General features: G+C 42.7%; 2 protein-coding genes across 2 annotated transcripts; both read right to left on the reverse strand.

Annotated features, from left to right (window-relative positions):
* Positions 1–15,315: 15,315 nt before the first annotated feature.
* On the reverse strand, positions 15,316–45,133 carry LOC143883160 (protein argonaute 2-like). Its single transcript, XM_077386514.1, has 4 exons — positions 44,852–45,133; positions 21,316–21,703; positions 20,226–21,081; positions 15,316–15,618 (listed from the first exon to the last, which is right to left on the reverse strand). Exons 1-4 carry the CDS (start codon positions 45,069–45,071, stop codon positions 15,316–15,318), a joined length of 1,767 nt encoding a protein of 588 aa, XP_077242629.1. The 5' UTR covers positions 45,072–45,133.
* A 23,832-nt stretch (positions 45,134–68,965) lies between these two features.
* Positions 68,966–70,012, reverse strand: LOC143883161 (uncharacterized). Its single transcript, XM_077386515.1, has one exon. The coding sequence runs from the start codon at positions 70,010–70,012 to the stop codon at positions 68,966–68,968; it is 1,047 nt and encodes a 348-aa protein (XP_077242630.1).
* Positions 70,013–72,089: the final 2,077 nt, after the last annotated feature.

Here is a 72,089-nt window from a genome sequence, read left to right on the forward strand (position 1 = left end):
GGTTGTAGGAACCACCTGCATTAGCTTAAGGCTAACTTGCATTTAGTTAGGGCATATAGGGTGTCCTAAAATCTACAATTCACTGGAATTTAAATAATCGTTCAAGAAGCTTTAATAATTAGTCCGGTCTTTTAGATCGAGTCTAAGATAGAGGTCTAGGTGTCTAAGGCATCCTAGCTTAGAATAGACGCGAAGAACTACGTTGCCTTGATTCTCGTGGAGGCGGGGATACGTAGGCTTCTTTGGATGAATACCAGACCATCCGAGGACTCGGGCTTAATCATTTAGAGTCTTAGGATTTATTGTGTTGTTATATTGTGTATTTTGTTGTGTTTTCTTATTTTCTTGTGCAGACCCTATACCTTTAGCTGTAGCATGCATGCGTTCGTCCACCAGAACTTAGACACCTGTTAGGCCTGTCACTCATAACCTAGTTGTCATTAGGTGACATTTATTTCGGTTCTTTTGTGTGTGCTTATTTTCATCTCCGAGACATGCATGATTAGATAGACGTTTTCTCGGAGAGGTGTGTTCCCATTTCATATGATTTTCGCCCAAAACTCTTCGAGGTTAATAATAAATGGCATAAGAGACCAAGTGTTCGCACTCGGGCGAATTGGGGGCGCTCTTCGGACCTTCTCCATTCGTCATCAGGCACGGACCTTCTGTATCTCTGGTTATCCATTGCAAACAGAGCATTTGTTTTGGTTCCATGGCGTGTCCATGGATGGCGACTCTGAGTTATTTTTAGGTACATCTCGGTTTCGAGCCTTGGCTCCTGATCAGGATGTATCTCATTCGTTTTTGTATCGCCACTCATGCTATGCTGTGAGGGTGGCATCCGTTTCGAGAGTTCCTTGGTAGAGCTCTCTTCCGTTGTGGAGATCTTTGAGGATTGCTGTGGGGATCTCGCGTCCTTCGGCACCGTCCTCGGATCGGGGTCCTCAGGCTGGCGACTCTGCTGGGGATTTCTTGAAATATTGCCTAACTCTATAAAATGCCATTTTTACTAACTTTGGAGAAATTTGAGCTAAAATCATTTTAAATGGGAATTCTATCGTTAGAATCCAGGGGCACCAGATAGGTGCGTAATTAAAACAAGGGATTCACACACTGCACATCATACATTGGCATATTCTTTATTTCTTTCATTATTTTCATTATTGGCCTCAGGGAATAGATATGACGCGTACCAGACGGGTAATTATGACCTTGAGGGAACCGTTGTATCTATTTCCAAGCTATGCGCCGGAGCTGCAGCCGTAGACACTGGGTGTGCTGGTGTTCTACAGCAGCCGATGAGCGGTGAACATACTCTGTATAATGCTGGGTGTGCTGGCATTATACATCAAGGGTATGGTCATAAGCATAGTACCCAGCAGAAATGCCCGGGCCCTACTTTTATTTCATTATATTATGTATATATATATTAGCTGCTCCCTTTAGAACCAAAATTAGGGAACCCTTGCTAGGACACTATATATATGTACTCATATAGGACGAACATGTGCGACCAGCATATGTGAGCCTAGGATAGAAGTTAGCCTACCCATTGTAGTGTAGAAGGGTAAGTCACACCGTGATTACCCGCCGCGCTATCTAGTACACTCACACACTTTCGAGTCAAGGTTTTCTTGGCTTTGCTAGATCAGGTTAGGGCTGGTGCCCCTGGTTAGGGTGTATGTATATATGTACGTGCATGTATTATATCTATTCTTAGATTATGACCTGTCTCTTAGATTAGGTTTCTGTATCTATCGAGGTCGTGCATTCCTTCAGGCCTGATCGATGACCCTTACTCTTGCTCGGTTGTCAGCTAGATCATGATTTACCCTGTGATCTCTTATCGCATGGTCATTCCGGTCTTAGGTCCATGTTTGTGAGTTTTTCTGATCTATTATCATCAGGTGCAGTTTGTTCCTTCTTTCAGTTTTGGGTCTAGCCGACGGTTCTGTTCACCACCTTTCATGGCCATGGTCCAGTCCTTGATTCCTTATTGTCCTGATCGGTCTTTGTGCTAACCTGTTAGACCAGGGTCTGTCTGTCAATAGAATTTTCTGGTCTAACTATTAGCTACATAGTTTCATTCTCCAGTCTTCAAAATGGTTAATCATTTTCCCTGGTCTTTATCCTGATCATAGGCTATGGTCTGTCTTCTGAGTGTACACTTGTATTATTCCATCGTACGTCTTACTCACTCAGTCGATGTGCAGTTTTGCCATCTTCTTGTACATACCCTATTTGTCAAAGTCGGTCGTTCAGATCAGGCCCCCTTTTGCAGTAGGTGTTCCATGTCTGATTCATCCTATTTGCATTCCTTCGATGCAGTCGATAGTATCTCTTTTACGGTTGTTGGGGCTATATCTGTCATTTTGTCTTCAGATTGTACGAATCTCGTGTGCATACTCAGTTTTGTCGGTTGGTTAGATTAGAACCCTCTTTTCCAGTGAGGGATTCCTGGTCTAATCGATCATATATACAGTCTTTCAGAGTCACCTAATTAATGGTCCATACTCGTCACTCTCATGGCCATGGTCTATTTATTGCCCTTTGATCATGAGTTCATTCATGTTGTGTACACAGACCCATGTCATATATGTATGTTGCCCTTCGACTATGTACCCATTCTTTTGATATGCCATAGATCCATGCTATGTGTAGATATTACTCATTGGGTTAAGTTTTGCTATTTGCATGCTCTGTCTTAGATGTGGTTGATGGCTTGTCCGCTGTCTCTGTGACCATAATCTATCATTATTGATCCTCTTGATCATACAGTTGTCAATATCCATCATCAGATTTGAGATCCAGTCTATGACCTACTTCTGTCATTTTGTGGCCATGGTCTACCTTTCTGATCTATTGATCATCCATGATTATTGATGAACAAAATCAGTGTCACCAGTCGTATCCTTCCCATGTGGTTGATCAAAATTATCCCTATTATTTCGTTATTCAAGGTTATCTTTACTCTCTTCTAATTTTATCCTATCTGTGATTAGGTTGAATCATGTCGAACAAGGTGATGAGGCTTTGGATAGCTGAGTCAATCAGAGCTCTCCCGCGGGAGCGTGCAGAGTGGAGTATGGCCGACAGGTTCATCAGCACGTTTAATCATTTGAGCACCTCCGGTGTGAATTGGCAATTTCTTCAAGCAGCTGCAAGACTTTGGGATCCTATTCTTCATGTTTTTCAATTTGGTCCCTTTGAAATCTGTCCTATATTCGAGGATTGGTGCGCCCTATTAGAACTCCCACCTGAGGGACTCTGGATCCAACCTCCGAGTGTAGCGTCTCCTCGTTTCCTCTTCTGTAAGCTTTTCGAGAACAAGACTGTTGATGCTATGCCCTATTTCAAAGACACGTACGTGCAATTCGATGACCTCATTGAGCGTTTTTCTAAAAACGTTGACCCTGTCGACTCCCGTTTTCAAAGTTGCCGGCGCAATGCCTTAATCTTTGGTGTCCTTGCACGTCACGTTATCCGTGAAGACTCCAGTATTGCTCCTGTGACCTTACTGAGTGTAACCGATCAAATTAGCGAAGGAAGGAATCCTGTCCCAATCATTCTAGCGGAAACCTTCTCTGGGTTGGACCTTATTGCTCAACGAGAGGTTAAGGATAATTTCCATGGGTGTGTCAAGCTGCTTTATTTGTGGCTTTGTGAAAAACTCACCATCCTTCAGCCACGGAGCTCCCTTCAGTACACCCTCAAGGATCACCTTTCGTGGCAACCAATGGCCAATAAACCCCAATCCATTGATGAGTGGCATTATTGGTTACAGAGCGTGGAGAAGGATCAATTTCACTGGGTGAGTCATTCATGCTTACACGTTATCACTAGCACTCTCCCGCATCCATTTGTGTATCTTATGGGTTTGGAAAAGTCAACCTTTTATGCACCAACCCGTTTGCTTCATCAGATCACGGGATATCCATGTCTTCCCGGGGCTGTAACGCCTCCTTCTTGTGAAAAACTGTCTCCTGATCTCATTCAGTCCATTGTAGCTGCTTGGAGGAATAAGGTTGTGGAAAGAAGGTTTTCCTTAACATCTAAAGTCCGGCGTGGAGAGTTACCGGAAAAGCCCGCAAGCAAAAGGGCTCGGATCGCAGAGCTCTGAGGATCTTCGGCATGAGATTATCATTTCCTTTATTGTCTTTATTTGTTTTACTTGAATATAATCAGAGTCAAATATTGTAATCCTGGTCTCATTATAGATGAAAATATGAAGGAAAGAGTTTTACTTAATACATGTTATAAACAATTGGCGATTCAAAGATTCATCAATTTTGCTGTCATTATAACCTGTCTTGATATAATCAATGCAAAATGTGTTTCTTTTCTTTTCTCTCTACTTGTGGAAGCTACCTGATTTCATTTGTCAACCATTTAATCCAGTTTGTTAACTTCCAATCAGGATTCTAAAAGATAGCAACCATCGCTCCGAAAAAGGACACCCAAGCTAAACCTACCTGGTCTAGACCTACCTCAGTGTCTAGACTTGTTCGTCACTTCGATCCCACTGTGTCACCAACAACACCTTTACCATCTTCACCAGAGTCGTCAGGTTCTTTTGAAGTCAACCAAATGGCTAATGATCCAGTGGACCCCATGATAACTATACAGGAAATGTTGAGAAATATGTGTCGAGATATAGCAGGGTTGAAAGATGAGGTGACTCATCTAAAGAACCAGAGTAGCGAAAAGGTCTCTACTTCTAAAGATCCCGCCATTCAGCCTCCTCCGGCCATATCTCCTAACCTCACCAGACCAGTCGTCTCTCCCGTAGAGATCGATCTAGAAGATGAGCAATATGCTGGAGACTATTATGTCCCTCCGGTTAACAAGGAAAATGAGTTGTTCGATAAGTATGAGAAGATGGCCCGTGACATTGAGAGCATGAAGGTTCAAGCGTCCAAGGGATTCGATATTTCTGAATTTCTGATGTCCCCTAATGCCGTATTCCCGCCTAAGTTCAAGGCACCAGACTATGACAAATATGATGGAACTGGGTGTCCGAGAAACCACGTCAGATGGTTCATCACTCTTTCCCAGCAGCATGGCCTAAGTCGAGAGCAGATGGCCCATTTGTTTCCCATGTCTCTTATAGGGGTGGCCAAAAGATGGTTTTTGAGGTTGAAACCAGAAGAGATCAGGACATTGGAAGAAATCTCTAACCGATTCGTAGAGCAATTCTCTATGGAGGAAGGGATCGAGGTCACCAAAAGAGATCTGAAGCTGTTGAAGCAGAATCCTCAGGAGACATTCACATCTTTCATTAGGCGCTGGAGACGCAAGTCTGCCCAACTGAGCCATAGAATGTTAGAGGAAGACCAGATAAAGTTGGTCCTCAAGAGCTTGTCTCCGCAGTACTTTCACTTCATGGCACCGCAGCACTATCAGAATTTCGATCATTTGATTAAGACCGGCACCCAGATCGAGGATGCTATTGCTAAGGGCCTCAGAGCCAAGACTCTATCTGATGTCCGAGAAGGGAAAAGGCCTATGATCCAACCAAAGGAAGTACAAGCAGTCAGTTATACCAGACCAGTGGCCAAGCCTGTTGCGGAAGTTGCTGGACCGGCGATAAGGAGGCAGTTCAGACAGTTTGACCCATTACCGTATCCACTGCCCCTGATACTTAAGAAGTTGATCAGAGACAAGAAGATCAGACTTCCAGATGTCAAACCTGTACCTAATCCACTGCCTGTAAACTGGAGAAGGGATCAATTCTGTGAATATCACAGGGGCCCAGGGCACATGACTGAGAACTGTTTGGCCTTGAAGCACGCGATTCAGAACATGATCGATAAAGATGAGCTTGCAGTTGAAAGGCCGAATATCACTCAGAACCCTCTCCCCAACCACCGTGCTGTTGCTCCTCCCACTGCAAACGCTATCTTTGTAGATGAGCCCATCCTTGATCCCTCTGCTCTCATTTGCGCTATTACATCTGACAAAACATATGTTTTGAGGTTTGACGATGAAGAGCTCAGAGAATTCAAAGAAAAAGAACCTTATGTGCTGTCGTTTGACGATGCTGAACTCGCTGAGTCATCCTCATCCCATTCATATGCGCTCCAGAATGTTGATATGGAAGAAGCAAAGGAAGCCACCTATGTTCTAAGGATGGGGGACTTTGAAGAGGATGTCAGTAATGCACCTTATGTTTTCAGAGCGGACGAAGACGAACTGCTGTTGCTAGAGGATCAATGTGACGAGATGCGTCACATGACCCGAGGTGGGCGAGTGTTCAAACCACCAGAATTGAGTGTAGAAAACCCGACAGGGGTTGCAAGAAACTCAGAAAATCAGAGGCAGAATAAAGTGAGCGCAGACGAAGAAGATGAGAGCCTGTTAAAGCAGCTGAAGAAGACTCAGGCTAATATCTCGGTATGGGGTTTACTCATGGCCTCATCAAAGCACAGAAAGCTAGTCCTTCAAGAGCTTAATGCAGCGCAAGTTTCTGTTAATACCTCGCCCGATGAGCTTGTCAGTCTCGTAGCCATGGCCAGAGCAGCGAAAACATTGTCATTCGCTGATGACGATTTACCTCCTGAGGGCCGAGACCATACTAAGCCTCTTAAAATCACAGTCACCTGTAACAAGAAAAAGGTGCCAGAGGTGTTGGTTGACAACGGCTCTGCGCTGAATGTTTGCCCGTTAAGCACCGCAGCAACCCTGGGATTCAGTCCTGAGAATTTTATTCCATCCGAGCAGGGTATTCTAGCATATGATGGCACTCGCCGGGATGTAATCGGGACTTTGGTCACTGAGATACAGATTGGCGGAGAGGCCTTTGAGGTAGAATTTCAAGTCTTAGATATTAAGGCTTCATTCTTACTGTTGCTTGGCCGTCCGTGGATGCACAAGGTCGGGGTTGTTCCGTCTACTCTCCACCAAAAACTGAAGTTCATTCGCAGGAACAGAGTGATAACGGTAAAGGGGGATCCCGATCCTGAGATAGGGCAGATCACTCCGGACTTAACTGAGGAAAGATCCGAAGATGTCAGTTTGACAGGGTTTTCACTAGAGGTGACTACGATCACCTTCAAAGAGGCTTTGAATGAGGAAATTTGTTTCCTGACCAGCACAAATTCAAATGTCATCAGGATGATTCGCCGGCAAGGGTATATCCCAGGCGCTGGATTAGGCAAGTACCATCAGGGTTTGACTGATTTTCCGGTGTTCAAAGCGTTCAATGGTTTGTTCGGGCTGGGGTACAAGCCTACAGAGAAAGAAATCAGACAGATGAAGCAGTTAATGCTGAAATGGGCAGAAACTCGTCGCCGTGGGTTGGGACTACCAATGGCGCCTATTGATTTGAAAATGAACGGTCGATTCCGAAAAGAAGGCGCAGCCTTTCCTTTCTGTGGCTTTGCTGAGTTTTGGTTGGACGAGAACACAGGGCAGATGCTTCCGGGGTTTGAGATTTTCTTCGATCTTGAGCTAGAAGATGAGCCAGTGGGTATGCAGATTATAGAGGCAGAGCCTGAGACTGATTGGGCAGAGCACATAGAGCCGAGCCTTCTGAATTCGCTTTTCCAAGAAGGGTCACAGACTGTGGCCGTGATTGGCAAGAGCCCGCTGATACTAGACCCAACTCGTCTTATCACCCCGGCTGAGGAACCTCTGACCAACTGGACTTCTCAAGTCCTACCCCAGGTTATTTTCCAGTACAATCAAATCCCTTCAGAAGAGTCAGTCGTCCGTAAGTACGTGTCAATCTCCGAGTTTGATTCAGAGTCTATTTCTTCTAACAAGTCTTTTGATGCAGGTACCATAGAGGACTATTCTCCCAAGGTCAGTGGTGGTTTTTCTTCTTCTGGCAACATTGAGTTGAAGATTGTTCCCAATAAAGCAGCTGATGCTGTTTCCTCATATAGTTCCGAGTCAGTTGACGCAGGTGTCAACATATCCATCGAGTCTGTAAAAACGAGTCCAAAGTTCATTGTAAACCCCGATGAGGGTAATTCATCTGTTGATGTATTCGATTCAAATTTCAATGAAATAAAGGATTCTTCTTTTGAGTACATTCCTGTCTCTATTTCATCTACTGAATCTGCTCTAAAATCTGATAATCTTAATAATAACAATCAAGACTCCCCCTCTGATGAGGATGCCGACGAAACTCCCCCTGAAATCAGACATATGATCCAACAGGAGGAGAGTCGCCGAGCAAAACCACTTGACGAGGAAATTGAAACTGTGAACATTGGTGATGAAACCTCAATTCAGGAAATAAAGATTGGCAAAACTTTATCTCCTGAAGAACGCGAGGAATTGATCACTCTGCTTAAAGAATTCAAAGAAGTTTTTGCTTGGTCTTACGATGATATGCCAGGATTAAGTGAGGAAATCGTCCAGCACAGATTACCCTTAATCCTTGGTGCTAAACCAAAGAAGCAAAAACTCCGAAAACTCAAAACAGAATGGGAGTTGAAAGTCTATGAAGAAGTGAAGAAATTGTTAGAAGTAAAATTCATCCAGGTGGTGGAATATCCCGAATGGCTCGCGAACATAGTACCGGTGCCCAAAAAGGACGGGAAAGTCAGAATGTGTGTTGATTTTAGAGATTTAAACAAAGCAAGTCCTAAAGATGACTTTCCTCTTCCAAGCATTGATCTCCTGGTAGATAACACTGCCGGGCATGCTCTTTTATCCTTTATGGATGGGTTCTCAGGATACAATCAGATTAAAATGGCACCTGAAGACATGTTGAAGACAGCATTCATTACTCAGTGGGGTACGTATTGCTACAGGGTGATGCCGTTCGGTTTGAAAAATGCTGGTGCTACGTACCAGAGAGCCGCTACAACTCTTCTTCATGATATGATTCACAAAGAGGTTGAGGTTTACGTTGATGACATGATCGTAAAGGGGAAGACTCGGCCTGAGCACACTGTTGCACTGAGAAAGTTCTTTGAGCGAATCAGGAAGTATCAGCTCCGTCTGAACCCGAGTAAATGTGTATTTGGCGTTACGTCAGGAAAACTCTTGGGGTTTATGGTTAGCGAAAGAGGGATCGAAGTAGACCCGCAAAAGATTAAGGCGATTCAAGAAATGCAACCGCCGAAGACAGAAAGGCAGATCAGAGGTTTCCTTGGCAAAGTTCAGTATCTGAGACGGTTCATAGCACATCTAACGATGACGTGTGAACCCATCTTCAAGCTTCTGAAGAAGAATTCCTCGAAGAAATGGAATGAAGAATGTCAGGAGGCCTTTGAAAAAGTTAAGCGGTGCTTATCTCTACCTTCTGTTCTATCACCTGTCATTCCAGGTCAGCCGTTGTTGTTATACTTGTCTATCACAGATACAGCGATGGGTTGCATGCTTGCTCAGCAGGATTTTGAGTCTAAGAAAGAAAGGCCCATTTACTACATCAGCAAGAAGATGCTAGAGTATGAATTAAAATACACTGTTTTGGAGAAGACTTGTCTCGCTTTAGTTTGGGCAACCCAGAGGCTTAGACATTATTTGCTTTCAAACAAGGTTCTTTTGCTTTCGCGAATGGACCCTCTAAAGTACTTGTTTGAGAAGCCTGCCCTTACAGGAAGGACTGCAAGGTGGTTATTGTTGTTGTCTGAGTTCGACATCACTTATGTCACTCAGAAATCAGTTAAGGGGCGGGTTATAGCTGAACAATTGGCTGATGCTCCAGTTGAGGAGAATACTGTTCTAAAAGCCGAATTCCCTGATGAAGAAATTATGGATATCGAAGAAGAAGAGGTTCTCAGCACCAAGTGGTTAATGTACTTTGATGGGGCCGTAAACAGCCGTGGTCAAGGAGTGGGTGCAGTCTTGGTCTCTCCGAAGAAAGAATACATTCCTATCTCGATTAAGTTGCAGTTTGAGTGCACCAATAATATGGCAGAGTATGAAGCCTGTATTGCCGGACTTGAAGCAGCTTTAGCTTTGCAGATTCAAGATATTGATGTGTTCGGGGATTCCATCCTGATCATTTACCAGATTAATGGGCAATGGAAAACTCGAGAAGATAGATTGATCCCTTATAATATGTATTTGGAATCTCTAGTCCAGAAATTCAAGAGCGTCACATTTACTCACTTGTCAAGGACCAGAAATCATTTTGCTGATGCTTTGGCTACTTTGGCCTCGATGTTAGATATCTCTGCTACAATAGAAGTTCAACCGCTGGCCATCAGACTGCAATGGGCTCCTGCGCACGTAAATGCTATAGAGATTTCAGCTAGATGTCCAGATGGGAAACCTTGGTACACAGATATCAGAAACCTCATTTCAGGCAAGGGTCATCCTCCAGAAGCTTCAAGCAAAGAAAGGAAAACTCTTCAGAAGTTAGCTGCTAATTTCATCATTTGCGGTGAAGAGCTGTATAGAAGGTCATTTGATGGCATACAACTCCTTTGTGTTGATGAAGATAAAGCTGCAGAGCTTATTGAGCAGACTCATGAGGGTGTTTGTGGACCTCATATGAACGGGAAGATGCTATCTAGAAAGATCCTTAGACTTGGATTCTATTGGCCTACGATGGAAGCAGACTGCTTCGCATTTGTAAAGAAATGCCATAAGTGTCAAGTCTATGCGAATCTTATTCATGTTCCTCCTTCAGAGTTGCACTCCCTGACTTCGCCATGGCCGTTTTCAGTATGGGGAATAGACATCATTGGGAAGATCTATCCGAGATCCTCGAGCGGACATGAGTACATTCTGGTGGCTATTGATTATTTCACAAAGTGGATAGAGGCTACATCTTATGCTTCCATCACTTCGAACACAGTTGCGAAGTTCATCCGTACCAATATAATTTGCAGATACGGAGTACCTCACGAGTTGATTTCAGATAATGGATCACATTTCAAGAAAGAGGTGTTACACCTGTGTGAAGAGTTCAAGATAAGGCATCACAAGTCGTCCCCTTACAGGCCGCAGACGAATGGAGCCGTTGAAGCAGCAAATAAGAACATCAAAGTCATTATCAGTAAGATGACTGAGACATATAAGGACTGGTCGAACAAACTCCCTCATGCCTTATGGGCGTATAGGACATCGATCAGGTCTTCAACAGGTGTAACTCCGTATTCTCTGGTGTACGGAATGGAAGCTGTTCTCCCTGTTGAGTTAAGAATTCCCTCTTTGAGAGTGATGATGGAGGCCACCCTGCCAGAGTCAGAATGGGCAAAGGCCAGGCACGAAGAGCTGCAGATGATAGATGAGAAGAGGCTGAGAGCCTTGTATCATGTCCAGGGATATCAGAGACGGATTGAGAGAGCTTTCAATAAGAAGGTTCGTGTCCGGCATTTGAAGCCTGGAGATCTTGTATTGAAGTCCTACAGGGCACCGGTATTTGACCCAAGAGGAAAGTTCAGGCCGAACTGGTCTGGTCCTTACATTGTTGATGAAGTCCTGCCTGGAAAAGCCGTAAGACTCCTCAATGAGAATGGAGAAAAATTAAATGAGCCTACAAACCTGGATCAATTAAAAAAATATTATGCTTAAGTACACCAGGAGGCCATCCTTGGACGATTTGAGCTTCAAGCCAATACCCAAATGTTCTAAACTATTTGCAAACCCTTTGGGGCCTAGACAAGAAACCCCTTTCCGCTAAAAGAACCTGTGAGCCGAAAGCAAAATCAAAATTTCTTTGTTAAACTTAAACCAGGGGCATCTTTTATGACTTTCGTCATAAAAGATTTTAAACCCGAACTACGCGTGACCTGATTCCCAATTTCTTTGGGGATACGTAGGCAGTCTGGAGGATCCAGATTCGGTCCAGATACATGCAAACATACCAAAGTCTAACCGGTTTGAACCTAAGCCCACCCGAAAGTCCTTCTGGTGTACTCAGGCCCAGGTTTGTAGAGAAACAGAAAGAAAGAAAAATGATGGAGTCTTAGACCCGCTAGACTGAAAACCCACAAGGGCGGTCTAGGCAAAAGTTAGGGTCATTCACCCGCTAAGCTGAAAATCCGAAAGGGCGGCTTAGGCAAAAATCAGGGTGCTGAGCCTGCTGGATGGAAAATCTGCAAGGGCAGACAGTCCAGGCAAAAATTAAGGCATGCGGTCCGCCGAATCGAAAACCTGAAAAGGCGATTTGGTCATGGCAGTGACTTCATGAGGAGATGGCAGAGCTTTAAAAGCCGGCTTAACTTTTCGCTTCTTTGGCCTTCTCAAAGTCTAAGTAAGCGCCATCAAGACTTCTTCTGATACTCTTTGAGTTAGAGAGGTTGAAACCGAGCAATCTAAAGGGACAATAGCCATGACGAAAATACCAAAAGGGGGGTTGAAGCACCTTTAAGCGCGGTATTCAAAAGATTCCAAGAGTGGTTGACTTTTACCATTTAAAAAAAAAAAAAAAAAAAAATCTTATCAGACTAAGAAGCAGATTTCAGTCTATCTTGGTATTTGGGTATTTGAGTCAGGTGTCCGTCAATGTCCTCGTTCGTTGTTCGTCAAAGTCTTTCCTTTGTCGAGTCGAGGTCAATTCTTCGGAGTCCTGTTTAGTTAAAATTCCTCCCCAAGCCTGGGTGGCAAAAAAAAAGAGACAGGAGGGAAAGCAGAGCTCTCAGAGAAGCAGAGAATTTATGGCTCCTGTGAGCAAGTGTATAGTAGAGCAGAATTCAGGGGTTGATAGGCTTTTAGCCCAGTTCCAGCGTTAGCAGATGGCAGTAATGAAGCAAGATTTTGAGCAGAACCATGTTCTTGTGCTTTTGAGGAGCTTTATAAGCCCAGGTGTTCATCAGAAAAGTTTGTAACCCCAAGTGTACATTAATGAAAGCCTTTGGCCTGTTTTCTTGTGTTGCTCTCCAAATGAATTTTGTTATGGAAGTAATCATACTAGGGGCATCTTTTATGACTCACATCATAAAAGATGTCAAATGCATTGATATTTGAAATGGGCATTCTCCTCAAATAGAGACTAGAGAAGTTTGAGCATGCTCTTTTCGTTCAAGCCCTCCCGTCGAGTTGTTTTCTTTTAGAATAAGATTTTCAAAAAAAATAAAAGATAAAAAAAAATCTTATCCTCAGCAAAAAAAGAGCCTTTTGAGTGATTAGCGTACTTGTTTAATTCTTACTGTCGAGTATTTGGTTAGTGTTGTTTTGGTAAAGCTTCAATCTCTAAAAATAAAAATAAAAATAAGAGTGACTCTTTGAGCGTGGCATCTGGGACTCTTTAAGAGTCCGCAGAGTGTCCCTGCCTAGCAGGTTAGGGGTCGGGCGTATCTGCGTGGAGGTTTGTATGGATCCATGTTGCATGATGGGCATACAAGCCTGGATTTATATGGAACCGTGTTACATCACGGGCGTGTAAATCTGGGGTCTTGCGAGATAATTTAGCAATTCCTTTTGTGATTTGAGACTCTTTGAGTAGTTGAGGCCCTTTGAGTGTTACAGACTCTTCGGGTAGTTGAGACTCTTTGAGTATAAATGCTTTTGTGTTGATTTGAGACTCTTTGAGTAGTTGAGACCCTTCGAGTGTTACAGACTCTTCGGGTAGTTGAGGCTCTTTGAGTATAAATGTTTTTTTTTGTGTGTTTGAGACTCTTTGAGTAGTTGAGACCCTTTGAGTGTTACAGACTCTTCGGGTAATTGAGGCTCTTTGAGTATAAATATTTCTGTGTGTGTTTGAAGCTCTCTGAGTGTTACAGACTCTCTGAGTGTTTGATTTGAGACTCCATGAGTATTACATACTCTTTGAGTAATTTGGTTTGATATTCTTTGAAGGATTGATTTACGTCTACATCGATAATGGTTCGCTTTCTTTGAGGTAAGTTCATTGGGTTCGTTTTCTTAAAAGCTTCGTTTTAAAAGAGTGTTTGTGTCTGCTTTAATAGAGTCTTTGCATTTTGATTTAGATAGTTGAGTCGTGAGTATCAGAGAGAGGCTATCTCATTGAGATATCGTGATTGCCGAGTTAAGGGTCGGTGAGAGGTTATCTCCCTTTTGCTTGCAGTCTTTGAGTCTCGTAGTGTTATTTTCGTAGTCTTACCTTTCTTTAGAACCCGAAAACCCAAAAATTTGCTTTGCTTTCGGGTCAGCCAAAATGTGTTGTCTGTTCAGCTTTGGCATTCGCGCGTTACACACGCTCTGCCAAAGAGGGGCATCTGTAGACACCCCATTTTGACCGAACCCTAACAGAGTCGTTAGGGTAGAAACCCTGTTAAATTAGTGTTTTAATGTCCCAAATTTGTTCCTAGAATAGGTTAAGGTCTCATTTAGGTCCCCGTAAATTTTCGTCCGAATCCGTCGCGGTTTGCCTAGCAAACGGACGATGTTTGTAGAGTAGTGTAGTGTAGGAATAAGGGTGGCGATTCAGCCAGGAGCGGGGGTGTGCAGGAATTTAGGAAACCAGTTCAAATTTTCTATAAGGGGTTGTCCAGGCAGAAGCAGGGGTATGCGGATTAGTGTGTAGCATAATTAGGGGGTGTTTTATCCTGAAGCAGAGCAATTTCGTAATTTGCAAAGATGCTTTTCTTCCCCTCCAAGTCACCATTAAGGCCTAAGCTAGGTTAGTGAGAACTTTAGGACTAGGATTAGCCAGAGGGGAATCCTATGTAGATTAGGCTTCCTTTGATCCCAGCCCTTAAACAAAAGCTGATTTGAAGGGCTAGGATCAAGGGGAGGGAGATATTTTCCATAAAATTTTCCCCCTCCGCCATTGCCCGAGGCCCCCCCCCTGTAAGTTAAGAAATATACAGAATGCATTGATAGGGGCTGTCCAAAGGAGAGGAAGGGGGCAGAATATATCTTTTTTTTTTCTAGACCATTCTTTTCCTGGGCCCCCTGTCGAGTAAAAGGTAGTCATAAATATCCATAGAGGGGGGTTGTCCAGGGGGAAAAGGGGTTGAATTTATCTTTACCCTATATAGTACCTCACGAATTAGGGTTAGGGAGGAATTTTCTCTTTTCTTTTTCTCTCGTTCGAAATACAGAGAGAGAGAGGAAGGAGAAGGAGGAGAAAACCATTTTTCTACCCTCAAAACCCCTACCCATTTCTGCAACTCCGGCCATCTCCACCTTCTTCTCCACTTTTCCATCGGCCGGCCACCTCTTCTTCTTCCCCAATCACCATTTTCTCCGGCGGAAACCCACCTCCACCACCACACCATCCTCCTCCTCTGCAAACCCCTAATCCAAACCCATCCTCTTCTCCGACCGTTCGAGACTCCACCCCCAATCGGAAATCCGATTACCACCATCCCCGTCTCCGGCGACTCTCACCATTCTCCTCACCCTCAAACACATTTCCATTATCTTCTTCTCCCGGAAACCCACCGGAATCCGGTTGGACACCATTAAATCCGACCAAACCCACTCCATTCCCACCACCATCAGTCACCTCCTATTTTCTCTGCAAATTCGGCAACCCCTCTTCCAACCTCGGCCACCGGAATCCAACCACCGGAATCCTGCACCACCATCATCTTCTCCATCAAATCCCCTCCACTCCAGCCTTCTTCCACCCTCCAAACCCTCTCCCATCTCCATCTTCCATTTCCCATCTCCACAGATTCCGGCAATTCGCCGGAATCCAACCGAACCCCCTCTCTGCAATTTGCAACCACCATCGGCCACCACCTCCATCAAACCCCCAAACCCACTACCATCAACCCATTTCCGGCAAACCCTCTTCTCCACCTATCTCATCGTCACCTCTGCATCAGCCGCCGTCCCCAGCACCATTCCCAACTCCGGTCGGAATCCGGCCACCCACCACGGAATCCGGCTGCATCATTCACAACCGCTGTCACCTTCACCTCCCCCCTCTTTAGCAGGTAACAATCTGTGATCTCTCAGCTCATTTCTATTCCCTTGATTTTCAGTTAGAATTTGATGCTTTTTGCAAGGACCCAGTTGGGTTTTCTTTGTTGTTCTAATTTTGTTTCTTTTTCTGATTTTAACAAGGATTTGATGCCTTTAGGGTTTCCGTTAACCCCCGTTTCGGAAAAATTCTGCTTTTGTCTCTGTTAGAACCCGAATCCAGTACCACCCCTTTCCATTCTTGTGAATTTGAGCAGAATTTGATGCTTTTAGAGTTTTTGTAGATACCCATTGTGGGAAGTTTCCAAAAGGATGTCTGTTCCTTGTCCTCTTTTTTGTTGTTGGTGGTTCTAATTTGAAGCTTCAAAAATTCTTATACTTTTGGGGTTACTGTAGAAATCATTGCTTTCATTATCTGGTATCATACCTTATAATCTGGTTTTGGAACATAGGAATTCAAACCTGGTTTAACCAAATTCATGAGTTTAGGGGTTCCATGTCAGTAGTTGGCTATGAACTGTTTGCATTTTATATGATGAGGTATATGCGGATAACTGTGAGGTCTTGAGGCATAGGGAGCATATCTTTGATTTAGACTCTTTACATTTGTTTATGTGGTTCCAAATATTATTCGGTTTTACATTTTATCCTTGGAGCTATCTTTTGTTTGAGTAAAAATATGAGGCTTGCTTTTAGAAACTCGTTCTTTTTCCTGTTCATAATTCTTATGAGTTGCATTATCTTGTGACAATGTTTCGAAGAGAGTTTGATTATGTGATTACTTGGTTGAGTACAGGCGGAGTTAAATCATTTGTTTGTCTTATCTCAGCCGGCCGCCCCCTGTATATAGAAAATGACAAATGAGTTAGGGTGTAGAACCAGGTTTCTAGGATTAGTAAGCTAAGCTTGGTAATGTTCGCTTTCATCTGAGATTTCTCATTCGGTTTGGATTAGTTATCGACGTTTGATATCTCCTTCGGCTTGTTGGAATCTTCTTCTCATGTGGGGCGATGAAGGCGCTAGCCCAAGCCCATCTTTAGGGGACTCGCTCAATCCAAGTAGCGCTCCCCTCTTTTGTTTAGTAGGCCTACCCACTTTTTTGGATTTCTTTTAACCCTTTTTTTTTTTTTAAAAAAAAGAAACCTTCTCTGGGCAATGATAAGGTTACTTGGAGCCTGTCTTTGTGTTTTGTAGCTCACCGTTTTTGCACTTGAATTTGCACAAGTTGATTTCCCCTGTTATGCACCAAAAATTTATAAATATCAGAAATATCATTGCATGCATTTGTATAATTTGTTGAAAATTTAAGCTTCTTCTTTTATGTTAAGTTTTTGAGTTAGGTTCTGAAGATGAATGGACTGTTCAGGTGAGACTATCTTGAAAGCTTATCATTTTTTATTATTATTATTTCATTAGGCTACCCAGCGGCTGGTCTGGGCTAATTATTTTTTATATAAATAAATTGTTTAATTGAAGAAGGAAATCAGATGACTACTCTATTCGATGTTATCGACATGAGTACTGTTTGATTTCAAGGCGGTTTGTAGAAATATTATCATGTGTATTATGATATCAGATGATTACTTTAGCATCATCTGATTTCATCCCCATATTGGGGTGGTGTTTGTGGTTGGGCATAGAAGTGTTTGATATTGTTTTTCTTTTATTTTATTAGGCTATCCAGCGGCTGGTCTGGACTAATTAATGTTGTTTATTATTTTATGATTGCTATAGATTGTGTATTTTTTTTTTTATTGAAATTTCTTCTTTGCTCAGCACTTGATTTATTTTTATAAGAATGGATTTGAAATTTGCGATTATCTGGTAGCCTTTTCTTCTCTCTTTGATAGACTAACACAGTCTTATGGATTTTCTGTTAAATTTCTTTAGATAACTAGAATCCCCTCTCATTGCGAGGGCGATGAAGGCGCTAGCCGCCCAAGCCCATCCTTAGGGGACTTGCTCAGTCCAAGTAGCATACCCCTCCTTTGTATATAGGAGACTTGTCCAGTCTCATTCTCTTGCTAAACCTCCTCTTTGTGCGTCGTTTGGTTTTGGGAGAACACCTTACTCGGCTTGGCAGCATACCCCTACCCTTATGGGTATTGGGTTGCACATTTGTTGCACCCTTCGGCTAGGTAGCTGTCCGGCCCGGCTGGGTGTTTTTACCTTTGCCAAATATGCACAAGGTCTCTTATTCCTTTTAGACCCGCCCGGTCTCATTCTCTTCCTAAACCTCCTCTTTGTGCGTTGTTTGGTTTTGGGAGAACACCTTACTCGGCTTGGCAGCATACCCCTACCCTTATGGGTATTGGGTTGCACATTTGTTGCACCCTAGGGCTAGGTAGCTGTCCGGCCCGGCCGGGTGTTTCACCTTTGCCAAATATGCACAAGGTCTCTTATTCCTTTTAGACCCGCCCGGTCTCATTCTCTTCCTAAACCTCCTCTTTGTGCGTTGTTTGGTTTTGGGAGAACACCTTACTCGGCTTGGCAGCATACCCCTACCCTTATGGGTATTGGGTTGCACATTTGTTGCACCCTAGGGCTAGGTAGCTGTCCGGCCCGGCTGGGTGTTTCACCTTTGCCAACTATGCACAGGGTCTTTTATTCCTTTTTACTTGTGAGCTTCTCCTTATTCGATAGTCCATTCGCATAGGAGTCAGCCCTGGTTAGAGAGTCTTTAACTCATTCATAGTGTTATTAGAGTCTCTGACTCATTTGTACTTCCTCCCTAGTGTTATTAGTTAGGAGTTTTTTTCCATTAGAGACTAACTCAGTCATATAAGAGCCTTCCCTGCTTAGGATCTTAGATTGTTTTCTCTGTTCTTGGGGCACTATCTTTCTTGTTGTGGTTTGTCTCTTTGAGACGCCAGTTTCTTGTTGTGGATCGTCTCTTTGAGACCTTTGTTGCTTGTTTGGGGTTTCCCCTTTTTGCTTTAAGGCTTTGCCTTAGTTTATGGTATTACTTGCGTGTTTCCTTTAAGATTGAAAGCATTTAAAGGTCTTGAGCATTGGAAAAGCTTTAAAATCCAAAAAACATTAGAAATTTAAATCTCAAAAACATTTGAAAACTTTAAAAATATCAAAAACATTTGAAAAACATAAAAAACCTTTAAAAATCTTAAGTGTTGAGTGTTTCTTTTAGAAGCGTAGTAGGCGAGTTCGATTTTCGAACTACGTTGGCTTGATCCTCTTCCACGAGGTACGTAGTGCAGCTTGGGATCTTCATCCCAAGTCCAGCCAAACTTTGTAAATAAAAAATGCTTTAACCCTTCAACTTTAAAACCTTGTTTTTAACACAAATCTTCCTCTAGAGTTAGGAGTTTGTCCTAGATAGAGAGTTTTAGAGTTAGGAGTTCGTCTTTGATTTGTTGTGTGCTTGTTTGTGTTTGTTTTAGAGTTAGGGGTTTGTCCTAGCTAGGAGTGCCTCCGTCCGGTTAGTTGGCGATTCACATCGCCGACTGATGACTAGGTCTTGGATACGTTAGCAATCCTATTGTTTTCCTTAGGGCATACAGCCTAGTTACACGTAGGTTGTAGGAACCACCTGCATTAGCTTAAGGCTAACTTGCATTTAGTTAGGGCATATAGGGTGTCCTAAAATCTACAATTCACTGGAATTTAAATAATCGTTCAAGAAGCTTTAATAATTAGTCCGGTCTTTTAGATCGAGTCTAAGATAGAGGTCTAGGTGTCTAAGGCATCCTAGCTTAGAATAGACGCGAAGAACTACGTTGCCTTGATTCTCGTGGAGGCGGGGATACGTAGGCTTCTTTGGATGAATACCAGACCATCCGAGGACTCGGGCTTAATCATTTAGAGTCTTAGGATTTATTGTGTTGTTATATTGTGTATTTTGTTGTGTTTTCTTATTTTCTTGTGCAGACCCTATACCTTTAGCTGTAGCATGCATGTGTTCGTCCACCAGAACTTAGACACCTGTTAGGCCTGTCACTCATAACCTAGTTGTCATTAGGTGACATTTATTTCGGTTCTTTTGTGTGTGCTTATTTTCATCTCCGAGACATGCATGATTAGATAGACGTTTTCTCGGAGAGGTGTGTTCCCATTTCATATGATTTTCGCCCAAAACTCTTCGAGGTTAATAATAAATGGCATAAGAGACCAAGTGTTCGCACTCGGGCGAATTGGGGGCGCTCTTCGGACCTTCTCCATTCGTCATCAGGCACGGACCTTCTGTATCTCTGGTTATCCATTGCAAACAGAGCATTTGTTTTGGTTCCATGGCGTGTCCATGGATGGCGACTCTGAGTTATTTTTAGGTACATCTCGGTTTCGAGCCTTGGCTCCTGATCAGGATGTATCTCATTCGTTTTTGTATCGCCACTCATGCTATGCTGTGAGGGTGGCATCCGTTTCGAGAGTTCCTTGGTAGAGCTCTCTTCCGTTGTGGAGATCTTTGAGGATTGCTGTGGGGATCTCGCGTCCTTCGGCACCGTCCTCGGATCGGGGTCCACACTAACCCCGTTGCGAAAGAAAATAATCTTCCCCGGCTTGATCTTGTTGATGCGAGCATAGGCTTGAATAAGCTCCAAACACATCTCACCAAGCTTCTGTATTTTCACAGTGCAATGGGGCTGTGAGCAGATCCTAGCAGCATACTGGTTTACAGCTGGCCAGTTCATGCTGGCCACAACAGAAGCAATTGATGGGCTTGAAGTGTTAAAACCACTAGGGTGGATGACATCGACACCAATGAAGATAACATGGCGATCATCATCGAGATGAGGGAGGCGATTAAAGAGCCCAATGGGGCTGCCCCCAACTTTGGAACTGATCGTGAGGGCGAGGTCAGTGAGGTATGGGTATTTGTGCTGGTTTGTGAGGTAGCTCACACAGCACTGGGTTTTGATTCCAATCTCTGTCTCACAAATTCGCTTGATAATCTTGTACCCATTGTGGTGCTCTGCCATCACACAGATAAGAATCTGCAATCGTCTCTCCGCACGCTTATGAACATAGGTAAGGAGTCCATAGAGTTGATTGTCGTTGGAAAGCACGTTCATATTTGATGGATGGTAAAACAGAGGAGTCTCTACCATCTGGATACCGAGTTTGTTGCATCTTCGGGCAAGATATTTAGGAAATGATTGAAAAATTGGTTTGTGCCTCCTACATGTGGGATTTTGGCTGAAGTCAAGGACTGCCCATCGCTCGATTTTCCTTCCATTCAGAACTTTGTTATTAAGGAGGTTCCATTGGCCATCTCCTTGAGGAGGTTTCAAATTGGGTTGTTTGAGAACCCGGGTGGTCACTTCTGTCATTTCTTGTGTCATTTTCCTGCTCACAGCAATACCAAAATGTTGGGCAATCTCTCCCCTATTTAAAAAAATTAGGAGAACAAGAAAATTGTTAGGTAAATGAAAATTAAGAATTATTTCTATAACAAGTGAGATTCGTGAATTGCAGATTACAGAAATGGTTAGAAGATAGAGAAGGTCTACTAGAATATAAGATCATATATAAGCCAATATCATTCCTTACGAAAAAGAATCAAATAATGACAAAAGGAAAAAAATTCAAATAGGTTATATTAAAGTGTTATGTCCATACCCACGCGGTCCATCACTTGCAGTAACCACATCCATTCCTTGTAGTATCTCCCGCAGGATTGATGGTTGAATCCCTTCATAGAGCTTTCTGTGCTCTAGAGAATTTAATGGCTTTATAGTAAAAGCATAAGTATGAGGACTGATATCCTCTCCTTTGGACACTGTCACTTTGAATCTACCAGTTGGTAGTTCTACCGCACTGTGGATGTTCTTCTTGCCATCATAGGCTATGGCTGAACTTGGAAACTGTGTAGGGTATACAGAAAATAACTTGTTCGCTACCATAAGCGCATCCGATTTGGAAACATTAGTATTGGGTCTGAACGGTTCCTCAAGTTTGATGTCAATATCATAGTGATAGATGATCATTTCAGGGTTGAACTTGATCTCTGTTAATTAGATAGATAAATCAGCTAATCTTGTAAAGTCATGAATCAAAATTCGAAAACTAATGTGGCAATGACAGTTTCAACTAATGTATAAGGCATAACAAGGGCCATTGAAATAAAAATTAGAGTTCAATAAAGAAAAAAAGATACTTCTTATTTGCGAATTTTTTTTGTCTTCAAATATTTTTATCCAAAGAAAATTTGAAAAATACAAAAAATTCAACCAAGAAAAAAAAGAAAAAGAAAAAAATGATTTTATTCACATATGTTGTGTTGTGTGTATTACATTAAAATTTAGTCTGAAATAAAATAGAGAAAAATCAGAACTCAAAAAATAAAATCTAATTAAACAAGGAGATAAGAAAAGTAGAAAAATGAAAGAAAAGTAGAAATTAAATACTTTTTTAATGTAAATTTCTTTGTTGCTAATAAATATCTTACGCAAGTAAATTTCATTAATAGCTTATGGATAAAAATTTCTCTATAGTTAATAAATACTTGCATTTTAAAGTCCCTATTCCTACTCATAAAAACTTAATCCTAAAGTCAAGTGTGGTTTTCCTGCAACTATTAATCCCAAAACGCCCCGACTATTTTTCATAAAATCCATCACATTGCAAATTTCCAATCCTAATCATAACATCATATATATATATATATAATGTGGGACTCTGGGGTTGTGCCACGTGGCAACCCCTCTTTCCACGGGAATTTCAAAAGCTTTGTTTACCCGTGTGTATCTATTCTCTTCCCTAATTACTCTCCATCAATATAGCACAAAATCTCAATTTCTATGCAACCCCTCTTTCCACGGGAATTTCAAAAAAAAATTTACTTCCATGTGTATCTATTCTCTTCCATAATTATTCTCCATAAATATAGCACAAAATCTCAATTTCTATATCTATACAAAATCTCAATTTCTATAGCACAAAATCTCAATTTCTATATAAAATTGAGATTTTGTATAGATATGATGAATACTATCAATTGAAAAATCCCAACTGTTGAGAGAGAATAGAGAGAATAGAAAAGTGAGTTAGGGCTTTCTCCCCCTCACTAGTTTATTTATATACTAAAGAGAAGAGTACAATTACTGTAATGCCCATGGGCATATTCTCACACTCCCCCTCAAGCTGGAATGTATAAGTTAATACATTCCTAGCTTGTTACAAATGTCACTCAACTTTGCTTTACTCAAAGGTTTTGCGAACATGTCGGCTAACTGTTCTGCGGAATGAGTGAATACATTATATATCTCCCCTTTCTGAATTCTCTGACGAATGAAATGACAGTCGACCTCGATGTGTTTCGTCCGCTCATGAAAGACTGGATTTGTTGTAATATAGATGGCAGCCCTATTGTCACAATACAACTGTGAAGGCAAAGGAAGCCTAATACCGATCTCAGACAAGAGAGACCTCAACCAAATGATCTCTATACTGGTATGAGACATTGCTCTATATTCTGCCTCAGCACTTGACTTTGTAATGACGTCCTGCTTTTTACTTTTCCATGAGACCAGATTGCCTCCCACAAAGGTACAGTACCCTGTATTTGATCTCCTATCAGCAGGAGATCCAGCCCAATCAGCATCAGAGAACCCCTCAATGCGCATATGACCATGACGTTTGAATAGTAAACCCTTTCCTGGTGCACCCTTCAGATACTTGAGAATTTGAATTACAGCACTCCAATGTGAAGTGCGAGGAGAGGTCATGTACTGACTAACCACTCCAACAGCGTAGGATATATCAGGACGAGTAACTGTAAGGTATATGAGCTTACCTTCCAGCCTCCTATACTTACCAAGATCCTACAACAATTCACCCTCGTCTGGAACTTTACATTTGGATCCATAGGTGCAGACACAGGTTTTACGCCAAGATTCCCTGTTTCCTCCAACAAATCCAAAACATACTTCCTCTGTGATAGAGATAACCCACTAGAGGAGTATGCTACTTCTATCCCAAGGAAGTATCTGAGGCGCCCCAAGTCTTTCATCAACGTATACAATCAACATAATGCATCCTGCTGAGGACTGATGGCTGCATACGGAATGATCCACGGCACACTGTTTGAGGCCAAACCTCATAACTAGGGGTGTAAACAAGCCGAGCCGAGCCGAGCTTGGCCAGGCTCGCGAGCCTGCCTTATCGAGCTCGGATTATATTAAATTCACACCCCTCATCTTCCCTGGACAGCCCTATCTAGTGTAATTTCACTACTCTTTTTACACTACGGGGGGTGGTCCAAGTAACAAATGGGGTTCCAAAAAGAAGTGACATATTTTGCCTCCCCCTTTCACTCCCTGGACAACCCTTTGTGTATATATTAATATATAATATAAATATTTAAATATATTAAATTCTTAACGAGCCTTAACGAGCCGATCCGAGCCTGGCCTAACTCGGGCTCGGCTCGTTAAGCTTAATGAGCCTGGCCAGCCGGCTCAGCTCGGCTCGTTAAGGATTCGAGCCGAGCTCGAGCGAGCTTCAGACCCCGAGCCAAAATTGACACCCTTACTCATAATTGCCTCATTAAATCTGCCAAACCATGCATGTGGAGATTGTTTCAACCTTAGTTGTAAATTCCGTTCAGGTGGCCATTCCGTTTTGGCCACCGGAACGGAATTCCGGTGGGATTCCGGTCATTCTGGTGCATTCCGTTCGAAACTTTTCGGTCACACAAAAAATATTAAAAAATATGAGAAAAATCCCAAAAAATAAAAAAATCAATAGAAAAGGATAAAAAACTAATAAATACTCTAAAATATGTGTCCTAAAAGGCATATTCATTACTTAAACACTTAAAGTCTTACACAAGTCCAACTGATAGTTTGATACATGTAAAAACATAAAAAAATAAGAGATCATGAAAGTGAAACATAGACAATAGCTAGTAGCAACAACTCTCAGTCATCATAACCCGGATGATCATACTCAATGTCGTTTTTGTCGTCGTCCCCGGCCCCAACCACAACAGTAGGTACTTCAAGATTTTCCCCCCAATGTCTTCCGGCATGAAAAATGACATCGTCTTCTTCCGCAACCCAATCCATCATTAGATCCAGATGGTCTATGCTCAAAGGGTCACTAGTGGTAGATGATTTCCTTCACAAGTCCCTGAAAAGGAGAACATTAAGTTTAATGTCAAAGGTTAAACCTAAAAGCTTAAAGAGATGAGGTAAGAGTTGAAAACATTACATTACGTTGTAAACTTTTATCGAAACTTAAGGTTGTAATGGACAAACACCAACCATCCAATCTCTAGTGCTCCAACCTATTTTTCTTTGCGGAGTGAATGTGTTTGAAGGTGCTCCAGTTCTTTTCACACCCAGTCGCACTGCAGGTCTGACTGAGAATTTTGATTGCAAAGCTCTGTAATTCTTCCACGTCACCTCCGAATTGATTCCATCATGCAACTGTAAAGTAACAAATAGTAAAGCATTATTTGCTGAGAAACTGAAAGTTAAAATGAATTAAACTTAATTAAACAAACAACTCAAATATACCTGGTCCCAACTTTATTCGGTTGCGGATTGCAAGCTTCATTCCAAACATACCCTTAGCCTCTCGATAATCCTCAATTTGACTGGTGATGAGTTCGTGTGTACCTTCATCAGGGTTAAGAAAATATCCTGCTGCATGGAGGGGATTGTGGAGTTGCCTATCCCATCTTTGGTCGATGATCCTCCAGATGGGCATGTGAATCTACTGATCTCATAAAACATACAACATTTTACCTTTAAGAGGTTTATATTCATTATTAATTTAATGCATGCGACGACTCCCCAAGGCAATCCAGCTCCTCATAGCTTGTTACCTTGCCTCCAATACGTTCCGCTACCCTCGTCTAGAGGTAGTGGGCATGAAGGACTTTTTACGATGTGCTTAATAGCCACTCCGCTTCTTGATATCATGGTCTAAGAGGATGCATTTACCGCAAAAGGGGTACGTGTTAACTTTTTATGTGAAAAAGTTTTTTTGTAATTTAAACTTACAATGGAGTGTTTTTATGGTCATTGTGTTTGTCCATTTTATTTTTTGGGATTGAGACTTGCTTTATGCTTTTGGGCTTCCCTCCAAAAGGACTAAAGTTTTGAGAAAACTTTAGTCCTAGATGAGAAGTGTGAGAGGGTGAGAGTGGCAATATATATACTTTCCCTCTCTTAGCCTTGTGAATGAGCAAGAGGTCATGGGGGACTTACGCGCACGGATAGCCCACTTGGGTCCGGCGGGCTTTTGATCTTACCACACACGCGCGCCGCCCGGCCTGGCTCGGCTCGGCCGCGCGCGTGGGCCCGACCTTCTTATTTTCCTTTTGTTAAGATTTTCTTTTTCCTTTAAATTTTAATCTCATCCTTTTAGTTACCGTTTGAGGAGCGATTTCCGTGTGGGGAAGTGGACCGTTTGAAAACGTCTTTTACGCAATAATGGGTGCGACGTTTCAACTTAACGGATCCTTCCTTATCTCTAAAAATTCATTTTTTGAGAAAAGAATCCTTCGGGAAAAAGACTTCATTTTTCTCTCGTTTCTTCTTTCTGCCCTTTGCGATCTATCTGTTTTTCCTCCAAATTTTTCGACCGAGGCATCAGGCTCACATAGGCAAGTTCGATAGGCTTTGGGCTGCGTGAGTGCACACCCCGGAAGCGAAAGTCGTTGTATCCTGGAGGCATACGCCGTGAAGCCCATCTGCACTGTTGACCCGTCATAGTGGAGGCGAGATTTGTCTCAAGGACAGCAAATTTTAATCCGTGCCTCGACTCAATAAGTTCTTATTTTCTTATATTCTATTTACAGATCTATTTACGCTACTGGTCTATTGCATCTGCCAATTCGATTTCTTCGTTAAGGTATTGCTGCTTTTGCCATTAATCCCTAAATTCAGAAATACATAGTTCTAACAGTGCGCTAAAACCCAAGGCCGGCTTGGAATTTGATTATTCCTGGATGACTCATTGCTCCGCCCAATCCACCAAATTATTTTCCCAATGCCTTTGTTTCTTATCAATTTTACTGGCATATCATCCATATCTCTTTTTTTTCAATATCCTAAAGATATTTTTAGCAATTTTCTTACTTCTCACATTTTTTTTTTCCTTTAATAAGGAATCATAACATTCATCTTTTGTAAGCTACTGGCATAGCATCCATTTTCAATATTTGCATGCTATTAATATAACCAAACACGAGAGCGAGATGCATATTAATAAGAAACAATCATCTTAACTACCTCATTAGCATAAACAATTCTATGTCTACTAAGAATTTTCATTGCATGCATATAAATCAATCATTGCTTAAGAGTACAAGTTTAGGGCACCGTCACCTACCTTAATTACTTGTGGTGTGAGAGTGAGAAATCCTTAATGTTAGAGGACACAGTCGAATGTGCTACCAAATATGGATCAAAAAGTATTTGTAAAGCACACAATCTTCTTCTTTTCCTCTTCTTTTCTTCTTTTTACTCTCCTTTCTCTCTCTTTCTTCACGGTTTTTGGACGTGCAAAAGTAGGGTTTCAAAAGCCCATGTTTGGGGTTTTTAATGGCTAATAAGTTTTGTACTTAAAGTGGGTTTCCCAATTAGATTTAATGTTAAAGGTTAGTTTCTTAATCCAAGTCTTCCACAATTAGCAAGAGTCCATCTTTATTAAAACTCTCTAAGGGTGTACTTATCAAATTTAACAACTAAACTAAAGTTTTTAAATAAAATAAAAACCAAAAAATTGCCTAATAAGACAAAACTCGTAACTATGCCTAACCCTGACAAAAAAGGGTCATAACTTGCTCAAATCACCTCCGAATCGCTAAATCTTGGGTCCGTTGAATAGGTATTCGAAATATCCATATACCGGGACAAAAATCATGTCGAACGGACAAGATTTGATACCCTAAAAATTTGTTATACTAAAAAACACGAAAATATACTGTGATTTTTGGTCTAAGGATCTACGGTCCAGATTTAATTAAGGTTATTAACTTTCTAGGCCCATGTGGCCGGGTCTTTACAACTTTCTAGGCCCGTTTGACGCCGGGTCTTTACATTTCCTGAGGTGACAAACTGACGAGGACAACTTCCCCTAAGCAACATATCCTGGAGGTTGCTCCGTATACACCTCTTCGAGGAGGTCGCCATGAAGAAATGCATTCTTCACATCCAATTGGTGAAGATGCCAGCCATTATTGACGGCCAAGGACAGCAAAATCCGCACTGAAGGTATCTTCGCAACTAGGAAAAATGTCTCATTATAGTCAACGCCAAAAGTCTGAGTGTAGCCCTTTGCCACGAGACGAGCCTTGAGTCGCTCAACAGTGCCATCAGGTAGATATTTAATGGAGAAGACCCAGCGGCAACCAACAGGTCGGGCCCCAGCAGGTAGAGTAACCAGATCCCACGTATGGTTAGAATGCAGAGCACACATCTCAAGGTCCATGGCAACTCGCCATCCTGGGTGATTAAGAGCCTCATCCAAAGACTGTGGTAACACAACAGAAGACATAGAGAGTATGAAGCTTTTGAAAGTGGGAGTTAGACGATCATAAGAAACAAAATTAGAGATAGGATGGGCAGTTGAATGAGAACGAGTCCTGAAAGTAATGGCGAGGAGTTTACCTGAGTAGAGGATGGTGGAATCTCTGCTTGTGAGGACGATCTCTCGGGGTGAGGCGGCTGTGTTTGCTTACCGTGTTGTTGGCGACGTTGATACTGAAATTTAATAGGTGGAGGAGCGACACTGGGAATACAGGAATCGACTTGACCAGGTGGACAAGTAGAAGGAGATGGTAAAGGAGCAGTTGAAGTATCCTGAAGATGTGGAAGAGAAATGGACACCTCAGATTCCATATTGGACAAGAGTGGAACTGAGCTACGAGCGAAGAAGGGTTCGGATTCAAAGAGCGTAACATCGGCTGATACAAACCATCGGCGCAGACGGGGACTGTAGCACCGATAGCCCTTCTGGGTACGAGAGTATCCCAGAAAGATACATTGTTCTGATCGAGGGTCGAGTTTATCCCGATCAGGGCTCAGATGATGAACAAAGCATACCCAGCAAAAAATAGGAGGCGTAAGAGGAAATTGGTCCTGTCGTGGGTATAACATATGATATGGAGAATCACCATTCAACACAGGAGACGAAAGACGATTTTCCAAAAAACAAGCAGTGAGAATGGCGTCAGACCAAAAGGTTTTAGGGACTTGCATCTGAAAAAGTAGTGTACGAGCAACCTCAAGAAGGTAACGAAGTTTCCTTTCAGCGATGCTATTCTGTTGCGACGTGTAGGCATAGGATGATTGATGGGTAATGCCATGAGAGGAAAGGTAGTCCTAAAAACCATCAGTAGAAGAGAAAAATTCACGCGCATTGTCAGTGCAGGCATTTAAGACAACAATCAAATTGATTATTTATTTCAGCGTGTAAATTTCTAAAAGCAGAGAAGACTTGAGATCGATCTTTTAGTAAGGACACCCAGGTCATGCGTGATAATCATCAATACAGACTATAAAATATTTGAATCCATTATTTGACGCGACCCTAGAAGGTCCCCATACATCAGAATGAATAAGCTGAAATAGACTATCGACTCGAATAACGACTCGGAAAGGGAAAGACACTCTGTGAGGCTTCCCGAGTTCACAAGACTGGCACTGAAATGGAGAAACAGAAGCAGAAACTAAAGATGTATGCGGGAGGCGCTGAAGTGATGGGTGACGAAGTCGACAGTGCCACTGGAAGGCATCCACTAAACTATGTAAAGCTGTAGAATAAGAAGGACTGCAGTAAAGGCGGAAAAGTCCGTCCACCTCACGTCCCGATCCAATCGTCCTCCCAGTCGAAAGATCCTGAAAAACACAGTAAAAAGGATAAAATGAGATAGAGCAAGCAAGGTGCTTCGTAATTTGACTTACAAACAATAAACTAAAGGGAGACATAGGGACACACAAGACAGATGATAGTGGAAGGTGAGGTGAAGGACAAGTGGTCCCAATACCAGTAATGGGTGTAGTGGAACCATCAGCTAAAGTAATGGACTGGAGATCAGATGAAAATGATCGAAAGGATGAGTTGAGACGAGTTACTAGTCATATGATTTGAGGCTTGTGAGTCAATAATCCAGGATCCTAAGCTAGAGAGTAAGGTCGTAGGTGAACTACCTAGCTGGGCGAAGCCTGCAGGGGCCTGGGAGGCACTCTGTCGAAGGCGCTGTATTTCCTCATAATCTGCCCTCGTAAAAGTGAATGGATCATCAACAGAAGTAGAGCAAGGAGCAGGAGGCGTTGTATCAGTCTGGCCAGCAGTGGTAAGATGTGCTGAACGTGGCGGTTGAAGCTCTGGATGTAGCGTGTAGCAAGTCTCAATCATGTGACCATCACGTTGGCAGTGGGTACAATAAGGGGTCCACGCCCACCACCAACACAGCCACCACCACGGCCACCACCACCACGGCCACGGCCACGAGAAAAAGAACCACCACCCCTGGGAGGCCGAGTACTACCATCATATGTCGCGAGGGCAGAACTGTCAGAAGGAAGTTTGGAGGGAGTCTCTCCAAGGCACTGCTGAGTGCGAGAGTAGTTGCGCAACGACGGAATCTGGCCAGACCCGAGAATCCGATGACGCGGGTGAATAAACTCAGGGCCAAGGCTCTCAAGGTAGTGCACAACTCGAATCTGTTCCCGTTGACAGCGGAGAACATTAGGAAGATGTCAAGCTGGTGACATAAGGAAATGAACTGCCCATAATGAGCCTCAAGAGACATGTCACCACAACACAGACGCATCCACTCAGAGTAAGCGGAGCAGATACGGGTGAGGTTCTCAACTCTAGAGTAGGTCACAGCAGTGTGATCCCAGACCTCCTTCGCAGTCGGGAGGAGTATCATGGTAGAATAGATGGCAGGTGTCATACTCTGCCATAGAAGACTCTGAATCAACGCATCTTCATGTTCCCAGCGAGTATAAGAAAGATCCTTTGGCGGAGGAGGATCCTGACGAAAAAAACTGACTTTACCCCGTCCAAGGAGGTAAGTCTTAACTGCAACTTTCCATGGTAAATAGTTGGTGCCATCAAACTTTGCAATGTTCAACTGTAGATAAGAACTCTCTACAATTGCCAAAGGAGGATGAGACGAGGAAGAGGTAGCCGAGGGTGTTGGAATCGCACTGGCATCTGTGGTCATGCCAAGTGACGGATCTACAATGACAGGGGGTTCCATAAGGACGACAAGAGTCTGGAAAGATGATATACCAACAATCAACGGCTACAAAGAGAGGAAAAAAAGAGGGAGATCAACGGACAACCAATTAATCAAGGAGAGGGGTCATATCGCGGCCTCACGAGCCAAGGACAAAGATGGACCATAGAGAAGATGAGAAGAGACCGCGAACTGGGAGATGAAGAACAAAGAGTCTAATTTAGCGCATCAAAGGGAAATAGAAAAATAGGGTTTTATGTATTTTTAATGAAAAAAAAAATTTGGTGGCGTGGGGTATGGTTGTTGGAGAAGCGAGGTGTGGGGGAGATGAGGGCTGGATGGAAGGGCGGGGGGCTGGACGGAAGGGGGTAAGGCGTGGGGGGCTGGTTTGAAGGGGGGGAGGGCGGGAGGGGCTGGACGGAAGGGGAGGTGAGGGGAGGAGAGGGGCGAGGGTGAGAGAGGGGAGCGGGGGGGCTGGACGAAGGGAGGAGAGGGGGCGGGGGGACTGGAGGGGGTGGGGGAGGGCGGGAGGGCCTGGACGGAAGGGGAGGGGAGGGGTGAGGCTGGGAGAGGCTGGGGTAGAGGGGAGCAGGCATGTGGGTGAGAGGAGGGGGTTAGGGTTAGCGATGGAGAGAGGGAGAAAGATAAGGGAGGAGGTTAGGGTTAGGGTTGATGGAGAAGATGGAGAAGATGGAGGCTAAGGGTATCCCTGGGATCAGAAACCCTAGGGCTCTGATACCATGTTGAGAGAGAATAGAGAGAAGAAAAAAGTGAGTTAGGGCTTTCTCCCCCTCACTAGTTTATTTATATACTAAAGAGAAGAGTACAATTACTGTAATGCCTATGGGCTTATTCTAACACCTACAAAATAGTAATTGATACTAAACGTATATCTATCATAAATATCCACTTAGAATTTCGTATCCTATTGGTTCACAAATGGCTCTTTCCATTATTTATGCAATAAAATCGATTTCAAGTGAAAGTCGAAATGTCCCGTAAACCTCCTAAAAATAGTGTGGATGGAGATTCCAAAAAATTTCAATGCTATCTTTGTAAAACGATTACTATTTCTCTCCCTATAGTTTAGGAAACCTCCTGCTCTCTCCAAATATGATAAATATTATCAATTGAAAAATCCCTACAAAATAGTAATTGATGAAATTAACGCATTGAAAGTATTCGTTTCCAAAACGTATAGAGTATTTCAAAAGCATTTTATATTTATTAATGGATATTTAACGCAATTAACGCACTGAGACTATTCGTTTCAAAAGCTCCGTGTTAGAAACACCTTCTAAATAGATTCTTCCTCCTCTATCTTGCTTCACACCGATTTAGGGCTTCTCCGCTCTGTAGACACCCCATTTTGTTTTGTTTTAATCAACAAATAAATTAGTGTGTTAAATCCATGTGAGAACCCCCTCTATCATTGATTTATATGTTTTAGGTCATTAATATCTTGATCTGACTTTACGGATCATCAATCGGGACAAAATAAGCTAGGGTCACTTCATAGCCCGGACCCTGATTCCATTCCGAGACCCGATTTCCGTAAATCGTTAGATCAATGGCAGATCATGACCTGGGTCTAACCATCCAAAACCACCTAACCTCTCCTCTCATCCTAACCATTCAAACCTCACCTAACCTCACCTAACCTCTCCTCCCATCATAACCATCCAAACCTCACCTAACCTCACCTAACCTCACCTAACATCACCTAACCTCACCTAACCTTACCTAACCTCACCTAACCTCACCTAACCTCCTATCCCATTCTCCTATAAATACCCTCTCATCTCACCAAAGAAAAGAAGGAAAAAAAAGAAAAGAGGAGAGAACCCCTCTCTTAGAAAATTCAAGCCCTCTCTCTAGACCAAATCCCTCTTCTCCATAAGTTTGCATGGAATATCGTCTACAAAAAGGTATGTCTTTTGGAATTTTATTTTCTTTTCTATATTTGTAGGATTGAATGTTGTTTTGCGTATATTTTGGTTGATGTCATGTTTAATTTTGTACTAGTTTGGCCTTGGTCATGTTCTCACTTATGCTAAATATGATTAATGTGTTAGGGTCATTAGAACCTATTTGCAATGGGATGTTGAAATCATTGGCTTGTTAGGGAATTTAGATTTCTTTTGGGAAAACAATTCATTAAAAATTTTGAACATTTACAAGAAAGAAAACTTGAATTTTACATGAATTATCAAAACCCATTTAATTTGGCTTACAAAACCTCCATCTTTCAATTGATAACAACAGCCCCCACTCCAATTTGATAACAACAGCCCCCACTCAATCTCAAGAACCCAATATCCATACCCCACCTTGCCAAGTAGATAAAAACAACCCCTTTTTCAAACATCCCATTTGAATCTAATCTCAGGCCCATTCAAGCCATTTTTCATATTCACCGTCTTTTAATCACTAAAAAAATAAGAACTATCAAAAGAAAACATGGGGGTGCCAATATCATTCCCGTCATAGTGCTAGCTGTTAGACTTTAAACAGATTTTTCGACCTCTAAACAACAGAATCGTGGGAAATGGTTAACTACAAAGTCGTAGATATTTTCGTGCCGTTTCCAACGAGTATTCGTGCTAGATCAGACAGCGAGCGGTTAAAAAGTTAAGTCCAAAATGGTTGCGGCACACCTTTAGGCATTTCCAGTTTAATGTTGCTGTCCTTTTGTTTGCAACACAAATTCGAACCTCTAAATCACAGATTTACAAACAATGGAGAACTACAAAGTTGTAGCCCTATAAAAGATCTTTCCAACGCATGTTTGTACGTTGAATTTGGCCAAGCGGTTAAAGAGTTACGACAGTTTTAGTGGGCTGCATTTGTCAGATCTTTTAATGGTCAATGGTTTGTCGAATTTGTGCAATTGTCAAAACTTGGTTGTGTTAACGTCATTTTCCAAACCAAAATCGAAAGACATTAATCTAAAGTACATCCAACCTAAAATTAACAAAACTAAAATTCACCCATTTAAAATCCACTGATAAAAATCCGTTAAAAGCCATTAACCAAAAGACCACTAAAAATTTCAAATGAAACTAAAACCTTCTAAATAAACAACTTTAAAAGCTACCAAACACACTAAATACCTTCAGATAATAAAAGCTTCAAGAAAACTCTAAAAGTTTCCACAAACCCAAAAGAATTCGAGATTCCCAAGAGCCGGTGGATTCAAAATTCCTTTAGGAACCCTTAGAGCCCAATTTAGGAACACTGGTGTCGTGTCGTGTCGTGTCTAAGTTTTAGGGAGTCTTAGGTTTTAGGGAGTCCTAGAGTCAGGAGTCCGGCCTCATCACGGACGCTTGCTATGTATAGCAACCGTGCCATAGGTCTAGTTACACTAGTCACCCAATCTTTCCCTAGGACAAGCCTAGTAAACTAGGATGTAAGGCAAACCTGCATTAGTCTAAGGGACCATTTGCATTTAGATGAGAATCATATAGCATCTTAGATGAAATCCTAAGATAATAAAATCTTCAACTTGAATTAAATAACTTCTCCTAAAACTGTTGAAACAGTCAATCCCGTCTAGGTCGGTGTCTTAGTTGAGTTAGGCATATGTAACTTAGCTTAGGTGCACCGAACTACGTCGACTCTGATCCCAGTAAGGCTTGGGTACGTAGGCAGCTTGGATGTCTGATGGCATACCACCCGCGAGTCGGCACCACAAACAAATTGTGGTGTTTTGTATATTAATTTTCTCGTAAATACTTAATCAAATCACTTAGGACTTTCCATGAAATTAGAATTCTAGGAGAACTTTCACTTAGATTGAATCCAGACAAATTAATAAATCAAGATACACATTTAGGATTCTCATTGAAATTAGATCATAGGATGCATGTCACTTAGTTCGCACATTAACATAGAGTTGAATGAGCCATTTAAAATAAATTTAAAAGAGTTAGCTTTTGGAATCGAAGACCGATTATCGGGCAGGAATGGTGCATGTGGCGGATAACTCCCCATACCTTCCATTCTCGTAACCAGGTAGCGAGTCTAGATTTCTGGTTAATTACGGGTCCTAGATCCCACATCTAGGTGGCGACTCTGTCAGTCTCTTTCGTGTGGAATTCGGATTGCCTTAGTGATCCCAAGTTCACAGGAAAGATTAATTCAAATCAACATTAAAATGCACACGCCAATCGCGTGGATACGAGAGACCAAGAGAGAGAGAGCGGCGGCTCGCGCCCCACACCCCTCTCGCGGGATCAGGGTACCACAGTTTGGCGACTCTGCTGGGGATCACCTAACTTCATTAAAATTCCAAAAGATAATTCATTTGAATTTAATTTAACTGGCTCATAAGAACTCTATCTCTTGTATACTTGTCAGATTAGTTTGTCTTGTTTTATTTTCTCATCACATTTTACTCAAACTTAATCTAACAAAACCTGAAGGCATCATAGATCGCGCGAACTTATTGCACACACTTACATCACTTGCATCTAAACCCTTGCATCTCACGTGCACACACGTCCTATTTTAGGAACCCGGAGTGTTATCTAGCATGGTTGACTGGGATTTCATCACCTGGTGCCTCTGTGCTAGAGAAGCATTCCACCCTTAGCCTGGTACCTTTATGGTACGTAAACGGATCTATTGTTCACGTACTGATACGCCGGACACTGGTACAGTATATCGAACATGGATTCGCGCTAAGGGAACTCTTGGCCTTACCCCTAGATTAACCCACACATGCATGTAGTATATGAACACATGTGCATCACATGTGTGAGCCTAGTTTAGGATATCCTACCCATTTGTGTCTAGATTAGACCGTAGTCCATCTTCCAATGGCTACGATCGGTCCTAGGTACACAAACAAAGTCATGAGTTGAGATCCTATCTCCACTCCGCTAGATTAGGATTAGGGTTGATGCCTTCAGGTAACACTGATAAAATGTGAAAAAAAAAAAAAAAAAAAAAAAAAATTTCCCTTTGGGTTAGGATATAAATCCCATAATTTTCAAAGATCTCATAGGATTAGTCATTCATGATCTATCCGTTGAAAGCAATCTTATGCTATCTCATCTAATCTTTTGATCGTGCGTCTTTCGTTCTTCTGTCATACGATTCGATCGTATCTTCATGCCATCCCCTAACTGGCAGATGCAGAATCTCACAATCTTTCGATTATGCGTTCTCATGATCTGATCATGCCTGGTCCAGATAATCCAATCTTGCTTGTACCCCTGGTCTGTTCCTCCTCTAGGGGCTACCTTTTTCAAGATTATTTTGCTAAGTCCTTCAGAGTTCACTCTCAGAATCATTGAGCTAGGGGCATTTCCCTATGCGAATCAGTCATCATTGTCCAAAATTGAAAGTATCAGCCATGATGATGTTCAGAACGAACCAGCCTTCGCCGAGCCTTCAACGCCAAACAGTTGCAGCAGTTAAAGTTTTAGTCACTTACTATTTTATGTTGAGTCAGTCATCATGGTCAGTATAATTGTTGAGTCCGGTCTTACAGTTAAAGGTCAATGCCTAGTCCAGGCAAGTTATCTTCTGTTTCTCTTTCTTATTTAGAGTTGTGAATCGTGAGCATGTTCAGGATAGGTCGTCTGATGTAATAGCTTTTCTTTAAATAAAATTTCAGTCAGTTCCAAAAAGTTCACTTGTGTCTGTTCTTAAGTGTGCTTCTGATCTTAAAATAAGACTCCCTCCTCAAATGAGGACAAAATTGACGAAACTCCACTTGAGTCACAGCAATTACTTGAACGAGAGGAGGAGCGCCAATCCCAACCTTTCAAAGATGAAATTGAAATGATAAACACTGGCACTGAAACTTTGATTCAGTGAATGCCGATTGAAAATACATTACCCTCTAAAGAGTGTGAAGAATTGATAAAATTATTTCAAGAATAAGAAGATTGTCTAGAAAAGCTACAACCGATACCAGGGGCAAGACATAGATGGAAAGCTCAAAGAAAATGAAGAAAGTGAGAAGATATATGCTATACAAGGGGCATAGAGTGGAAACAACTTTCATATTTCCAATCAATGACCTTGGTTCTCAAATTCATAAAGCCAACAAATTCAAGATGAAAAGTTCAAAAGCAAACAATGAAAAGTGATCATCAGATATCGAGAGTACGAATCCATAGATGGAGGATGTCAAAGAACAAGTTTCGCTCTATGAAAGTCAAAAGCACGTATTAGAATCTTGAAAGAAGAAGATCCATTATCTCTTACCTGGAAATGCCGTCAAACTCCGCGAAAAAAAAAAAACAAAAGAGAAAAAAAAATAATCAGTACCAGAGGGACTCTAGTAACCTAGATCGATTCCCAATCTGAACATCGAAAGGCCTCCTTTGGCCGATTAAATCCCAAAATCAAAACCCAATGTCAAAAGAATACCGATTTGCAAACCCTTCGAGCCTAAATCAAATTTTCTTGAAAACCCATCAAACTTGGGGCATTCCCCCGAACTACGCGAGACCTGATCCCTATACTGGGGTACGTAGGCAACTCGGTTGAACCGAGTTCGGTCGATTCAAAAAGGAAAAGAAATTCAATCCTTTCAAAAAAAAAAAGAGAGGGACAAGTTCCAAAAGAAGAGAAGTTAATTGTTCCAGAAAGAAAAGAAAAAAGAAAAAAAAAATCAAACAATTTATCTTCAAACTAGGGGCATTCGCCCTGAACTACACACGACCTGATTCCTACCTTGGGATATGTAGGCGACCTGTTCACAGGTTCGGTCGAAATCTTTGTTGAGCCTTAAGCCATTCTTTGAAAAGCCCTATCCTACCTATAAAAGTCCTTCTGGTGTTCAGAACTAATGAGCTAGGTCCTGAGATACAATAAAAAAATGAAATGATGATGAATAAGAAAAATAACGGAGTTTGAAGATCTGCTAGACTGAAAACCTGAAAGGGCGGTCTAGGCAAAATTTAAGATCATTCCCCTGCTAAGTTGAAAACCCGAAAGGGCGGCTTAGGCAAAAGCTAAGGGGATAGCCTGCTGGATCGAAAACCTAGAAAGGTGGTTCAGGCAAAAGTTAAGGCTAGCGCGGTCCGCCAAGTTAAAAACCCTGAAGAGGTGACTTGGTCACGGTAAGAGAATCAGTATAAGAAGGCAACAGCCGGTATCAAGACTGAAGATCAACTGAAGTTCAAGCAAATTCAAGTGATATCCTCAAAACTGGGGGCATTGAAGCTAAGCAATCTTAGGGGTCGTAATTAAATTCTTGAGGCATTACTGTTTCGAGGAAGAAGTCCGGTGTTTACCAATTGAAAAACTATTCCTTGAAAGGATAGACTTACCAAACAAAACATTAACTAAGTCAGAAGCATCACTATGTTTGTCAGTATAGTCAGTCAATCTTTATTATTCTAAGTTCACTCCTTCAGGGCTGCTCAATCCTTTGAGTAGTGCCTTTCATCTAAGTTTTCTCTTTAGAAAGAGTCAATTGTCGTTCCTATGTCCAAATGATGTAACTGTCTTGGTGAAGGAGGCCAGGCCTAGGCAGCTCCCTGCAATTATACCTGAAAGAGCTCGAGAATTTAGTCAAACAACTTCATTTCAAAGAAGATCAGCTCAGAAAAATTCAGAAGTAGAAACATCAGAAAGCCCAGCTTCCGTAAAAAGATCATACCCCAGGAAGGCACCTTAAGCTTGGAAGAACCTCAGATGCAATGGTGGTTGAGCCAATTTCTCAGAAAGATGAACCATTCAAATTCATAATTCCCTTCCGGTTAGTTATCCTGGTCAAGAAATGTTTATCTAAACACCTGTCAAGAAGCAGATCCCGCTTTTCCATGTTAATATCCAAGAGAGTCGTTGTTCTAAATTACCAATCTCAAATGTCTTGTTCAAGGTTTCAGTTATCAAAATCCCCAGAAGACAAGACCAGCAGTCTCTTTGAGAAAAATCTTGTTGAAGTTTCATAAAAATGTTCCTAATCCATTCTTGCTAGTAATGGTTCTTCGTTCCAAAGGTTTGCCGTTTCATCATTCGTCAAAGTCCTAGTTTCCAACATCTTTGTCGGGCACGATCCATAATATCCCCGATTTCATTGAGTTCAAAAAAATAAAAAATTCATCAAATCCAATCTTACGTCAAATTCAAGTTCATGGAAAATCTCTAAATTCTTCGAGCCCGTTTGTGAACGGTACCTCTTTTCTCGAGCCCATTTGCAAATGGCCTCGTCTTCTCCTTGAGCCCGTTTGTGAACGGTGCCTCATCTCTCGAGTCCATTTGTGAATGGTTTCGTCTTCTCCTTGAGCCCGTTTGTGAACGGTGCCTCATTTCTCGAGTCCATTTGTGAATGGTCTCGTCTTCTCCTTGAGCCCGTTTGTGAATGGTGCCCCATTTCTCGAGTCCATTTGTGAATGGTCTTGTCTTATCCTTGAGTCCGTTTGTGAATGGTGCCTCTTTTCTCGAATCCATTTGTGAATGGTATCGTCCTCCTTGAGCCCGTTTGTGAACGGTGCCTCATTTCTCGAGTCCATTTGTGAATGGTCTCGTCTTCTCCTTGAGCCCGTTTGCGGACGGTACCTCATTTCCCAAAAATAAAAAATTCATCAAAACCAATCCCCGATTCAAACAAACCCAATCTTACGTCAAATTCAAGTTCATGAAAAATCTCATGCCCTCTTTGAGCCCGTTTGTGAACGGTGCCTCTTTTCTCGAGGCCATTTGGGGATGGTCTCGTCTTCTCCTTGAACCCGTTTGTGAACATGTTTCTCATTCTCTGAGTCCATTTGTGAATGGTCTCATGTCCTCTTTGAGCCCGTTTGTGAACGGTGCCTCTTTTCTCGAGGCCATTTGTGAATGGTCTCATCTTCTCCTTGAGCCCGTTTGCGGACGGTACCTCATTTTCCAAAAATAAAAAAATTTATCAAATCCAAATCCTTAATTAAAAAATAAAAATAAAAATCCATTCCTACGTCAAATTCAAGTTCATAAAAAAATCCCTAAATTCTTCGAGCCCGTTTGTGAACGGTGCCTCATTTCTCGAGTCCATTTGTGAATGGTCTCGTCTTCTCTTCGAACCCGTTTGTGAACAGGTGTCTCATTCTCTGAGTCCATTTGTGAATGGTCTCATCTTCTCCTTGAGCCCGTTTGTGAACGGTGCCTCATTTTCTGAGTCCATTTGTGAATGGTCTCGTGTCCTCTTTGAGCCCGTTTGTGAACGGTGCCTCATTTCTCGAATCCATTTGTGAATGGTCTCGTCTTCTCCTTGAGCCCGTTTGTGAACGGTGCCTCATTTCTCGAGTCCATTTGTGAATGGTCTCGTCTTCTCCTTGAGCCCGTTTGTGAATGGTGCCCCATTTCTCGAGTCCATTTGTGAATGGTCTTGTCTTATCCTTGAGTCCGTTTGTGAATGGTGCCTCTTTTCTCGAATCCATTTGTGAATGGTATCGTCCTCCTTGAGCCCGTTTGTGAACGGTGCCTCATTTCTCGAGTCCATTTGTGAATGGTCTTGTCTTCTCCTTGAGCCCGTTTGTGAACGGTGCCTCATTTCTTGAGTCCATTTGTGAATGGTCTTGTCTTCTCCTTGAGCCCGTTTGTGAACGGTGCCTCATTTCTCGAGTCCATCTGTGAATGGTTTTCTATCCTCCTTGAGGCCGTTTGTGAACGGTGCCTCATTATCCAAGTCCATTTGGGAATGCTTCTTATCCTCGTTGAACCCGCTTGTGAGCGGCGTCTCATCTCCTTCTAAAAACTGTTTGAGAGCGATCTTTGTCCTTTCCCTTCAGAATCCATTCGAAAATGATATCTCATTCTCTAATTGCCCGTTTGTGAACGGCGCCGCATTTTGTTTTTATTATTATTCAAGTTCTAGGGTTTCATCTAAGGTTTTGCATTATGTTAAGGTGCGTTGTATCTAGAGAGTCCTTTGTCGATTAAAACTACGCAAAATGGTTCTGTCATTTTTAACTTTGGTATTCAATGACTACGTCATCTCTACCAAAGAGGGGCATCTGTAGACACCCCATTTTGTTTTGTTTTAATCAACAAATAAATTAGTGTGTTAAATCCATGTGAGAACCCCCTCTATCATTGATTTATATGTTTTAGGTCATTAATATCTTGATCTGACTTTACGGATCATCAATCGGGACAAAATAAGCTAGGGTCACTTCATAGCCCGGACCCTGATTCCATTCCGAGACCCGATTTCCGTAAATCGTTAGATCAATGGCAGATCATGACCTGGGTCTAACCATCCAAAACCACCTAACCTCTCCTCTCATCCTAACCATTCAAACCTCACCTAACCTCACCTAACCTCTCCTCCCATCATAACCATCCAAACCTCACCTAACCTCACCTAACCTCACCTAACATCACCTAACCTCACCTAACCTTACCTAACCTCACCTAACCTCACCTAACCTCCTATCCCATTCTCCTATAAATACCCTCTCATCTCACCAAAGAAAAGAAGGAAAAAAAAGAAAAGAGGAGAGAACCCCTCTCTTAGAAAATTCAAGCCCTCTCTCTAGACCAAATCCCTCTTCTCCATAAGTTTGCATGGAATATCGTCTACAAAAAGGTATGTCTTTTGGAATTTTATTTTCTTTTCTATATTTGTAGGATTGAATGTTGTTTTGCGTATATTTTGGTTGATGTCATGTTTAATTTTGTACTAGTTTGGCCTTGGTCATGTTCTCACTTATGCTAAATATGATTAATGTGTTAGGGTCATTAGAACCTATTTGCAATGGGATGTTGAAATCATTGGCTTGTTAGGGAATTTAGATTTCTTTTGGGAAAACAATTCATTAAAAATTTTGAACATTTACAAGAAAGAAAACTTGAATTTTACATGAATTATCAAAACCCATTTAATTTGGCTTACAAAACCTCCATCTTTCAATTGATAACAACAGCCCCCACTCCAATTTGATAACAACAGCCCCCACTCAATCTCAAGAACCCAATATCCATACCCCACCTTGCCAAGTAGATAAAAACAACCCCTTTTTCAAACATCCCATTTGAATCTAATCTCAGGCCCATTCAAGCCATTTTTCATATTCACCGTCTTTTAATCACTAAAAAAATAAGAACTATCAAAAGAAAACATGGGGGTGCCAATATCATTCCCGTCATAGTGCTAGCTGTTAGACTTTAAACAGATTTTTCGACCTCTAAACAACAGAATCGTGGGAAATGGTTAACTACAAAGTCGTAGATATTTTCGTGCCGTTTCCAACGAGTATTCGTGCTAGATCAGACAGCGAGCGGTTAAAAAGTTAAGTCCAAAATGGTTGCGGCACACCTTTAGGCATTTCCAGTTTAATGTTGCTGTCCTTTTGTTTGCAACACAAATTCGAACCTCTAAATCACAGATTTACAAACAATGGAGAACTACAAAGTTGTAGCCCTATAAAAGATCTTTCCAACGCATGTTTGTACGTTGAATTTGGCCAAGCGGTTAAAGAGTTACGACAGTTTTAGTGGGCTGCATTTGTCAGATCTTTTAATGGTCAATGGTTTGTCGAATTTGTGCAATTGTCAAAACTTGGTTGTGTTAACGTCATTTTCCAAACCAAAATCGAAAGACATTAATCTAAAGTACATCCAACCTAAAATTAACAAAACTAAAATTCACCCATTTAAAATCCACTGATAAAAATCCGTTAAAAGCCATTAACCAAAAGACCACTAAAAATTTCAAATGAAACTAAAACCTTCTAAATAAACAACTTTAAAAGCTACCAAACACACTAAATACCTTCAGATAATAAAAGCTTCAAGAAAACTCTAAAAGTTTCCACAAACCCAAAAGAATTCGAGATTCCCAAGAGCCGGTGGATTCAAAATTCCTTTAGGAACCCTTAGAGCCCAATTTAGGAACACTGGTGTCGTGTCGTGTCGTGTCTAAGTTTTAGGGAGTCTTAGGTTTTAGGGAGTCCTAGAGTCAGGAGTCCGGCCTCATCACGGACGCTTGCTATGTATAGCAACCGTGCCATAGGTCTAGTTACACTAGTCACCCAATCTTTCCCTAGGACAAGCCTAGTAAACTAGGATGTAAGGCAAACCTGCATTAGTCTAAGGGACCATTTGCATTTAGATGAGAATCATATAGCATCTTAGATGAAATCCTAAGATAATAAAATCTTCAACTTGAATTAAATAACTTCTCCTAAAACTGTTGAAACAGTCAATCCCGTCTAGGTCGGTGTCTTAGTTGAGTTAGGCATATGTAACTTAGCTTAGGTGCACCGAACTACGTCGACTCTGATCCCAGTAAGGCTTGGGTACGTAGGCAGCTTGGATGTCTGATGGCATACCACCCGCGAGTCGGCACCACAAACAAATTGTGGTGTTTTGTATATTAATTTTCTCGTAAATACTTAATCAAATCACTTAGGACTTTCCATGAAATTAGAATTCTAGGAGAACTTTCACTTAGATTGAATCCAGACAAATTAATAAATCAAGATACACATTTAGGATTCTCATTGAAATTAGATCATAGGATGCATGTCACTTAGTTCGCACATTAACATAGAGTTGAATGAGCCATTTAAAATAAATTTAAAAGAGTTAGCTTTTGGAATCGAAGACCGATTATCGGGCAGGAATGGTGCATGTGGCGGATAACTCCCCATACCTTCCATTCTCGTAACCAGGTAGCGAGTCTAGATTTCTGGTTAATTACGGGTCCTAGATCCCACATCTAGGTGGCGACTCTGTCAGTCTCTTTCGTGTGGAATTCGGATTGCCTTAGTGATCCCAAGTTCACAGGAAAGATTAATTCAAATCAACATTAAAATGCACACGCCAATCGCGTGGATACGAGAGACCAAGAGAGAGAGAGCGGCGGCTCGCGCCCCACACCCCTCTCGCGGGATCAGGGTACCACACGCTCGCCCCACTAACTACGTCTTCTTGATCTCCTCCTCCCATATACCTTATGATTTGGGTGTCATCTTGATGCTCGAATTTCTTGATCTCCTCCTCCCATCATAATGATAAGGAAGAAGGTGTGTTTTCTGCTTTCAAATGAGTTTGGCTATTAGGAATTTGTTTTGGGAAGAGATACATTTAGTTCCATTTGTTTTGAGTTTTCCCAAGGGAAGCATTAACTTTCTTTCATTAGATACTAGATAAACAATGTTTCTAGTGTGATCTATAAGCCTCTTTTGACTGCATTTCCTTTTATTTTCCAGTTGTTACAGGTGCTAATGCAGTTGAGTTCATCATAAACCATGAGGACGTCTCAATAACTTAGCTCAAGGGAACAAGATAATTTGTTTTTGGAAGAGATACTTATGATATTTCTACTCATAAAAATTTAATGTTAAAAGCACTTCTCTTCATGAGGTTTTATTGCAATCCAATTATTTATCATAAAATCCATCACATTGAAAATTCCAAATCCTAACTATCACTTTTTATGAATGTCTTTTTCTGAAAATTATTTAAACAAACCATTTAATTGCCACTACAGGAAAAGCAAATGACATTGAAAATTACAAGAAACGCCTAATTAAAAGCAATTTCTTAAATAAAAAAAATTCTTATTTTACAACAATTACCATACAAAATAGCCAAAAGATGGGAACCTGGTATAGTTTTTACACGGTGTAAGCCCTTATAGTCCCGTATTTTTTCAAAAAGTAATGTACAGACCCCACAATAGGATGATCCGAACTGTCCATGTGATGGGCCATAACGTAAATAGGTTGTGTCCAAAAAATCATTTCTATAAGATGATCAAAACCCTTCGATCTATAGATGAACTGCATACTGCGGAAACGATCGGACAGCTATGATCTTACTATAGAAATGATTTTTGGGGCAAAACCTATTTAGTATCTACGTTGTTGGATCATCCTATGATGTGGTCCGTACAGTACTTTTTAAAAAAATACGGGACTACAAGGGCTTACACCATATAAAATCTCCTAATTTTAAGGAAAGAAAAAGAAAGCCGTCTTAAATGATTGAATAGATGAAAATTACCAGATGGGCCCGAAGCACCGATGGTTTTGTACTGAGTATTTCCTCCGCGGCCACCACCATGGCCGGAAAAACTTGAAATGTCACTGGAATTTGGGTCGGAATGCTCAAAACCAACCTTGAAAGGGCCACCTCGGCCAAAATTCCTTTGTCGGTTTTGTACAGTAGCTCCTCCTCTCCATCTTGAGCCCTTGGCTAGTGCTCGACCAGAATGATTTTCCATCACCACTATTTGTGCTATTAAACAGAGAGAGTGAGTTATAATTTCTCTCGGTTAGTCGTTTGTAGCACGGTGGAAGGAAATAAACCAGAGGGGAGCTTTTATAGTAAACTAGAGAGAGTTAGAGACTGAAATGCCCTTTTGTTTGGTCTCCAAGTTTCCACACAGTACTCAGGTCAAGTCTATAAACTATATACACTATAGATTAGTAGAGATTTACCCTACTGTATTTTGATGAACGCACTCCTCACTTTATTAAACAGTACTGTATGGCCCACACCATAGGATGATCCAAACCGTCCATTAGATGGGCCACAACCTAAATTTGTTGTGACCCAAAAATCATTTCCATAGGTTGATCCTAACCCTCTAATCCTAAAGTAGCTTTCTGCCCAAAAAATCATTTCCATAGTATAGTCCTAGCCCTCTAATCTATAGATGAACTGCATACTGTGGAAACCTCCATAGATTGGGGTAAGCCCATATAGTCCGGTATTTTTCCAAAACAGGCTGTACGGCCCACACCATAGGATGATCCAAACCGTACATTTGATGGGCTACAATGTGAATAAGTTATGCCCAAAAAATCATTTCCATAGTATGATCCTAGCCCTCCGATCTATAGATGAGCTGCATAATATGGAAACCTTCTAATCTAACCTCCATAGATTGGAAGGTTGGGGTCATCCTATGGAAATGATTTTTGGGCACAATCTATTTACACTGTGGCCCATCAATGGACTGTATGGACTGTATAGTATTTTTTGAAAAATACTAGTATATATGGGCTTACACAGTATAAAATCTCAAATTACTAGACACCCTAATTCCTGTATGTATGCTGAATTTTTCATGCAATAGAGACCGTTGATCCTCACTCGTCTATGGAAAAGGACAAAGCAGTCATTTAAATTAGTAGGAAGTATCTAGAGCATTAAAGGGCAAAGTAGCGGGAAGATTCTATTCTCGAGGGATAGAAGCTTGGCTTCAAAGTTTATTAATGCTTAACACACAGCGTGTTTGTGACACCGGTGGGGCCCACAAATGATGCTAGCTCATAAAGAAGTATTTTGTGGGCCCGTTTCAAACCACGTTCAGTTTCATCCCTACAATATCTGTTAGCGGTCGTTTCCTTCCGTCTTCCTCAGCTCTTTTATCTTCTTTTTTTCGTCAAACCTAACCCAACCCAACCCAACCCAACCCAACCCAACCCAAGCCTCAGGTTGAGAATGGTCAACCCTAACCCAACCTGCCTCTAAATCTCTCAACCCTAACCCGACTCATCTAACCTCAAATCGTGTTGGGTTGAGTGGGGTTGGATTCGGGTTGAGGCCAAACAAAAAAATCCAAGAAAACAATATACCCAAAGAAAATCGAGATAAATTTGAGGACCAAGGTCGAGTTCGGATAGGGTTGGCATACGGGAGTTTTTATAGTAAAATAGAGAGGGTGAGAAAGAGTGTGAGATGCATGACTGAAATACCCTTTTGTTTGGTCTCCAAGTTTCCACACAATACTCAACTCAAAGTGTATAAAATATTCAATATAGATTAGTAGAGATTTAAAATGGGGAAATGGTATCACCACTACTGTATTTTGATGAACGCACTCCTCACTTTATTAAAAAGTATGGTGGGATGATCCAAACCGCCCATTAGATGATGGGCCGCAGCCCCCAAAAGTCATTTCCATAACCTATGTAAATGATTTTTGGGGCACAACCTATTTAGGTTGTAGCCCATCTAATGGACGGTTTGGATCATCTTATGGTGCGGGGCCATACCATACTTTTTAATAAAGTGAGGAGTGCGTTCATCAAAATACATTAGTGATATCATTTCCCTTAAAATGGGGTAGAGTCCAGTATTTTTTTTTCAAAAGGTTTTGTACGGTCCACACCATAGATGATCCAAACTAGACCTGACAAACGGGTGGGTCGGGCCGACCCGCGGGCACGGGTCGCGTTTGCCACATCTAATCCAAACCGTCCATTTGATGGGCTACAATGAAAATAGGTTGTGCCCAAAATAATCATGTTCATAGTATGTTCCTAGCCCTCCGATCTATAAATGAAATGCATATCGTTGAAAGCTCCATAGAATGGAAGGTTGGGATCATCCTATGGAAATGATTTTTGCGCATCCCATCAATAGACGGTTTAGACCGTAGAGTAGTTTTTGAAAAATACTAGAATATTCGGGCTAACACAGTATACAATCTCAAATTACTAGACACCCTATTTTTCATGCAATAGAGACCGTTGATCCTCACTCATCTATGGTGGGTCCCACAATTAATGATTGAGATTAACGTGGGCTACTTGAGCACAGCCCTTTCCATCAAAAAAGAAAGCAGAAAAGGACAAAATAGTCATTTAAATTAGTGGGAAGTTTCTAGAGCAATGAAGGGCAAAGTAGCCTTCAAATTAATGGGAAGTTTCTAGTGCAACAAATAGGGGAGTAAACGGATCGAATTCGAATCAGATATGGCTATATCCGAATTCGATTACAGTATACACTATCCGAATTCGGATTCAGATTTGGATTTGACGGATATTTAATATCTATTACCGAATTCGTATCCGTCGGATATTGTTCGAATTCGGATATTATCCGTATCCGTTTATCCGGTAAATTCGAACATTTTATTGCAGTACTTTATCTTTCTTCTCCTTCTTACTCCTCGAATAAATTTTCCAAACCCTAAAACTAGACCTCTACCTTTTCTTCACAAAATTAACTCTCAAACCCTAAAATATATGAGATCATCTTTTTACTTTTAAAACAAAGGCAGAGAGAGAGAGAGAGAGGCAGTAGGGATGGATCATGGGTTGGTAGTGGTCTTTGGGTTTTTTTCTTTTTTTCTATGTATATGATGGAATGGGTTTGGGCTATTTTAAACATGGGAAGTGTGAGTGCTGATTGTGGAAGATGAAGAGAAATGGTGATGGAGATTGGGATTGGGTTAGAGATGGAGGTGACTAGCGGTGATAGATGTGGTTGTGAGAAGGTGGAGAGGCGTGGCGGTGGATTTTGGTGGGGTTGAAGGCACCAAGGAATGCCAAATATGGTGTCTCAACCTCCTCCTCTCTCCTCTCTCTCGCTTCTTCTTGCAAACCTTAGAAGTCCCCTCTTTTAATTGCATTTTGGGTTTTTATATAACCCTAAGTTGGAAAATTGATCTGAGCCATCCATTTACCATCAATGACTTGGCCTTTTTCCTCTAGAATTCTCTAGAAACTATGACATCTTCTTTCAATCACCATCATCTATTTGTCTCCTTCATCCTACAACCCTCATTTGTTGCTTCATAAAGAAGCCATGTCAAACTCCAAGAATGCCCTTAAAATGAGAGATTACTTCATTTCCTACCCAAAACACTTTTTGCTTTTGTTTTTTACTAAAAAGAAAATACACTTTTCTTTTAGAAACAAAAGATAGTGTGTCATTACTAAAAATAAATATTAATGATATTATTAATAATAAATAAAAAGGATTTACTTCTCGGATTCGGATGTTAAACGGATCGGATATACCATTTACCAGATTCGCATCAGCTAAGAGACGGATATCTCATAAACGGATTCGGATAATATCCGCTTGAATCGGATCCGGATAATATTCGCTTTAAACAGATTCGGATACGGACGGTTATCGAATTTTCGAATATCCATTTACACCCCTAGCAACAAAGGGCAAAGTAATCATTTAAATTAGTGGGAAGATTCTAGAGAAAGAAGTGGGCTTCATAGTTTCGTCCGTACACTATCTGTTAGTGGTCGTTGCCTTCCAACTGGATTTCCTTTCTGTTTTACTATTCTTTACATCTTTTGTTTTTCTACCTTTTGTTCGCTCAAACCTAACCCGACCCAACGCAAGCCTCGGGTTGAGGACAGTCAACCCTACCCAACCCGCCTCTAAATCTCTCAACCCTAACCCAAGTCATCTAACCTCAAATCGTATTGGGCTGAGTGGGGTTGGATTCGGGTTCACCTAGGGCCAAACAATAATATCCAAGAAAAAAAATATACCCAAAGAAAATTAAGATAAAATTAGAGGACCAAAGTCGGGTTCGGGTAGGGTTGCCAAGGCCACAACACTAACCAAACCCGAAATTAAATCGGGTTAGCTTTTCCCAACCCAACCTGAGGAAATGCCAACCCAACCTGAGCCAAAATCAAGTAGAACCCGTCGGGTTCGGGCTGAGCCCAACCCAAGTTGCACCTCTATTTGTTGTTGTGGCTCGCTAGCACACGGATAGCAAATCAACCGCTACGATTTTACCATGTGTACGGACTTATAGGAGAGATATTCCAAAAATCTTTTTCCACATGGGTTCCCCGCGAATAGGAAAAGTGGTCCCCAGGCCATAAAAAAACCAATCTAATATATACATTAGATTTAAATCTATTTTACGAAAGCTAGTGGATTCGCCCTAAGGACTTTCCTCTGACACTGGCTTATGGGGGTGTAAAAATAGCCACCTAATCGTGAGCTGACACATATCTACGGGTAGGGATGTAATTCCACAAATAATATGCGGTATCCTTAGAAACCCTAAAGGCATCCCTAATGCTAGCCGTCATAGTTAATTCTGGAAACTAACTATTTCAAGAAAGCGGGCAGTCAGAGGATATATATAGAATCCTATAATACAGGAAACTAACCCAATCCTCATAGGGAAACCGGGGATGAATTTGAAGAGCAAGCCAAAAGTCTCAAGAAACTGCTTATACTAGGAATATCACCAAGCCAATCGAGGGGGAGCCCAAAAGAGGCAACTCTCCCTCTCACATCAAACAACCAATGAGGAAAAACCCTCCAAGAGGCAACTTTCCTCTTTCCCTAGAGGCCCTCTATATAAGCAACCTCAAGACTCTAAGGTACACACTCTGCAACCTGTCATTTCATTTTTCATTACTCATTTGTTGGTAATTGCTAACTTTAGGCATCAGAGAGGGCCTACCCGGAAAACAAACTCCGGGTAGGTCTTCTAACCATTTTCTCATGGTTGCAGGCAAGTCTGCATCTCCTACGAAGCCAGCTCAGCCGACCACCAATTTTGACCGCAACAAATTGGTGTCATCCATGGAATCCGACACAAAAAGGCCTTAGAAGAGCTGAGTATGGCTAATAAGAGAGGGGCTCGCGCCAGCTCAAGCTGAGGAGCCCAATCAACCCTAGAAATAGCCCCCCCTAGAACAACGGATCATATCACAAATCATCGTCCCTTCACTGAAGGAAGATCCGCCTTCAATTTTGTAAGAACCACAGCCTCCAGCTGCCACACCAACAATAGAGCAGTTTAATATGCTCTTCCATTAAGTAGCCATCCGGGCTTATCAGTTCAAGGGTTTTATTGAACAGTTAACTGAAAGAACACACCCGGAGGATGGATCTGCACAGTAATGGAAAGAAACACAAAGACGAGAGGAAGAACCTCCGTGATATGAGCACTTAACATTTTCATCCGATCGACATCACCAACAAAGGGAGGGACTGGTTGGTGTCCTCAGATCACCAACCACGCCGTAGGAGGGATCGATCACGGTCATCGGACCTCCGCACCCATCATCGAGAAATTCTCAGCATTCATCAAACCGTCATCGTTGTTCTTGGAGAGATCAGCAGAGCCGTTCAGAATCTGCCTCCAGCACCATTCAAACAGTTGTACCCGACTGAGTCGTGGACACAATAAGACAGCAAGGATAGAGAGTGAAATTCTGCAGTGAGAATCGGTACCCTCGACGGAAGCAAGATCACGCCACAAATATAAAAAAATTGATTCCATCAACTGAACCAAGATCCTAGTTACTAGATTGATTCATGGTGATGAATTGAAATACACAAGTAAAGAAAACTTTATCAATCATAATTTGATTGACCAATACCGCCAATCTCTACTTGATCTACTCTCCACTAGGTGCTCTTCGTTTCTCAATCGCAAGCTGATTCGGAAATCAAAGTAGTGGCTTCTTTCATCACGTGGTTGTAGGAGGAATAAGAAATATCCTCTACTAGGATCCAATCCCAGCACAATACTAAAATCCATCATGGCTTCTTTGTTCTTACAAGAACTAGAAGCAAAAAATAGTGGAAGAGAGAAAAACGAATTTGTGCTTTGGAGGGGATGGATGAATTTTCCAAAAGGGATTTTCAAAGTGTGTAATTACTCTATACCGTCCACCCTCATGCTCTTTATACAATGCCCTCCGACCAAAAACGTTTCCCTCTAGGATTCCTCCTGGTTTTCGGAAACTTGGCTTAAGTAAGAATTCCTTTTATTGAATTGTTTCTAAAACAAAGATATAAGCCAAAAATGTTTTTCCATGTGGGTGTGAAGTTTCCAAATTCCAAAAGGATTCCACATAATAGAAACTCTCTCCATGATGGGGTGTAAAAGCGCAGCAGCCTGTTAGCTGCCGACACGTGGCTAGAGGGGGGCCCACCGCGGACCAGCCTATTAGCTGCCGACACGTGTCTCGAGGGGGGAGGCCCACTGCAGACCCCGCGTCAGCAGGGGTAGTTCGGTAATTACCACAGAGTAGGTGAGCATGAACCTATAGCTGGTGGACACTTGCCTTGGAGCATTAACTCCTCACCTACCCCAAATTTCCCCTATAAAAGGGCTTCCAAAGCTCATAAATCAGGGTATTGAATTCTCACCCACCACTCTTAAAACTCCCTCTTCACTCCGGCTCATACTGACTTGAGCCGGTAAGCCCTTTTCCAACAGATGACAGCTCTCGTCAGGCAGTGCCAGCAGCTACTCCAAGCGCCTCCCCAACTTCCTCCAGAAGCTTCACGACCTGTCCCAGAGAGGCCAGATATCCACAGGGGAGAGTCATCGCGCCATGGTGAGGGCCGAACTCACCACTCCACCAGACAAGTCCGTCATCCACCGGCCAGGCATGCACAGACAGAGCCGCACCACCGTCGGAGGTTGCGGTCTCGCTCTGCGCAAAGGCGCCGGGCTCCTGAAGAACGCGCACCACAGGCAAAATCCCGGTCCCGTCGTAGGAGTCCGGAAAGCCACTCCGGCTCCGCGGCGAGCCAATCTGTGGAAAAAAGCAGGTCACCAGACCGTAGAGTTGACCCGATGCTACAGAGAATAGAAGAGATGGACCACAGAATTAAAGAGCCGGCTAAGGATCAAAGCCGGCCTGTGTCTAGGGCGTTCTCAAGCAGAACGCTGTTCACCGACGACGTGATGGGTGCCCCAGCACCCAGGGGATTTAAAATGCCAACTATCCCACAGTATGATGGGACCACTAACCCCGTGGACCACTTGGAGACGTTCCGGACAATGATGCTCCTCCACGGTGCGTCAGACGGTTTCCTCTGCAGAGCATTCCCGACGACCCTGACAGGTGCAGCAAGGGACTGGTACTCAAGGATCAGACCGAACTCCATCAGCAACTTCGATGACTTCGGGGAAGACCTGGTCCGCCACTTCATGAGTAGCTGCAGGCCAAGGAAAACAACAGCATCCCTGATGACCTTGCGGCAGGAGGATAATGAACCTCTCAAAGCCTTCGTTAGCCGCTTCAACAGGGAGGCACTTCAAGTGCCAAATCTAGACCCCTCGGCCGCTACAAACGCGCTTCTCGCAGGTGCTAGATCTAATGATTTCCGCCGAGCGGTGGCCCGCCGGAATCCGCACTCCCTAACAGATTTAATGGCGGGGGCGGAGGAATATATTTCAGTAGAAGAGACTCTGGCTGCTCTGGACTCGAATCGGAGGAGAACCTCTGATGACAAGAACTAAGACAAGTACTCTGCTAAGCAGCGCAGGGATGACAAGGTTGTTAGAAGAGACAAGTCCCCCCAAAGAAGGGAGGAAAACTTCACCCCTCTCAACACCTCCCGAAGACATATACTGGCTGCCATCAGCGGAGAAGAGTTCATAAAGTGGCCAACCCCAATGATCTCCAAGGGAAACAGGAGAGACAAGTCGAAGTACTACCGGTTCCACAGGGACCACGGCCACGATACGGACGACTGCTGGCAGCTGAAGTAGGAGATCGAGCAGTTGATCAGCATGGGCTACTTGAAAAAATATGTCCGAAGTGACACCCACAGAAGTGACCCCAAGGAGAAAGGTCCCCAGGGCCGAAGCCCTCGGCGGTCTCAACCGCCCCCAGCCCGAAGACAATCTCCTCCGCCGCCTAGTCCACAACCAGAGGCACACCGCTCCCAACCAAGGGGAGTCATTGGCACAATCGTGGGTGGTCCGGCAGCTGGAGGCACCTCATTCGCTGCTCGGAAAGCATACTCACGCCGAGTCAATGTCGTGCACGCATGCAACAAGAAGATGAAGACCGAGAATGAGATCTCCTTCTCAGATGCGGACCTCAACGGCCTGATATTACCACATGACGACGCCCTAGTCCTAACCATGCTCGTCGCAAACTGGGAGTTAAAGAAAATCCTGGTAGACAATGGGAGTTCAGCCGACGTTCTGTACTATCACGCCTTCGAAAGAATGATGATAGGTGACGACCGCTTAAGGCCGGCAAACTCAGATCTCTTCGGCTTCTCAGGAGAGGTAGTCAAGGTTGAGGGACAAATCGAGCTTCCTGTCCTCGTCGGAGAGTCACCCTGCCAAGCCTTCGCCATGGTAAACTTCCTAGTAGTGAGGGCCACTTCGGTCTATAACGCTATTTTAGGACGACCTGGCCAGAACCTAATCCGCGTCGTCGCGTCCGCTTATCACCAGAAGATGAAGTTTATTACGCCAAACGGCGTTGGGGAAGTGAGGGGGGACCAGCCGCAATCTAGGAAGTGTTATGCAATGGCACTCAAGGGCAAAAATGCGACGGAGTCATTGCCAATTGAGTTACTCAACCTGAGGGACGAAGCTCAGGGAGCTCAGCCTGCCGAAGACCTCATCTCCATCCCCTTGTGCAAGAGTGATGGTGAGAAGGTCGTTCGGATCGGCTCCTCTCTAAACGACGACACCCGGCACAGCCTCACCCAATTCCTTCAGGATAACACTGATGTCTTTGCATGGGCCCCCACGGACATGCCCGGCATCAACCCGGAGGTTAGTTTGCACAGACTAGGTGTCGACCCGACCTGCAGGCCGGTGAAGCAGAAGAGAAGACACTTCGCCCTCGAAAGGCGGCAGGCAATCAGAGAAGAAGTGGAGAGGCTCCTAAGAGCTGACTTCATTCGAGAAATCCAATACCCGGACTGGTTGGCAAACGTAGTCCTGGTGAAAAAGGCAAATGGGAAATGGAGAACCTGCGGCGACTTCACGGACCTGAATAAAGCCTGTCCCAAGGACAGCTACCCGCTCCCAAAGATCGATCGACGCCACTGCAGGTCACGAATTACTGAGCTTCATGGACGCCTTCTCCGGATATAATCAGATCAGAATCTATGAGTCAGATATCCCAAAGACCTCCTTTGTAACGGACCAGGGGACCTACTGCTACCGCGTCATGCCCTTCGGCCTGAAAAACGCCGGGGCCACGTATCAGAGGCTCGTAAACAAGCTCTTCCGGAATCAGATCGGCCGCAACATGGAAGTCTATGTTGACGACATGCTGGCCAAAAGCCGAAGCGCGCAAGACCATGTCTCCGATCTGGAAGAGACATTTCAAGTCCCGAGAGACAATAAGATGAAGCTCAATCCCACCAAGTGCACCTTCGGTGTCAGCTCGGGAAAATTCTTAGGGTTTATGGTTAGCCAGAGAGGCATAGAGGCCAATCTGGAAAAAATCAAGGCCGTGGTGGAGCTCACTCCGCCGAAAACCATCAGAGAAGTGCAGCGACTGACAGGGATGATAGCCGCGCTGGGGCGCTTCGTCTCAAAATCTGCAGAGAGGTGTCTCCATTTCTTCAACGCAGTCAACGGACTCAAGACCGCGCCCTGGACAGAGGAATGCCAGACCGCCTTCGAGGAGTTAAAACAATATTTGTCCTCTCCACCGCTATTGACAAAACCGGAGCCTGGTGAGGAGCTACTCTTGTATCTATCTATAAGCCCCCTGGCTCTGGCAGCAGTCCTAGTTCGTAAAGAGCACAGCCAACAAAAGCCGGTCTACTACGTTAGTAAAGTCCTGCACGACGCTGAAATAAGTTACCAGCGGGTCGAGAAATTGGTTTATGCGATGGTGATGGCAGCCAGGAAGTTGAGACCGTACTTTCAAGCTCACACGATAAAGGTCTTAACTAACCAGCCGCTCAGGCAAGTTCTCCATAAGCCGGACACCTCGGGACGACTCGTTAAATGGGCCGTGGAACTGAGTGAATTTGACATCCGGTACATGCCCAGGCCCGCAATCAAGGCTCAAGTATTGGCAGATTTCGTTGCTGAATGCTCCATCCCCCAGCAGATCACCGAACTTGAAGTCGCCCAAGCACCAGCAGCGAGAAGTGCAATCGCAGCTGGGGAGCCAGCAGAAGATGGAGCCGGAACAGGAATCATCCCCGTACCACCAGCTGAACAGGGTCCTTCAACCACCGAATCACTCTGGGAAGTGCACGTGGACGGATCTTCAAACAAGGCTGGTTGCGGAGCAGGTCTGGTTTTAACCGGGCCGGACAGTTTCGCCCTAGACTACGCCTTAAGATTCGGATTTCGCGCATCTAACGATGAGGCTGAGTATGAAGCACTCCTCGCCGGAATGAATCTTGCAGTCCAGACTGGAGCCCAGAGATTGAAAGCCTACTGTGACTCCCAATTGGTCGCCAACCAGATCCAAGGGATATACGAAGCCCGCGACGAGCGTATGATTAAATACCTCTCACAGGTCCGACAACTATCCTCCAAGTTCAAAAGTTTTGAGGTCGTCAGAATCCCCAGAACGGAAAACACAAAGGCAGATGTACTGTCTAAGCTGGCCACATCCGGATACACGACTCTCGAGAATATATGCATGGAGTTCTTACAGGCATCCAGTATCGAAAGAAAGGCTGCTGAGATAATGCAGGTGGAACACAGTATCGAAAGAAAGGCTGCTGAGATAATGCAGGTGGAACACAGTATCGAAAGAAAGGCTCCTCCTCTCCATCTTGAGCCCTTGGCTAGTGCTCGACCAGAATGATTTTCCATCACCACTATTTGTGCTACTAAACGGAGAGAGCGACTTATAATTTCTCTCGGTTAGTCGTTTGTAGCACGGTGGAAGGAAATAAACCAGAGGGGGAGCTTTTATTGTAAAATAGAGAGAGTTAGAGACTGAAATGCCCTTTTGTTTGGTCTCCAAGTTTCCACACAGTACTCAGGTCAAGTCTATAAACTATATACACTATAGATTAGTAGAGATTTACCCTACTGCATTTTGATGAACGCACTCCTCACTTTATTAAACAGTACTGTATGGCCCGCACCATAGGATGATCCAAACCATCCATTAGATGGGCCACAACATAAATTGGTTGTGACCCAAAAATCATTTCCATAGGTTGATCCTGACCCTCTAATCCTAAAGTAGCTTTCTGCCCAAAAAATCATTTCCATAGTATGGTCCTAGCCCTCTAATCTATAGATGAACTGCATACTGTGGAAACCTCCATAGATTGGGGTAAGCCCATATAGTCAGGTATTTTTCCAAAACAGGCTGTACGGCCCACACTATAGGATGATCCAAACCGTACATTTGATGGGCTACAATGTGAATAAGTTGTGCCCAAAAATTCATTTCCATAGTATGATCCTAGCCCTCCGATCTATAAATGAGCTGCATAATATGGAAACTTTCTAATCTAACCTCCATAGATTGGAAGGTTGGGGTCATCCTATGGAAATGATTTTTGGGCACAATCTATTTACACTGTGGCCCATCAATGGAGTGTATGGACTGTATAGTATTTTTTGAAAAATACTAGTATATATGGGCTTACACAGTATAAAATCTCAAATTACTAGACACCCTGATTCCTGTATGTATGATGAATTTTTCATGCAATAGAGACCGTTGATCCTCACTCGTCTATGGAAAAGGACAAAGCAGTCATTTAAATTAGTAGGAAGTATCTAGAGCATTAAAGGGCAAAGTAGCGGGAAGATTCTATTCTCTAGGGATAGAAGCTTGGCTTCAAAGTTTATTAATGCTCAACACACAGCGTGTTTGTGACACCGGTGGGGCCCACAAATGATGCTAGCTCATAAAGAAGTATTTTGTGGGCCCGTTTCAAACCACGTTCAGTTTCATCCGTACAATATCTGTTAGCGGTCGTTTCCTTCCGTCTTCCTCAGCTCTTTTATCTTTTTTTTTCGTCAAACCTAACCCAACCCAACCCAACCCAAGCCTCAGGTTGAGAATGGTCAACCCTAACCCAACCTGCCTCTAAATCTCTCAACCCTAACCCTACTCATCTAACCTCAAATCGTGTTGGGTTGAGTGGGGTTGGATTCGGGTTGAGGCCAAACAAAAAAATCCAAGAAAACAATATACCCAAAGAAAATCGAGATAAATTTGAGGACCAAGGTCGAGTTCGGATAGGGTTGGCATACGGGAGTTTTTATAGTAAGGAAATTTGACATAAGGGGGACAAATAAAAGGCATAATATCAGAGGGGTCAAGTGTTTGTTGAAAATGACCGAAGGGGGTCAAAATTTGATTTTGAAAATTTCGGATGACGAGAATGCCCCTCTGGCAGAAACCGAGTGAAATGACGTAGAGAAATAAAAAAAGCTTTTAAGTTTTCCCTCTTCTCTCTTCCCTCTTCTCTCCTCTCATCGGCGATCTCGACCATCTGTTTTTCGTCCTCTCCTCCGGCGATCTCTACGGCAATCACTCCGGCGATCGCGACGGCGATCTCGACCAAGGGGAAGCACGTATCAAACCTCGCATTTGAAGGAAACCCTACCTGGTACGTCGTTTTCTTCCCTTACTTTATTCAATCTCATTTTTATTTACTTTTTAAAAGAAAATGAGGTTGAGAGAGATGCAAAAGGGGGGGGGGGAATCATGCAATATGTTTTTAATTTTTTTCAGTTCATATACATGTCAGTTACTGCATTTCCTCCTACAGAGTAAAATAGTTGTAAATGCTTGTAAATGTTGTTTATTGCTGCTAGGGTTTTATGTTTGACATTAATTTGTGAAATGGAGAAACGTTCTGCTGTTTATTTATTCTAGGGTTTTATTATGTACATTAATTTGTGAAATGGAGAGATGGGATTTCATTTCATATATGCGTATCCACCTACAGAGTAAAATAGAGTTGCATGCTACGGTATTTGTTGATGCTAGGGTTTAATTTTTGACGTTAATTTGTGGAATGGAGAAATGCGATTTCGTTTCATGTACATATGTTAATGCTAGGCTTTTAATTTTACAATTTGTGGAGTGGAGAAATGGGATTTCAAAAACACCTTCTTGAAAACCATGTAGAGCTCCCCTATATTGGCCTTGAAAACCCTCTTTTGGTACTAGTAACCCCACCTAGGTAGCTGGAAACTCTTTTCTGTGAACTTGGGGACCATGTTGGGCAGTTGATGGCCCCTCTATGGCTACTTCTTCTAGGTTTTGATTGACCCTCCAAGGGTACTTCTCCTACCCCATTTGAGGGCCCATAATCCCTTCTCTAATACCATGCATAGCTCCCCTCTATTGCCCTTGAGAAGCCCCCCTCAGGTACTAATAACCCCTTTTTGTAGCTGAAAACCAATGACTTTCAACTTGACGACCATCTTCTGGATTTGATGGACCCTCCAAGGGTACTTCTTCTACCCCATTTGAGGGCCCATAATCCCTTCTCTAATACCATGCATAGCTCCCCTCTATTGCCCTTGAGAAGCCCCCCTTAGGTACTAATAACCCCTTTTTTGTAGCTGAAAACCCATGACTTTCAACTTCAGGACTTTCTTCTGGATTTGATGGACCCTCCAAGGGTACTTCTTCTACCCCATTTGAGTGCCCATAATTCCTTCTCTAATACCATGCATAGCTCCCCTCGGTTGCCCTTGAGAAGCCCCCCTTAGGTACTAATAACCCCTTCTTTGTAGCTGAAAACCCATGCCTTTCAACTTGAGCACCATCTTTGGATTTGCTGCACCCTCCAAGGGTACTTCTCCTACCCCATTTGAGGGCCCATAATCCCTTCTCTAATACCATCCATAGGTCCCCTCTATTGGCCTTGAGAAGCCCCCCTTAGGTACTAGTAACCCCTTTTTTGTAGCTGAAAACCCATGACTTTGAACTTCAGGACCATCTTCTGGATTTGATGGACCCTCCAAGGGTACTTCTTCTACCCCATTTGAGGGCCCATAATCCCTTCTCTAATACCATGCATAGCTCCCCTCTATTGCCCTTGAAAAGCCCCCCTTAGGTACTAATAACCCCTTTTTTGTAGCTGAAAACCCATGACTTTCAACTTCAGGACTTTCTTCTGGATTTGATGGACCCTCCAAGGGTACTTCTTCTACCCCATTTGAGTGCCCATAATCCCTTCTCTAATACCATGCGTAGCTCCCCTCGGTTGCCCTTGAGAAGCCCCACTTAGGTACTAGTAACCCCTTTTTTGTAGCTGAAAACCCATGACTTTGAACTTCAGGACCATCTTCTGGATTTGATGCACCCTCCAAGGGTACTTCTTCTACCCTATTTGAGGGCCCATAATCCCTTCTCTAATACCATCCATAGGTCCCCTCTGTTGCCCTTGAGAAGCCCCCCTTACGTACTAATAACCCCCTTTTTTGTAGCTGAAAACCCATGCCTTTGAACTTGAGGACCTTCTTCTGGATTTGATGGACCCTCCAAGGGTACTTCTCCTACCCCATTTGAGGGCCCATAATCCCTTCTCTAATACCATCCATAGCTCCCCTCTATTGCCCTTGAGAAGCCCCCCTTACGTACTAATAACCCCTTTTTTCTAGCTGAAAACCCATGCCTTTGAACTTCATGATCTTCTTCTGCATTTGATGGACCCTCCAAGGGTACTTCTCCTACCCCATTTGAGGGTCCATAATCCCTTCTCTAATACCATCCATAGGTCCCCTCTGTTGCCCTTGAGAAGCCCTCCTTACGTACTAATAACCCCCTTTTTTGTAGCTGAAAACCCATGCCTTTGAACTTGAGGACCTTCTTCTGGATTTGATGGACCCTCCAAGGGTATTTCTCCTACCCCATTTGAGGGCCCATAATCCCTTCTCTAATACCATGCATAGCTCCCCTCTATTGCCCTTGAAAAGCCTCCCTTAGGTACTAATAACCCATTTTTTGTAGCTGAAAACCCATGCCTTTGAACTTCAGAATCTTCTTCTGCATTTGATGGACCCTCCAAGGGTACTTCTCCTACCCCATTTGAGGGCCCATAATCCCTTCTCTAATACCATCCATAGCTCCCCTCTATTGCCCTTGAGAAGCCCCCCTTACGTACTAATAACCCCTTTTTTGTAGCTGAAAACTCATGCCTTTGAACTTGAGGACCTTCTTCTGGATTTGATGGACCCTCCGAGGGTACTTCTTTTACCCCATTTGAGGGCCCATAATCCCTTCTCTAATATCATCCATAGCTCCCCTCTATTGCCCTTGAGAAGCCCCCCTTACGTACTAATAACCCCTTTTTTGTAGCTGAAAACCCATGCCTTTGAACTTGAGGACCTTCTTCTGGATTTGATGGACCCTCCGAGGGTACTTCTTCTACCCCATTTGAGGGCCCATAATCCCTTATCTAATACCATGCATAGCTCCCCTCTATTGCCCTTGAGAAGCCTCCCTTAGGTACTAATAACCCCTTTTTTGTAGCTGAAAACCCATGCCTTTGAACTTCAGGACCTTCTGCATTTATGCTAGGTTTTATTTTTTACGTTAATTTTTGGAATGGAGAAATGCGATTTCATTTCATGTACATATCAGTTACCGCATTTCCACCTACGGAGTAAAATAAATGCAAATGGTCGTCTGCTATTTGTTTATGCTAGGCTTTTATTTTTACAATTTGTGGAGTGGAGAAATGGGTTTTCAAAAACACCTTCTTCAATACCATGTAGAGGGCACAGTTTATAGTTGATGGGCCTTCTTTAATACCATGTGGAGACCCATGTTCATTGTTGAAGCAGTCATGGTTCACTTGTTTTATCTTCGATTTCATTTATTAAATTATTGGTCCAATGGTGGTCATTGAATTCCAATAGCTAGTGCTTATCTGCTTTGTTTCTCAAAAGGTCTGATGCTATGAGTTTTTTTTTTAAATGCATGTGAGCTAATACTCGCCTGATGCCCATGTGGATGAGAATTTTAACAGACCTCCTAATCTGTTTTGGGGGTTTGTCCTTGTTGTTGTGCTTTCAGAAAATTCATATAGAACACTGATCGTTGCACTTATTGGTTAGCTCTTTTGTTTCTTGTTTGCTTTGCTTCATATCTAAGAAGCCAGACCTTAGAGGTTACAGACATGATACATATTTTCAGGTAAGTATGAGAATTGTAATAATTGTTGGTTTGCTTGCTAGCTTTTCTTCATAATAGTACTGATTGGGAATATGAGTTTATGCTATGGGTTGGATTTTATTGATTTTCTTGGTAATTTATTTTAGAGATGATGAGGACGAGAATTTTAATGATTGTCAATATAACTGAGTTTTTGGGTTATGAATTGATCTCGGTGATTTTGATTTGGTTGTTCATTGTTATACAGTTTTTATCCGGTCAGGAGCCATTCAAAGCCTTGAAAGATGGTGATGCGAAAAAGTGATAGAGTGAAAGTAACAAAGCCTCCAACAAGGACAGAAAGGAGTTTAGAAGGGGAGGAGACGAAAACTGCAGCTGTGAAGAAGAGAGGAACAGATGTAAGTGTGTATGTTGTTAATTGTATCAATCATAGTAAGTTAATTCATTTACCACATATATTTTGGCGATGTAATTTGTTTTCCAGGCTCCATACGTCCCAGCACGATGTTCTCCAGCTTCTTTCAAATCGGCAATGGACAGGATAAAGTTCAAGCCAGTCCATTTTCATGCCATAGAAATGACTCCTTTCTGACATCTGTTTGGCATGGAGGACATTATCATGCACAAGCCTCTCATAAGAGCTATCCACGATAAGTGGACTCCCGGCACTAACACGTTCACGTTAGGGAGTATAAATGTCCCCTTCCTTCCAAGAGATGTGGCATTGGCATTAGGACTGCCACTTAGTGGAGAGCGAATGGACGTGGTGAGGGTTCTGTCATTCGACAGGACAAAACCGCAACCTAAAGTGCCTGGCTGGCCATTTCCAGAGGCCAACGTCAAGGCATCGGTTATTGAGAATGAAATTACAACATTAGTTAGAGAACGCAATAAAGTTTCGATAGAGAAGACAGTGAAATATGTTCTCCTGCATCCTTTTGCCTCTGTCCTTTTCACAAAAAGCGCACATCGAGCTGACGAGCTCTTCTGGCCCTACATCGACGACATAGGAAACATTGGCAACTATAACTGGGCGATGGCAGTGTATGACTGGCTCGTAGATTACCTAGACAGAGTCAGCAAGGGTGGCAGGTACCTTGGTGGCTGCTCGTTGGTAATTCAGGTAATTTGGACTTATGACATTTAATATTCTAACCGTGCTGTTTATAGTTTGATTAACATGGTGTTTCGTATGTATGCAGGTATGGTTATACGAGCATACCACATTTTGGATTCCCACCAATCCAACTGCTCGTCCACGTGTCCTTAAATGGGACTGGAAAGCAAACGAATCAAAGACATATCGATTAGTGGAGCAGAAGCAGATAAAGAAATCGGAGGTGAGATATGAAAAATTTGTTAACGTATATATCAATACTAGTATCTTGATAACTGACTATGTTTTCCAAAAATTCAGGTGGTGGTGACATTGAAAGTATCTCTGTTAGAGAAGTCACAGTACCTACAGGATAAGGTAATGCAGTCGAGCAGGACTATGTTGCCTACGTTATTTTATTTTACTTTTTGATTTTTTAAATTTGATCATTGACTGTCATGTTTAAACATTAGGATGTTGAGGAGACAATGGAAGCCGATAAGGAACAATTGGAATCCGATGGGATAGTTTTGGGAGTAGAAAGTGAAATGGAGAAAGGAAGTAGTGAAGATGAGTCGAAGCATATAAAAATTTTGGCGAGAGAGAGAGATGTAGTTGATAGACAGTGGCAGATGATTAGAGCAGCATGGGAAGAAATAAGAAAAAGAGAGGAAGATGTTGGAAAAAGAGAGGAAGATGTCAGAAAGAAAGAGGAGGATTTGAAAAAAGGATGGGAGCGTATGCGGAGAACAAATGAAGGGACTGGGGGAAGAATGGAGGGGGTTGAGGTGGAGGGGGTTGAGGAGGAGAGGAAGGGCAAAAATGCATCTCAAGGTGCACGATTATCTTCGCAGCTTTGTGAGGATTGGACGGATTTAGCTGACCTTGGATGTGACATGGATGCAGCCGCCACCCTAATAGATGTATCGGCTCAGAACCCCAAGTCACATGAAGAAATATTCGGCATCACAGACGGGGTGATTCTTAACCCTTTACAACGATTGTTCGAAATGGAGGTGACCAAGGAAGAGGCACCATCTACTGAAGTTGAGATGAAAGTGAGTGGTCTAAGGGATGAGATGGTGGATTCCGAATTAGGGAGCATTGTGAGGGGTGTGAAGATGGATGGAAGGAGTAGGAAACCTGGGAGAGCCAGAAAAGCCCCTACTATTCAGGGAAGACCCGAAAGAGGAGGCAGAAGGAAGGGAAGAAACAGGGGGAGGACCCCAACATACCTAAACTACCGCCCAAGAAGAAAGGGGATGACGGGAAGATGCGTAAGGGAAGGAGAACAGCTCTGATAGAGAGACTTCTAAAGCATGAAAAAAGGCAAGTAGATGTGAATTATATTATACCATGATTTAAGTTGATCAGAATTGAAAATTATTAACTAACAATTTAATACAATTTTGCAGTGATATCCTCATGGAAACGGATGATGTACACCTAATAGCTGAAGACCTACAACAGCTTTGGAATGTCAGACAATACCTGACTGGCACTGTAAGTGTCATTTTTTATCATTAATTTCTACATTACTTTAGGTAATAATGTACATCTGACATTTACTTCTCTTCCTTGAAGATTGTCGATATATATGGGAAGCACGTGCAGTCCTCCAACGACGATGGGTTAGCAGATCCTACAATGGGGGGAATTGTCTTCGTTCCATCGGTGGTACATGTAAGTGTAATTTCTATCATCCCACATTGAGGTTTACATAAGATTTTATCTGTAGTATCCCATTGAATTCCTTTTTTATAGGGAACGCTCACTGCAGTGGGGACCGAAGTCACTGAAGAGCTGAGGGTAGAAAAGTGGAAGACAGCGAAGGACGCTGTGCACAGTAGACTTATAAACCACCACCTCGAAGCAGTAAAAATGGTACTATTACCATTATGTGAAGACAACCATTGGGTTCTCCTCATTGTCAATATGGTCAAAATCTTCCATGAATGCAATTCCTGTAAAGGAATGGAGTTCCAGGAAAGAGCAGGATTGACCGTAAGTGGGTTAGCATCTTTAATGTTTTCCTACTTATAAATCTATACGTATAACACTTATGTTTCCTAAACCTGTCAATGTTAACCACTTGCAGGTTGCGTTGTTGAAGGAGTACTTAAAGGAAAGGGGCTGTGATATAGACCACTTTCAATATGCGCAGATGGAAAATTTCCCACAACAGGCCAATGGGTCAGTATATTAGTATATTTAAATGTTTATTTTTCTAGGCTATGATTTTGATTCGCTCAATACAACCGTTGTTATGCAGGTTCGACTGTGGTTTGTTCGTGCTTAAAGCGATCGACCATCTGTATGCAAATGATCCATTTACTTTCAGCAAGTCTGACATTCCCGCTTATCGGCTGCAGCTGTGCGAAAGATTCTTACGCGGAGAGTTTGGGTACTGTGGCGATTTCCTTAAGGGGGATATATGACTGAAAAATGAAGAACATCTCTTCAAGTTCTGATGGATGTTGTAAACATGGTGGACATTGATGGTCTTTCCAGTGAAGTTTTCTGTCTATTTGTAAGCAAAATGGGGTAAAATGGGCTAAATTTATTTGCAATTGTTGGGCGCATATGTGTAGGACAGAAAGCAGGGTGTAGAGACACAGAGGGAGGGTTTGTTTGTATCTCAGCATACTGACAACTATGTATTTGTAATTAAAAATCAAGTTCTGTCAACTGATGGTCGTTGTGGCATTGGGTTCATTGCGAAATATGGTAAGGACTTTGAAATTTATCAAATATTTCTTCATAAAGTTTTGGGGGAATTTATATTTGTATTGGATAGAAATATGATTTATTTGTGTTGAATTGTGGTTATTTTCTGTAGTTTTAATTTATTTTCATCGTCATAGTTGGCAGTGGGAGCCCTATTTTTTCTGATTTTTCGGGTATTTATATTTTTATTGTAGGTGAAAATGTTAGGACATTGTCTGATAGAGCCCCAAATTGCACGTTGTTCGTACTTTTGAGGAAGAAAAGTCTCCCTACGAGATTGGTGGGAAAATAAGTTATCCCTCCTGAAAAAATATTTCCGGTTTTGTTTGGTTGGTTTAACTGTTGGGAAGAAAATAAATCTTCTGCAAACTTGTTCATAAATTTAACACCATTTATGACAACAGCCACCCCCTTCTCTCCAAATGGATTGTCCACCCCACAGCATAGGAAGATCCATAACGTCCATTTCATGGTCCACAATTTAAATCGGTTCTATGGCAAAAGACAATTCATGCATTTAGATCATCTTTTGTACTTCGTATGTGCTCCTGTGAAAAAAAAAAAATTTGACATTCTCGGAGCTCCGACAATTTGTCTCGGATCTCCGAGAATATTGGCAGATGGAACCTGGACATATTGTCGGAGTTCCGACCAAAATTTTCGGAACTCCGAGATTTCACCCACCAAACGTCGGAGCTCCGACCAAAAATCTCGGATCTCCGAGATTCGGTCCAGTAGGAATAATTTCCATCCGTCCCATCTCGGAACTCCGACAATATGTCTCGGATCTCCGAGAATATTGGCAGAAGGAACCTGGAAAATTTGTCGGAGTTCCGACACAAATTTTCGGAACTCCGAGATTTCACCCAGCTAACCTCGGAGCTCCGAGAAAAAATCTCGGAACTCCGAGATTCGGTCCAGTAGGAATAAATGTATGCCGTCTCTTCTCGGAACTCCGAATCAATATCCCGGAACTCCGAGATTCGAACCGTAATGAAGTCGGAATTCCGAGCCCATTTCTCGGAACTCCGACAATGAGTCCAGTAGAATTGAACGAAATTCCTCTATTCTCGGAACTCCGACAATATGTGTCGGAGCTCCGAGATCCGGCCAGCAACGTTATAACCGTTCAGGTTCGTTTTTTTAACTATTCTTCTCCTCTTTCCCTCTTTCCCTCTTTCCCTCTTCCTTCCACTTCCCTTCAAACCCTAACTCCATTTTTCGTTTTCTCTGTCATTTTCTCCCTACATCATCCTCCAAAAGCCTCATCTCCCTTCCAAATCCCTCTCTTCTTCCTAAAACCCTACCATTTCACCCATTTTTCATTTTTTCTTTCTTTCCTTCTCTAAGTCTCCTGTTTTCCTCCATTTTTGGGGTATTCCTCATTTGTTTTACATATTCCTTTTCTCTCCACCCACATTTCCCCTCACCATGCCTCCTAGGACCAAAAATCTCAACATCGGAGGCTCCTCCCAAGTTCAAGACCCCGAATACGTTCCTGAAGTACTTCCCATGGAAGAAGGGCCTTCACGAAAGAATGCGAAGGCGAAGGCTGTGGCTGCCGAGGTTGTGCCCAAGTCCTATTTCACTGGGGATAAGGCCAACAAACTCTGGGACGACGTCGGCACTAGGCGCGTCCTGACCGGTAGGTACATTGATCCCCCTGTCCTTGAAAATTTTGATTTAAAGGCCAAATTTGATGCTCTTCATTGGACACCCATCCTTCACATTAACGAACCCGTTTACCCTCGATTGGTGCGTCTCTTCTATGCCAATCTCACCATTTCCCCTTCCTTCTTCAAAATCGAATCTAAGGTCAAGAAAACTGTCATCAAACTCACCTATCAGACTTTTGCCACAGTATTTGGGATTAGCCATGAGGGCCTATTACACTATTTTTGGCCTGACGATGGGACGCATGAACTTGATGATATTGATCATGACACTGTCTATGGTCGGATAACACGGCGCTACCACCCTAATATGCCCGTACAATCTGCCGACCTCATTCCGGTTGCGCGCGTGCTCCATAACTTCATGTACCACATCTTCATACCTCGTGGTGGGATGCGTGAAGCCCTAAGACCCTTAGAGGCATATATTATCTACAGCATCCTAGAGGGCCGCCAGCTTTGTCTGCCATATATCATGTTTCGCTTCATGTTTCAGACCCCTGAACGCTACCGATCTTCCTTGCCATATGGCATGATTCTCACCCGTGTCTTCCGGCACTTCGACATCACCTTGGATGGAGAGATGACCATGACTCCTACTGCCCCGTTTGATGTTTCGACCTTTAACCGCATGGCTCTTAATGAAGCAGCGATTGACATCGATGTTCACGATGGAGGAGGCTACGAAGCCGAGGACCAGCCTGCACCGGCACCTTAGCCTTCAGAAGATACATCTCAGTTCTGCACTCGCCAGGATTTGGCTCACATGCAGGAGGCCATTGAGCGATCCATGGCCTCTCAGTTTCAGCAGTTGTCTACCCATGTCGACTCTGCGATTTCGACTCGCTTCCACACCATGACTTCCCACTTTGATGACCAGTGGGCCGCCTATTATCGCTACATCTCCAGTGGTCAGTGGGGCCAAGCGCCGGGCAGTTCTTCTCATCACCCACCGCCTCCTTCGGAGCAGTAGATGGCTCTAGTTCTCTGATGATGGATCCTGTCTTGTTCAGATTTCTTTTTATATTAGCCTTATCTATATGTTTCTATAGTGTTTGGATTATCAGTTGGTTGTATGGATCATATTTAGGTAGTTGCTTGGATAGTCAGTTGGATCTTTTTGGGATGTATTCCGTTTTATATAATTCTGTCACTGTTATGATGTGTCGTGGATGCTATGTCCTTTGAGTGGTTGTATGCACTTTCATTGGCTCACACCTACTCTCTTTCCTTTTGTTCCACCTTTTTTGGTGATGACAAAAGGGGGAGAATATTTGAGCTCCCAAGTCATAATAATAAGCATATATTAAGGGGGAGTAAAGCTCTATGCTCCATTTTTTTGGGACATCAATGCCCTTGAAACGAACAAAAAGGTCAATAAATATAGGTTGCAAAATGACAAACTTTTTTTGGCCCTTTCTTACCAGCAGGGAAAAGCTTTTTGCAAACTTTTTTGCAAAATGACAAACTTTTTGCAAAATGAACAAAAAGGTCAATAATATGCATATATATATATATATATATACAACCAATTTAATTTTCCAGTTCTTGAATTTTCTTACCAGCAGGGAAAAGCTTATTTTAACAATGCTTGCAAGGTAGAACTCATTCGAGCTTCAGAAAACTGGGCAGCCTTCAACTATGACAACCCATTCCACCTTAAGAAAACAGGGTTTCCCTTAAAAAATTACAGTATACCAGTAATTACAGTATACCATTAATTACAGTATAACAAAGAATACAGTATTCCACCTTCAAAAAATTGGGTTTCCCTCATAAAACTGGGCAGCCTTCAACTATGCACACCACTAATTACAGTATACCATTAATTACAGTATAACAAAAAATAGAGTATTCCACCTTCAGAAAATTGGGTTTTCCTCAGAAAACTTGCCAGCCTTCAACTATGCACACCACTAATTACAGTATACCAAAAAAGGGTTTCCCTCAAAAAATTATTATATACAGCAACTAATTACTGTGCACACTTTCAATTAATCCACTTCTCCTCCTTCATCCAACTGGAGCCTCCAATGCATTCTCCGCGGAATAATTACGTGAAAAAAGGAGCTGCACAAGGTACACCTGACCTACAACACCACCACCACACCGAATAAGTATGGAATCGGGGATGTTCTATACTACTTATTGACCTCAATATATTACGTATCATGTACCTATTGAAAACGGGGGCAGAGGGTCCAATGGCAGATTCATCAGGGAGTTGTCTCTCCATGGGAGGTTCTCTGCAAGTCCTTTTGTTGTGGCCTAGTTTTCCACAGATCGTACATTTGCGATGCACTCCACTCTGCAATTCGCGGTCAGATCTTCTCGTTCGCGGCCGTCCAGGTGGTCTTTTCGCTATTGGAGGTAATACAGTCTGCAGAGGTTCTGGAGGCAGTTCCCATTGAGTGCGATCTACTGTAGGGTGAAGCACCTCACAGTACGTTTCCCGATACATCTCTATACGAAACCATTTATGGCAATAATCGTACTCATCAAAATCTGTGATGGCAATGGCTGCCATGGTATGTCCGCACGGAAGCCCAAGCGTTTGGAACTCACGACATGTACAGGTTTGTTGCAGCAAGTTTACGACATCATGATGATCACGGGACCTTACTTCAAATTCGTGCACACCTACTCGATAAGCAGTATATCCGCGACCCTGTTCCCTGGCCAGTCCCAAATGTTTTTCTGCATAATGCGTGCACTTTGTTTCCCATTGAAGGCCCATCTCTTGACGTTTCTGTATATATTCGGAGCTCTTAAAACGAGTCAGCTCCACCGCAGCTGCAATCGGTAATTTTCTGGCATCCTTTAGCACTGCATTGTAACACTCCGATCTATTGGTGGTCAACACATCATATCTTTCCCCCTTGAAGTAGAAACTAGCCCAGTTTTCCTTCGGAATAGCGGCTATCCAGTTGTGTGCATTTTCATTCCTCGCCTTAATTTTTTCCATTGTGTCTATGAAAACACTCTCTCTCAAAGCCCTAGCAGCTCTCCAGAACAATTTCTTAAGTAAAGGGTCTTTGAAGTCGGTGTACAGATTGGCGGCGAGGTGATGCATGCAGTAGCTATGGTTTGCAATAGGCATTACTTTAGGCACTGCTTGCATCAACCCCTTTTGTCGATCAGAGCACAGGGTCAATGCGCCTATCCCCTCAGGCAATACGTGCCACTTCACCAAATAGAGGAACCATCACCAGCTATCTTCGTTCTCAGTCTCGACAACACCAAAAGCTAATGGAACTAATCCGTTGTTCCCGTCTACCCCAACTGCGATCAGTAAGATTCCAAGATACTTTCCACGTAGATGCGTCCCATCTACCAAAACTATCGATCTGAGTGTTCGTTGGAAAGAACGTATGCTGGGACCAAATGCCCAGAATAAGCGAGCAAATTTATCATCTCCCCCTGGACGTAGATCTCTCGCTCGAAAAACACGCATGTAGGTGCCCGGGTTTGTTCTCATCATCTCAACTATCAGTGCAGGGAGCAAGCGGTACGAGTCCTCCACATTTCCACACTTTATTTCAAGGATGATGTTCATCGCAAGGTGTGCTCTACGGTAGGTCATGGTTATACCCCAGTGCGACTTGATGTACTGTCTTATGATCCTTGTCCCCACATCTTCTGGACGGTCAAATAGGGGTAAGCATGTCTCGGCAACCCATGGGGATGTAGCTAGATGATTATCATTGCCCTTTAAGTGAGATGTACACGTATGATCGCTCACAAACTTCTTCACTAACACATAAGTCATACGACTAATGCCTGATATACGCCACTTGCAACCTGGTTCCTTGCATACAACGGAATACTTCTTGGGAGTTGACCGTGACTTCTTGAACATGAATCGCTGCCGAATTGCATACTCCTTAACGGCCTTCTTGAACTGCTTCATATTTGGATACATAGCCCCAACAGTTAACTCATCGAACTGAAGATTATCTGCATCTACCTCATCAGCCCCAACATACATGTCGTCTACTTCCAGTGGCCGACTTGTGCCAGCAGGTAGAAATGGCCAACCATTGGCGGTAGGGGGAGCCACTTCTGTTGGCCTAAGATTTTCACCAGAATCTTCGTTCTGATTTTCATTTCCATTATAATTTTCAGGATCATGGGCGGCCTCATCACCCTCCTCATCCTGAACCTCAGCCTCAGCCTCAGCCTCAGCCTCGTCATCATCCTCATCATCATCCTCTGCAGGATCATCATCATTGTCATCTTCAGTTCTAAATTCTTCGAAATCACAACCGAAGACATGAAAATCATCCTCCAAAACGTTAATATGCTCCAACGGCACATCTGCATCATTCCCGGGGACAATGATATCTTCGGAGGTAGGGTTCTCATACATATCGTCCGAGAAGTTTTCATTTAGGTCAACTCGTACCCTACATAGTTCAACAATATAAAATTAGGATAGTAGATTGAGTACTTCAATATAAATAAAATTGTACAAGACATACCTTGAACTAAATTGTGCCGAGTCACCTCCTATGCTTGTATTACCCAATTCTGTTTCATATTCTCTTTCTAAGTCTACTTCAAAACGAGAGTCGGGAGTGACAGTTACTCGTTCCGATGGATATCTTAGGTGTGGAATCGGTGGAACGGAAGTAGGAGGTATGCATGCATTATGAGAGGGATTTTGAGAGGGAATCGGTGGTACAGAAGTCAAACGTATGGGCAGGTTATGAGAGGGATTTCGAGGTGAAAATGAAGTAGAAGGTATGACATTGTTTGTGGGCAGAATTGAAGAATAAGATGAATTTAGGCCATTGTCAATTTTTGTTATGTATAGCATCACAGAGTTGAAATTATCTTTCTCAAGCACCTTAACCAACGATTGGAAGATTTCATCGCTATCGACGTCGATTAGAGTGCTTATATATGGATCAACAACATATCGACATTTGATGGATAGTGACACCCGTCCTCCAATACTCCCAATTCGACTGTGGATTAGAGCCTCCAATTCTTTAAGATTCATTCGGGGACTTACCAATAACAATTTCTTACTCCCACCAATATATTCCCAATTAACTTCATCCTTCAGTATGCCATCATAGTGTAATAGTAGAGAAAGCATTGTGCGTGCCAGTTTACGAAGACCTGCAAAGGGCAGACAAGATATGATAAGAACCAGTACGTAAAGGGGGCTT

This window comes from Tasmannia lanceolata, unplaced genomic scaffold, assembly GCF_043159265.1.
Source record: "Tasmannia lanceolata isolate RefF3 unplaced genomic scaffold, GAP_Taslan_0.1 ptg000008l, whole genome shotgun sequence".
Classification (NCBI taxonomy): Eukaryota; Viridiplantae; Streptophyta; class Magnoliopsida; order Canellales; family Winteraceae; genus Tasmannia; species Tasmannia lanceolata.

Bases quoted from the DNA above. Each gene is read 5' to 3' on its own strand.
- LOC143883160 (XM_077386514.1), bottom strand. From the start codon at position 45,071: ATGGAAAATCATTCTGGTCGAGCACTAGCCAAGGGCTCAAGATGGAGA. The intron at 21,704-44,851 runs GTAATTTTCATC...TCTAATTAACAG, and splicing joins CGGTGCTTCGGGCCCATCTG to AGATCAAGTTCAACCCTGAA. The intron at 15,619-20,225 runs GTTAGTGTGGAC...ACGATGAGATAG, and splicing joins TTATTTTCTTTCGCAACGGG to GTGGAGAAGAGGGTTTGCCG.
- LOC143883161 (XM_077386515.1), bottom strand. From the start codon at position 70,012: ATGCCTATTGCAAACCATAGCTACTGCATGCATCACCTCGCCGCCAAT.